The sequence below is a fragment of the Hevea brasiliensis genome, chromosome 8 (genome assembly GCF_030052815.1).
Source record: "Hevea brasiliensis isolate MT/VB/25A 57/8 chromosome 8, ASM3005281v1, whole genome shotgun sequence".
In the NCBI taxonomy this organism is placed as follows: domain Eukaryota; kingdom Viridiplantae; phylum Streptophyta; class Magnoliopsida; order Malpighiales; family Euphorbiaceae; genus Hevea; species Hevea brasiliensis.
The window spans coordinates 29,263,166-29,327,269 of NC_079500.1; the positions used below are offsets into that span (position 1 = coordinate 29,263,166).

Sequence of the window (64,104 nt, forward strand, 5' to 3'; positions counted from 1 at the left end):
TGCATGTAGATAGGGCTCACATTAGTCATTTTATATATTTTGTATAGTACAAATATTTCTTATGTTGTAATGTAAACTAGAAAATTGTAATTAATATTTATGTGTTGTAAATTAATAAATTGGTTAGTTCACATGTAATTAAATAGTATATCATGTAAATTAATGAAGATTGAAAATTTTCATATATGAGTTGAGAATGAATGGGAATGTATGGAAATGAATATGAAATTGAATTGTATAGAGGATATTCAAATTGATGAGATAATTATGATTAGTATGGATGAAATTTTATTGTGAAAATATTGTTGAATTTTTAGGCAGGTGAATAGTAAAATACACTGACTGGTAATAAAATAGGGGAAACTCTGCTGGTTTCTCCTTAGAAAAATAATTGATATTAAAATATAACGAGAACAAATTATTAAAAGAATAAAGTAAGATAAGATAGGGTGCTCCGGCACTAAGTATGACATGTCTTGTTTATCTACACTGTAGACGGGTAAGGGGTGTCACAAGTTCCCCTAATGTCGGTAACGGTCCCAGATTTGAGTCGTCTCATTTTCACTCTCTAATAATCATATTTTGAAACTCATATGTAAGGAGTAATTTTGCCTATTTTATGGGTTATGAAAGTTGAGAATTCTTAAGATTATTTCAAAGGGCAATTAAACAACTCGTCACAACTCGATCTAGTAGACTAAATTAGCATTAGAACATGAGTAACTTAAAGCCATCAAAGCTGGCAATAAACTTTACTATTATCAAAACTCAAAACCAACCCAACACAAAGCCTGTGCATATTAAAGTCCATAAAGCATAACATATCATAAATCAGGGGAATCCAACTCAATCTTGTAACTACATACCATATCTAGGAGAGCCCAATTCAACCCTATACACACATATCTCAAAATATAGAGGAGTCCAACTCAACCCTCAAACTCACATAAATAACATACCATATACATATCGTAAGCTAGTGCCGTAAACATATTGTAAGCCAGTGCCACTATGAAGTTCTAAGAAATTTAAAAGTTCATAAATATAACTACAATAGAAAACAATAATCTTAAGGGACTACAATAGAAAACAATAATCTTAAGGGAGACAATGTAGTTTATACCTCGAATAGGGAAAAAAAAAAAAAATTGCTTGTTAACTTGGAAAAATATTTGAACAGATGTGAGTATCTAAATCAGTACTAATGCAATTGTATTGCAGAGTATTAGCCATCTTGATACTTGTATAAATTTTATATTGATACTTGTCAATGCAATTAATATGAGTATAAGCTCAAAAATGAGGTTTTGAATTAATGTTTGTAATATGAGGACAGAAGTTGATAAGCAAAATATGTTTGAAAGAGAATTATTTCATGTAATGGTGGTAAATTGATTAAAGTTTATAAAAAAAACACTATATTTATGGTTGAGGTACATATATATGGACGGTAAAAGCTTAATATTAATTATATATTATATGCCATTACTAGGTAAGATAGCCTAAGTAACTTTTCTACACTCCTTAAAAAATAGTAAAAAAGATAATTTTTAAATTTGAATTTTTTTTATTTACTAATAATAAGATTTATTACTGAGAGTTATTACTTTACTATTAAACCTTGATTAAAAAAAAATTCAATAGTGGATATAGTTCTTTCTAGGAACATTATTCCCTTAGTGAATTGTGTGCTTTTTGTCCTTGAGAAAAAAATAATCTATATGAGGCGGATGTGGTTCAATTTAGGTTGATTATGAGAATTCATAGTTAGTAGGACCCTGCTAAGTGTGATATTAGTCCATTGCTACCGTATTTTTGAAAAATGTTTATATAAATTTATGGACAAATTTTTGAGTGAAGAATAATAATATAAAAAGGAAGAAAGCTCAAGTTGGATTTAATTTTTTTTTTTTATTATGTCTAAATAAGTTCATTTAAATTAATCCACAACTTTCTTTTTAAATTTAAATAGACTAAAATTTTTGCTAAAGGAAATTAAAATAATAATTATTAAAATTTTTAATAATGAAATATTGATTAAAATTAGAAAAATTAATATTTTATTATTCAAAATTAAAAAGTTATTTTTTAAAAAAAAATTGGGCATTTTTAAAATTGTGGATTAATTAGAGAAAAAAAAAAACTAAAAAATAGGTTTATTTGGATATAGACTAAAAATTTATGAGAAAAAGTTAGCTTTCTTCCAACATACAGTTATAGAAATGCATCAGAAAAACACAGAAATAGGTGAGACTGGAACAATAATATATTTAAGATATTTACCAATTAGAAAGAAAATGATCCTATTAATGAACATGAACTATATAATTTTAATTAATAACTCACTGTGAGCTAAGATATATGTTAGCTAAATACATATAGGCAGGCTTGTACTATTTAGGATTAACTTATTGAATACTTAAACTATTTTTTTAATTTATTAAACACCTAAACTCAAAACATCATAATAATTAAGTATAATTTTACCATGTCAACAATGACCAGTAAAAAATTAATTAGCAAAACCCTCCGAAATGGTGCTCTAGAAAGCGAATCGAGATGGAGCTCTAGAAAGAGAGCATGCTACCAGTTCTCCCTACACATTCCAAGGGATTCTACAAGATGATTTAGCCTTTGTATTAAATGTAATTCAGAATCAAATAATATAAATATAAATATCTGGATAAATTTTAACAATTATCCTTAAACTTATATGATTGTAATATTATAGTCTTTTAACTTTAAAATATAACATAAAACTCCTTCAACTTTCAAATTTTGCACAGTAAAATCTCTCTGACTTCCAATTATTAATTTTCCAATTAGATGCTAACGTGAACAAATTCAGCATAGCGCTTAGTCAACAATTTTTTTTCCTTTCTTATGCAAAGTATAAAATTATTATCACACCTTACCCCTCTGTAAGGCATAAAATGATCCCGTAGAATACCTAATGAACTACCGCACTTCACCTACCGATAACTCATTAAGTACCCTACAAGGGATTTTAAAACAATTTTCTTATTTTTTTGATAAGTGGTGAGCATTTTCTAATAAGTACTTAAAACATGTAGTTAAACTAAAACTAGTTAATATTTTTGGCCCATTTTATTTTTACGCAAATTTTATAAAAATTTTGACAGAGTTCCCTCTGTATTTTGAGAAACCAGTTCTTCAAATACCTGAAATAAAAGCACTTCCAATAATTTTCTAACCACTGCTTCAAATTCATACTCAATCTCAACCAATTTCTCAAATTCACAAGTTCAATAATTCTCAAAATACTGTCAATCAATATCATTCATATTTCAGTTGAAACAAAACAATTTAGATACATTATTACAACATTTACATATTTTATGCAAACTGCTCAAGACCCACTTTTACATGCCCATACATTCATGTGCAATATACATATCAAAAGGAGTATTTACAGTTAGGGTATAAATTATACCCGAAGACTTCAAGCTGATAACTCTACACACCTCAAGAAATTTCACCGTCGCTTCCTCTAATCTCTCAGATTCATGAAAGAATAAAGCTATCACGAGTACTAGGACTCAGTGGTGCACAATATACTAAAATAATATTTATGCAAAACTTAAAGCACATTTATTCAAAGATTTGGCTAAACATGAAAATTAAATACAATTCATGCATTGTGAGATTTTAAATGTAAACCAAGTTCATTTCAAAATATCAAAACACATTTCACAAAACCCACAGCTAGATCATGCCATTCGAAACAAATAGAATCTCAATAGCCAGAAGCTAAAGAGAAATCACATGAATCACAATAGCCAGAGGCTAAAGAGAAATCATATCACAAGGCTAACTAGCTCAAATATATGGATATCCATTCACATCCTCTTCTACTGGCACACCTCAACACTTCTCCAGAGAAGGAATCAAAATTCGAAACTAATTACCCCCACTAGTCGTGCTAGTGAGGTGTTCAAATATATGGTCATGACACTGTGGTTTCAAAACTTATCTTAACAATTTGCTAAACATTGTCATTTCAAATATACACAATAAATTTCACAATTTAAATCAAACATCATAAGAATGCTATAATCCAATATTTCACATTATTCAAAACAATATGCAAAAGATGATTATAAAAGTATATGTTGTGCACAAACCTCAAACGAGTCGCCTGTTGGCCTTGACTCTACTCCTCGGGTTCTGTCCCGGTATTCTTTTCCACTGAAACACGCAATTTTTACAATGTTTCAGTACTAGAACTTAAAATAAATCCAAAATAAACTTAGCTCCACATTTACCTAGCTCTAACGTGTTAAATTCGACGTTCTCAAAATTTTGTGTTTCGGGTTACTATTCACTGCACTATTCCCTGCACTATTCCAGTCAAATAGTTGACTTTTTAAGGCTTACTAGGTCTGGGAACTCTAACTTCACCCACATACCACATTTTGGTCATTAAACTTGTTGGTTTTGGTCATTATCTCAAAGCTTAGGTCATTTTGGCAAAATTGCTAATTTTTGGTTTTGGTTCTCCGAAGTTGCACTGTTCCATTGGTCGATCTACTGTTGGAATTTGACAAAACTTCCTCCATAGAAAATGTTCCTTATTGTCTTAAGTGTATTCTCATTTTTGGATCACCCCAATCGGAGTTTTGTAGCTCAAGTTATGGCCAAAATAAAATTACTGTTCACGTGCACTGTTCATGCTGCAATTTTGATGCTGGCAGATTTTTGATCCAACTTTGCTCAGTAATTTGATCAAGTTTAGTCCATAATTTGGTCTAACTTTCTTCATATGAAATGTTCTACTATGTCTTATGTTTCCATCGGTTCAAGAATCGCCTAAATCTGAGTTTTCTAGAGAGAGTTATAGCCCTTCAAACATTATTGCTCAATGGTAATTCTACAGAGTTGCAGGTTTGATAAGTCAACTTTGCTCAATAATCTGACCAGGTTAGTGGCATAATTTGGGGTGATGTTCTTCATGAAAGTTTTAGATATATATCTTATCTAATTACGGTTAAAATTTCAGGTCAATTTGACCTACCTAGCTCGAGTTATGACCAAATGAACAGTTACTATTCATTTGGTCAGTTTGGTGCAGTGGCAGCCTGCTCTCATTTCACTTTGGTCAATTGTTTCACTAAGTTTTGGTCAGTTTTTGGCCATGGTTCCGTAATGAAAATTATGCTATTTTATGTCTATTTTCATCCCCAATTGGTGGCATATCAATTGGACTTGTAAAATTTGAGTTTTGGTCCTTCAAAGTGGGTTTGGTCATGCTGCCAGCAACATGACCATTGGACCTACGAATTTGGTTCTCATTCCAACAATTCCCACACATCTCTTTTGGTCATTATTGACCATTTTTCAGTCCACAATTGGTCAAAGATATCATTTATGCATTTCTCCAAAATTTTGCCTCAAAACCCTAACATTCAAACCCTAGCTCTTCCATCTCATGCATTAAATCACAACTAGTGCACTTAACCTTAACCATTCAACTAATCAAAGCTTTTAAACTTATTCTAATGCATCAAATTCATGTAAATCATACTCCTCTCAAGCTGCCCGAATTTCAGTTTGGTCATTCTCCCATGTTTTTATTTCATTTCATAACTTCTAAGCTCATGTCAACCATTGCATATGCATTTAAAGAAGTAATATAATGAGTTAACACACTAACCTTTCTTAAATCTTCAAAACCCTAACTTTTGTTCTTCTTTCTTCTTGTAATCTCCTTCTTAAGTTGTAAGAACAAGCTTTAGGGAAGTTTTTAGGGAAATTATGTGAATTGAGTGAAGCAAATTCAAGCTTAGATGTAAACTTAGATGAAGAGAATTCATGGAGGTTTTTGGGAAGGGAATGGGGCGGCACAATGGAAGAAGGAAATGAGATTTTTTTTTTTCTTTTCTTAACCTTATCTTATGGAAGACCACAAATCCCAATTTAATAATTCACTTAATTAATTTGTTTATGACATCATTCATTATGTCATCAACTTTGACTTTTCCATCTTCTTTCTCTTTTTTTTTTCTATTTATTTTTTTTTTCTATTAGTTCTTTAATTTAATTCTCTATTCCGAAATTTTCTTTTCTCTGATTTTATTTGACAGTTAGGTCAGGAGTCAGCTCTCGGGGTCAATTGACCAAATTGCTCCTCGCCGGTTCATCCCGGTTTACAAATAATCCAATATTTTTTCCGGCTCCCTGACCTAATTATCTGACTGACTTAACAGTTCTTTTTCGTGATTTTCTCTTTTCCACTGTGTTCATAAGGGTCCTAAGGACCGCAGCGTCACTTTTTACGGTTCGAAATTTGAGTTTAAAATGACTTCGCAGTCGTTCCCGATGAGGTCACTCATCGCTGTGACTCTCGGCTCGTTTAACCTCTTATATTCTGTTTTTCTTATTTATAGTTAACTAATTAAACATTATTAATTATTTGTGTTTATGGCTTCTCAAATTGTCTTAAGTGTGGCCCTAATCCCATTAATTGTCCGGACCGACACCGGTCACCGGAACAGTGAAATATACCAGGCTATACAACGGGGGTGTTACAATTCTCCCCCCCCTTAAATAAATTTCGTCTCGAAATTTTACCTGGTATCAATCTCTGAATAGCTGTGGGTGTTGTCTCCTCATGTCCTCCTCTCGTTCCCAAGTAGCTTATTGGCCTGAATGATGGTTCCACAGCACTTTTACCAACGGTATCTGCTTATTCCGTAGCTGCTTCACCTCATAAGCCAGAATCTTTATGGGTTCTTCTTCATATGTGAGGTCTGGATTCACTTCTATTTCTTCTACTAGTAGTATATGAGATGGATCTGATCGATACCTCCTCAACATAGACACATGGAAGACATTATGTATCTTCTCCAACTCTGGAGGTAGTGCCAACCGATATGCCAAAGGACTCACTCTTTCCAGAACCTCATATGGCCCGATAAAACGAGGACTTAGTTTCCTTTCTACTAATCTCATAATCCTCTTCCAAGGAGAAACCTTGAGGAAAACTTTCTCACCCACTGCATACTCAATATCCCTTCTTTTCAAATCAACATAGGACTTTTGACGGTCTGATGCAGCTTTAAGTCGATCTCTGATCACCCTGATTTTCTCTTCAGTTTGTTGAACAATTTCGGGTCCGATCATCTTTCTTTCACCCACGTCATTCCAACACAACGGGGTTCTACATTTTCTGCCATACAAAGCTTCATATGGAGGCATCCCAATGCTTGATTGGTAGCTGTTGTTGTAAGCAAACTCAATCAAAGGCAAGTGTGTATCCCAACTACCCTCAAACTCAATCACACAAGCCCATAGCATGTCCTCCAATATCTGAATTACCCTCTCAGACTGGCCATTTGTCTGTGGGTGGAATGCAGTACTGAAGTTCAATCTAGTTCCTAGGGCTCTCTGAAGACTACCCCAGAATCTAGAAGTGAACCTAGGATCTCTGTCTGATACAATGGATACTGGCACTCCATGCAGTCTCACAATCTCATCAATGTACAACCTGGCCAATCTGTCCAAACTGTAGTCCATCCGGACTGGCAGAAAATGAGCAGACTTAGTCAGTCTGTCGACAATGACCCATACTGCATTATGACTCTTCTGTGTCCGCGGAAGTCCCATTACAAAATCCATTGTTATTCTCTCCCATTTCCACTCTGGTACTGGTAGTGGATGTAACAACCCAGTGGGTACTTGATGCTCTGCCTTTACTTGCTGACAAGTTAGGCATTTGGACACAAACTCTGCCACATCTCTCTTCATACCCATCCACCAGTAATGCTCCTTTAGCCCCCTATACATTTTTGTACCACCAGGGTGCATGGCAAAAGGAGACTCATGTGCTTCCTTCAAAATGATCTGCCTCAAATCAACATCATTAGGAACACACATTCTGCCCTGGTGTAGCAGTAAACCATCATCTCTGATTGAGAACTCTGGTTTCTTGCCCTGCTGGACTTCTTCCATCAGCTTCTGATACTTCTGATCATTCTGAGCAGCCATTCTAATCTGATCAATCAACACTGGCTGTACATGCCATGCAACCGCTGTCTGCCCATCATCACTAATCTCTAAGCTGGCATGTAATAACCTCAACTCATGTACCAAAGACAAAGGAGTAACTTGTAGACTTGCCATAGTCTTGCGACTTAGGGCGTCAGCCACAACATTAGCTTTCCCTGGCTGATAGTCTATCAGACAATCATAGTCTTTTATCAACTCTAACCATCTCCTCTGTCTCAAATTCAACTCTTTCTGGGTGCCCAAATACTTCAAACTCTTATGATCTGTGTAGATGTAACATTTCTCCCCATACAAATAATGTCTCCAGATCTTAAGAGCAAACACAATGGTTGCAAGCTCCAAATCATGTGTCAGATAATTCCTCTCATGCGGTTTTAGCTGGCATGATGCATAGGCAATGACATTTCGATCTTGCATCAATACACAGCCTAACCCATTGTGAGAAGCATCACTATAAACTGTATATTCTTTACCCGGTGTGGGTAAAGTTAGGACTGGAGCTTCAGTCAAACATCTCTTCAATTCATCAAAACTCTGCTGGCATTTATCCGTCCACTGAAATTTTACATCTTTTCTAAGCAGCTTGGTCAATGGAGATGCCAATTAGGAAAATCCCTTCACAAATCTATGGTAGTATCCAGCTAAACCCAGAAAACTACGAATCTCTGTGACATTTCTGGGTGGCCTCCAAATAAGGACGGCTTCAATCTTACTTGGATCTACCTTGATGCCCTCTTCTGATACTACATGCCCCAAAAAGGATATTTCCTTCAGCCAAAATTCACACTTCGACAATTTGGCATATAGCTGTTTCTCCCTCAAAGTCTGCAGTACAATCCATAGATGTCTATCATGCTCTTCTGCATTCCTCGAATAGACCAATATATCATCTATGAATACCACAACAAACTGGTCGAGGTATGGTCTGAAAATAGTGTTCATCAGATCCATAAAAGCAGCCGGAGCATTAGTTAACCCGAATAGCATAACCAAAAACTCATAATGGCCATAGCGGGTTCTGAAAGCAGTTTTAGAAATACTCTGCTCTTGTACTTTCAACTGATAATAACCTGATCTCAGGTCAATTTTGGAGAACACAGCTGCACCCCTCAACTGATCAAACAAGTCATCAATGCGGGGCAATGGATATCTATTCTTTATTGTCACCTTATTCAACTGCCGATAATCAATACACAAACGGAGAGTGTCATCTTTCTTCTTTACAAACAACACTGGCGCTCCCCAAGGTGACACACTAGGGCGGATAAAGCCCTTGTCAAGCAGTTCTTGCAACTGCACTTTCAACTCTTTCAATTCTGCAGGTGCCATTCTATATGGCGTTATGGAGATTGGGTCCACACCAGGCATAACATTAATCTCAAACTGCACCTCTCTTTCTAGAGGTAATCCTGGCAGTTCATCAGGAAACACATCCGGAAAGTCACATATCGTAGGGATGTCCCTTAGTGCTGGACTCCCCACTTGGGTGTCTATCACATGTGCCAAGTATGCTTCACACCCCTTTCTGATCATTTTTCTGGCTAGTGCAGCCGAAATGATGTTTGATGGCAGTAAATGTCTCTCCCCGTGTATTACCACATCACCGTACAAAGGGAGATCAAAAGTGATTGTCTTTAGTCTACAGTCAATCATGGCGTGATGCCTGGCTAACCAATCCATGCCCAAGATGATATCATACTCTCTGAAGGGCATTTCAATCAAGTCTGACAGGAAAATATGTCCTTGGATCACCAAAGGACAATCTCTATAGATTCTGTTGACCCGGACCTCTTGTCCTAACGGACTAGTTACTAGCACTTCAAAACCCATTTGCACACATGGAACAGCAAGTGAACTGACTATGCTAGCACTAACATATGAATGAGTTGAACCCGGATCAAACAACACAAATACATCTTGACCAGAGATAGAGAATGTGCCAGCTACCACATCAGAAGTCTCAGCCTCTTCTCGCTGTCTCATTGCGTAGATTCTGGTTGAAGCACTTCCTTGTGCTGATTGACCAACTGTGCCCTGACTGCCTGAAGTAGTGCCTCTACCTCTGCCTCTTCCTCTGCCAAATGACTGTGAACCTCTGGGAGCAGGACTCTGAATAGATCCTTCAGTAGTAGTAGGAGCTAGACCATATCTCGGAGCACTAGTACAGTCTTTAGCTATATGGCCCTTGCCTCCACAGTTAAAACAGGCTCCAGTGGCCCAATAACATTCCCCCCCATGAATCTTGCCACAAGTCTCACAGGGGCGGGCAGAATGTGAACCCCTGCTCGACTGCTGACCAAACCTAGGGGGTCTCTGTCCAGTGAATCGGCCCCTACCAAATCTTCCACCTCGACCCCTGCTGGATCCACTAAACTTCTTTTTCTTTCCAGAGGTAGCACCAGAACTCTGTTCAACTGATTTTTCCCCCTTTGTCTTTTTTTGATTTCTCAGCTTTTTCCTTCACTGGGGTTGCTTCTGCTTCAACTCTCTCCAGTTCAAGTGCTTGAGACATAAGTTCTGAGAAGTTGCTGTGTCGAAATCCCACAACTTGCATCCTTATGCTGTGCTTCAAACTCGTCTCAAATCTCTTGCACCTTGCCTTACAGGTAGTAAGGAGACTCTTCGCATAGTGACTCAGGCGGGAGAACTCCCTCTCATACTCCGCCACTGATCGATTTCCTTGTTTCAAACTAAAAAACTCTTGTAACTTTTGATCAACATATGCATCTGGGATGTATTTCTGTCTGAACTCTCTGATGAAGTCATCCCAGGTCAGCACTGGTGGTTTAGCCAAGCTATGGGGGATGGTCTTCCACCAATCATATGCATCCCCTTGCAGTAGCGACACAGAATATTCAAACTTCAGTTCATCTTGGCAGTGCAGCTTCTTAAATACTATGTCCATTCTTTCAAGCCATTGCTCTGCCTCCAAAGGGTCCACTGTACCCTTAAATTCTGCAGCCCCATACTTCAATAATTTATCATATTGTCTGGCTGGAGGTAGTGGTTGTGCTACAGGTGGTTGGGGTGGAGCTTGAGCAGGCATACCCCCAGCCATTTGTTAAAACATCGCAGCCATCTGCTGTGCGAACTGTGCAGGGAACTGCGGCATTTGTGGGGCTGGTGCTGCTGACCCACTGACATTCGGTAAAGCTGGGGCTTCCTCTTGTGCCTCAGCTTCAACAGACTGCTCAACTGAGCGATCCCCTTCTTCCATTTCAGTCTGAAGTTAGGGTATCTCCTTAACAAGTAACACATGGAGATTTCCCTCCGTTAGTTCATATTCCTGATGTAATGCACTGTATGTAACAATTATGGACATTGAGCAGTTATACTTAACAAGAAAGACACAAATTTATATGTTAAAACATACTTCAAAAATTTGCTCTGATACCACTAAAACATGTCACACCTTACCCCTCTGTAAGGCATCACATGATCCCGTAGAATACCTAATGAACTATCGCACTTCACCTACCGATAACTCATTAAGTACCCTACAAGGGATTTTAAAATAATTTTCTTATTTTTTTGATAAGTGGTGAGCATTTTCTAATAAGTACTTAAAACATGTAGTTAAACTAAAACTAGTTAATATTTTTGGCCTATTTTATTTTTACGCAAATTTTATAAAAATTTTGACAGAGTTCCCTCTGTATTTTGAGAAACCAGTTCTTCAAATACCTGAAATAAAAGCACTTCCAATAATTTTCTAACCACTGCTTCAAATTCATACTCAATCTCAACCAATTTCTCAAATTCACAAGTTCAATAATTCTCAAAATACTGTCAATCAATATCATTCATATTTCAGTTGAAACAAAACAATTTAGATACATTATTACAACGTTTACATATTTTATGCAAACTGCTCAAGACCCACTTTTACATGCCCATACATTCATGTGCAATATACATATCAAAAGGAGTATTTACAGTTAGGGTATAAATTATACCCGAAGACTTCAAGCTGATAACTCCACACACCTCAAATTTCACGCTGCTCCTCTAATCTCTGTATCTGCGACAGCAATAAAAGCTATCGCTGAGTACTAGGACTCAGTGGTGCACAATATACTAAAATAATATTTATGCAAAACTTAAAGCACATTTATTCAAAGATTTGGCTAAACATGAAAATTAAATACAATTCATGCATTGTGAGATTTTAAATGTAAACCAAGTTCATTTCAAAATATCAAAACACATTTCACAAAACCCACAGCTAGATCATGCCATTCGAAACAAATAGAATCTCAATAGCCAGAAGCTAAAGAGAAATCACATGAATCACAATAGCCAGAGGCTAAAGAGAAATCATATCACAAGGCTAGCTAGCTCAAATATATGGATATCCATTCACATCCTCTTCTATTGGCACACCTCAACACTTCTCTAGAGAAGGAATCAAAATTCGAAACTAATTACCCCCACTAGTCGTGCTAGTGAGGTGTTCAAATATATGGTCATGACACTGTGGTTTCAAAACTTATCTTAACAATTTGCTAAACATTGTCATTTCAAATATACACAATAACTTTCACAATTTAAATCAAACATCATAAGAATGCTATAATCCAATATTTCACATTATTCAAAACAATATGCAAAAGATGATTATAAAAGTATATGTTATGCACAAACCTCAAACGAGTCGCCTGTTGGCCTTGACTCTACTCCTCGGGTTCTGTCCCGGTATTCTTTTCCACTGAAACACGCAATTTTTACAATGTTTCAGTACTAGAACTTAAAATAAATCCAAAATAAACTTAGCTCCACATTTACCTAGCTCTAACGTGTTAAATTCGATGTTCTCGAAATTTTGTGTTTTGGGTTACTATTCACTGCACTATTCCAGTCAAATAGTTGACTTTTTAAGGCTTACTAGGTATGGGAACTCTAACTTCACCCACATACCACATTTTGGTCATTAAACTTGTTGGTTTTGGTCATTTTCTCAAAGCTTAGGTCATTTTGGCAAAATTGCCAATTTTCAGTTTTGGTTCTCCGAAGTTGCACTGTTCCATTGGTCGATCTACTGTTAGAATTTGACAAAACTTCCTGCATAGAAAATGTTCCTTATTGTCTTAAGTGTATTCTCATTTTTGGATCACCCCAATCGGAGTTTTGTAGCTCAAGTTATGGCCAAAATAAAATTACTGTTCACGTGCACTGTTCATGCTGCAATTTTGATGCTGGCAGATTTTTTATCCAACTTTGCTCAGTAATTTGATCAAGTTTAGTCCATAATTTGGTCTAACTTTCTTCACATGAAATGTTCTACTATGTCTTATGTTTCCATCGGTTCAAGAATCGCCTAAATCCGAGTTTTCTAGAGAGAGTTATAGCCCTTCAAACATTACTGCTCAATGGTAATTCTACAGAGTTGCAGGTTTGATAAGTCAACTTTGCTCAATAATCTGAACAGGTTAGTGGCATAATTTGGGGTGATTTTCTTCATGAAAGTTTTAGATCTATATCTTATCTAATTACGGTTAAAATTTCAGGTCAATTTGACCTACCTAGCTCGAGTTATGACCAAATGAACAGTTACTGTTCATTTGGTCAGTTTGGTGCAGTGGCAGCCTGCTCTCATTTCACTTTGGTCAATTGTTTCACTAAGTTTTGGTCAGTTTTTGGCCATGGTTACTTAATGAAAATTATGCTATTTTATGTCTATTTTCATCCCCAATTGGTGGCATATCAATTGGACTTGTAAAATTTGAGTTTTGGTCCTTCAAAGTGGGTTTGGTCATGCTGCCAGCAACATGACCGTTGGACCTACGAATTTGGTTCTCATTCCAACAATTCCCACACATCTCTTTTGGTCATTATTGACCATTTTTCAGTCCACAATTGGTCAAAGATATCATTTATGCATTTCTCCAAAATTTTGCCTCAAAACCCTAACATTCAAACCCTAGCTCTTCCATCTCATGCATTAAATCACAACTAGTGCACTTAACCTTAACCATTCAACTAATCAAAGCTTTTAAACTTATTCTAATGCATCAAATTTATGTAAATCATACTCCTCTCAAGCTGCCCGAATTTCAGTTTGGTCATTCTCCCATGTTTTTATTTCATTTCATAACTTCTAAGCTCATGTCAACCATTGCATATGCATTTAAAGAAGTAATATAATGAGTTAACACACTAACCTTTCTTAAATCTTCAAAACCCTAACTTTTGTTCTTCTTTCTTCTTGTAATCTCCTTCTTAAGTTGTAAGAACAAGCTTTAGGGAAGTTTTTAGGGAAATTATGTGAATTGAGTGAAGCAAATTCAAGCTTAGATGTAAACTTAGATGAAGAGAATTCATGGAGGTTTTTAGGAAGGGAATGGGGCGGCACAATGGAAGAAGGAAATGAGATTTTTTTTTTTCTTTTCTTAACCTTATCTTATGGAAGACCACAAATCCCAATTTAATAATTCACTTAATTAATTTGTTTATGACATCATTCATTATGTCATCAACTTTGACTTTTCCATCTTCTTTCTCTTTTTTTTTTCTATTTATTTTTTTTTCTATTAGTTCTTTAATTTAATTCTCTATTCTGAAATTTTCTTTTCTCTGATTTTATTTGTGATTAGGTCGAGTCACTCGGGTCAATTGACCAAATTGCCCCTCGCCGGTTCATCTCGGTTTGCAAATAATCTAATATTTCTTCCGGCTCCCTGACCTAATTATCTGACTGACTTAACAGTTCTTTTTCATGATTTTCGCTTTTCCACTGTGTTCATAAGGGTCCTAAGGACCGCAGCGTCACTTTTTACGGTTCGAAATTTGAGTTTAAAATGACTTCGCAGTCGTTCCCGATGAGGTCACTCATCGCTGTGACTCTCGGCTCGTTTAACCTCTTATATTCTGTTTTTCTTATTTATAGTTAACTAATTAAACATTACTAATTATTTGTGTTTATAGCTTCTCAAATTGTCTTAAGTGTGGCCCTAATCCCATTAATTGTCCGGACCGACACCGGTCACCGGAACAGTGAAATATACCAGGCTATACAACGGGGGTGTTACAATTATTCTCTCTATACATGAAAAATTATTTTTTCTATAAAGAGTAGAAGGATTCAATTTACACATAGCTTAAGAAAGGAAAGAGAAATGATGACTAAGCATTACGCTGGCAGTGTCCAGGTCAACGTCTAACTGGAAAACCGATGATTGAAGGTTTGAGAGATTTTACTATACAAAATTTAAAAGTTGAGGGGGTTTTATGTTGTATTTTTAAATTAAAGGACTGTAGTGTTACAACTATATAAGTTTAAGAACAGTTGTTAAAATTTACCCATAAATATCTATATTTGATTATTAAAATTACTAACCATTATTTAACTCATTAGGAATAATTAATTATTTTAATAATTAGAATTGAAAAATTAAAGAGTAAAAAATGTGAATTATGTTCATATTATTTTTCAAAAAATAAAGCAGAAAAAATTGGATTGTAGGATTTAACTCTAGGTATTGTCAATACCATGTTACTTTAGATTAATATGGCTTATTGTTTTTCTACTAATAAAATAAATTATTGTTGTCATTTTCAAGTTGTCTTGTGACCTTGAAAGAAAATTAAATTTTTTATCTTTTATTTGAATTCTTAATTGTGCAGAATAAATAAAAAAATAAAGGGAAATAAATTTATTTTTTATTATTTAAATAAATAGAATTCTCTTTAAACGAAATTACTTAATTATTATAAATTATAATTTTATTATTATATAATGTTAAAAATATATAAATAATTTTAATATAAATAACAACTAATTCTCTTCATTTCAATATCAAGTGGAGGGAAATGTATTGACTTAATGAAGAAATATTAAGAAATATAACTTTCATATTATAAAATAACAGCAATCAAAGATGTGAAAAATATACAGAGAGAATAGAGAGAATTTTGTTATATAGATTGAAGATGAATGCAAAAAATGATAATAATAAGGTTAAGGAAACCTCTATTTATAGAATTCACATTATACCCAAGAGATATATTATTAAATGGTCTATTGAAAAAATTTACTGAGAAGATAAATGGATTGATTAGAAATACCAATAGACAACCATCATAAATATGGATTTATAACACTCCCCTTGGATGTCAATTTCACAAAGTATATGCCTCATTAAAACCTTACTAAGAAAAAATCTAGGGAGAAAAAATCTTATTGAAGGAGAAAGAGTGCAAATTTCTTTGTGTTTGAGAATTTAACTCCTCCTTATAAAGATCTACTTTTAAAACCTTAAGCCGATGCATTCCAATCTTTACACTATTTTCTCAAATGTTACAGGTGGCAGAGACTTGGTGAACAAATCTGCCAGATTGTCATTTGAATGAATTTGTTGCACATCAATATCATCGTTCTTCTAAAGATCATGTGTAAAAAATAAAAATAAAAATTAAATAAAAATAAAAAACTTTTGTGAAACATGTTTCATACTATCTCTCTTAATGAATCCTCCTTTTAACTAGGTTATGCATGCTACATTTTCTTCATATAATGTAACACCCTCCCGGTAGCAACTCCGTACATTCTACTGTTCTGGTGACCGGTGTCGGTCCGGACAGCTAGACGTCCGAAAAAATATTTAAACTAAAGTCAGGAACCATAATTAACTCAAATATTAACAAGAAAAATTTAATAAAAATTTTAGAAATAAAATACAATCAAGTCAAATGAGCCGGTGCCCAAGCGATGGGTAACCCAAAGGAAAGTTGCGGTTCTCGCAACTAGGAGCCCTAGACCTGGGGAAAAATTCATAAAATAATTTTTGGGACTCCAGAGAAGGGTCATTAAGGTTCCTATGGCATTAGAATGCCAAGAAAATATTTAGAAAAATTTTTCAATCGGTACAGACAATTTTGACCCGTTAAGCCAAACGGAGGGCATTTTGGTCATTTCGCCTTCAGAGGTGATTTTTGGCCGACTTGTCCAGTTAAGTAAATAATTAATATGACATAAAATATGAAGAAACATTATTAAAAATTAAATTGAAATTGAGTAGTGATGAAAAGAAAAGAAAAATAAAAAAAAAGGCTCATTATGACATCTTTATGATGTCATTTAAAAAGTTTCCACCAATTATAATTAAACAACCAATTCATTAACTAATAAAAGAGATAAATGAAGACCAAAAAAATTAAAAAAACACAGCAGCCATCATCCTCCCCAAAAGCAGCCGAAACCCTTGCCTTGCCCAACCTCCATTGACAACTTCAACAAGCTCAATTTCCCTCCTCCCTTCACCATAAATTTTCCTACTTCTTTCACAAAAATTTATCCTTGCACCTTGAATAACCTTTTGGCAGCCATAAGAAGAAGAAATTCCAAGGAAAACACAAGTCCAAGAAGTGCCACTTAAAGGTTAGTGCACATATATAACTTAAACTCTTTATTTTCCATGTTAGAGACTTGAAATAGGTAAAAATTTGTGAATTAAATGAATCAAATATATGTGTATGTCCACCATGAATTTCGACAGCCCTAAGGAAGAAACAATGATGGAGTGTTTTTGATGGTTTTAATTGACTTAGAATGAATTAGAGATTATGTTTAAGGTGTATATACACATATATAATGAATGAAAGTGTTTAACTAGGTGTATGGGTGAATTGAAATGGAAATTAGGGTTTTGGGAGTGAAGAATTGGACTTGGCTTATGAAGTGATTAATGGACATTCTAATGGTCAATTAGTGACCATTTGAGGCAAGTTAATCATAATTTGAAGTGAACCAAAGTGTCACAAACCAAGTCGGTAGGCTGCCTAGTGACAGCAGCAATGAGGATGTGATTCTAGCCCACTTAGACAGCCATAACATTTGCTGTGTAGGTCCAATTGGTTTTTGGCCAATTGGACATGAAACTAGACTTATAATGGCACATTTTTGCTGAAGAAACCATGCCCAAAAGACCAAAGCAAGTGGACCAAAAGTTGGCCCCAATCCGGGTACCCTGCAAGCCAATTCTGCAGAATGACCAAATGAACAGTAACTGTTCATTTGGCCATAACTCACTGTAGAAATGGTCAATTGACCTGAAATTTTTACAGCAACAAGTTAAGACCTAGAAAAACAACTTTCATGAAGAAACATACCCCAAATTATGACCAGAACCTAACCCAAATGGCAGTCACATTCACTGTTCATTGTATTGTAGATTTGGTAATTCTGCAGTTTTTCCAATCCGGTCAGCTGTGGTTTTTGGACCATATCTGGAGTTACAAAACTCCAAATGGAGTGATTCAAAAAACGAAATTCAACTAGACAAAATAAGGAACAACTTTCATGTTTACCATTTCCTCAAATTCTCATTGTAACAGTGCTTAATGGAACAGTAAAGTTAGGCTTCAAAAACTGAAAATTCTGCCCTCTTGGTTTTAAGTTTAGAAATGGTATGGGTGCTCAATTCCAACAAGTTTTAAATGTAAAATGTGGTACATGGGGAGTGTTAAAACCAATGTACCTATTTTCTATCCAAAAGTCAACATTTTTGTTGACCAATGAGGTTAATAGTGACACCAAAACTTGAAATTCAAAATTTGAAGAATTCAAAAGTATCAAATGCCCTAGTATACCTAACAAGATTGGTTTGGATAGTTTGGCATGCCAATAGGGTTCAGTTAGCAGTACTGCACATGGCATTATGCCATTCTATGACTTTATGGCTTTTAGCCATTTTGATATTATGTTGAGACTTGGCCTCGTGCCTAATATTATTTACAGCTTGTTAGCTGTTCTGTTGCACACCGAGAGATACATATGTGACCGATGGTGTGACGGCCCGAGGTACTAGATACCCAGTGCCAGTTTACCCGTTATCCAGTCCAGTCGTTCAGTATAGGTTACTTGGGCAACCAAATGAATGAAAGTGAACAAAGTTAACGAAATAAATGGATATACAAATACAAAACAAATAAGACATATACATTCTATGCATATTTATTTTCTGCTATTTCCTTTTATTTTATTATTGCACCACTAAGCATCATTGCTTAGCGCGTTGCTTTTGCCACGCGTAGGTTCTGGAGATACAGATCGTGAGCCCAGTAGACCGCAGACTGGGTGAGTCCATCCTGCAGTTCTGCACAGTGTCCGTGTCACCTCAACTTCTACAGTGCATTGGTAGGACACTAGGTGTCATTTTGATATTTTGTAACTAAATTTTCATTTTCTCATATGTAGTTGAACTTATGAAATGTATTTTGATGATCATGTAAATAATGAGAATTGTGTTTGTAAATGGAAAAGAGAATGTTTATTTGTGATTTATACTTGATTATCACATGTGATGGATGATTGAGAACTGAAATTGAAAATTGTTGAGATTTTGATATTGGAGTTTGAGAATGATTGAATATGATTATTAGAAGTGTTTTTCACAGGTTCCGAAGAACTGTTTTCTCCATTTTTAGCCGGTACTCCGCCGGATTTTCTTTAAAATTTTCGGAACCTCAAATAAATTATAATTTCGATAAATGGCTAAAATAAATTATATTTCATAAATTATATTCAAAAATTATGACAAAAATTGATTAAGGTAAAATAGAGTGTGCCGATACACCGTGTGACATTGCTTACTCGGGTATACTGTACACGGGTAAGGGGTGTCATATATAATACTGTGGGTATGTTATTGTAAGACAATCCACACTTCTCTCTCATAAAACAAATTATAGATATCAGCTAAACGCATTCTTGACTTGCTTTATGAATTACAATTATTTCTGCATCATTTGAAAAAGTAGCAGTTATAAATTATTTTGTAGATTACCATAATATAGTTGTACCACTATAAGTGCATAAATAGCCTGTTTGAAATTTTTCTTTGTGTGAATCAGATAAATACATCCAATTAGATCTAGTCTAGATTTATAGAAATAAAATAAACCCACATCAATTGTTCCTTTTAAATATCGCAATATATATTTGATTCCATTCCAATGTCTTCAAGTAGGAGCTGAACTATATCTTGCAAGCATATTAACAAAAAATGCTATATCTAGTTTTATAGTAGTGGCAACATACATAAGTGCATCGATTGCAATGAGATATGGTACTTCAGGACTAAGGAGTTCTTCACCATTTTCTTGAGGCCGAAATGGATCTTTATTCGCATCAAGTGATCGAACAACCATTAGGGTACTTAATGGGTATGCTTTATCCATGTAAAACCATTTCAAAATCTTTTCTGTATAGGCAGATTAATGAACAAAAATTCTTTCTGGTAAACGTTTAATTTGTAGACCAAGACAAAATTTTGTCTTTTCAAGATCTTTCATTTTAAATTATTTCTTCAAATAATCCACTAGCTTTTGAAGCTTTGCTGGAGTTCTAGTAAGAATTATATCATCAACATATATAAAAATAATAACAAATTCAGATATTGATTTCTTTATAAAAACACGTGGACAATTTGGGTCATTTATATACCCTTCTTTTACCAGATACGTATTGAGGCAATTGTACCACATGTGCCCAGATTGCTTTAAACCATACAAAGATCTTTGTAATTTAATTAAATATATTTCCCAGGAATTTAACTTATATGCTTCAGGCAATTTTTGTCACACCCTACCCCTCTGTAAGGCATAACATGATCCCATAGTATACCTAATGAATTACCAACTTCGTCTACTGATAACCCATTAAATACACTACAAGGGATTTTAAAACTTTTCTTACTTTTTTTTTTTTTACAGTGGTGAGGACAATTTACAGGTGTTAAAAACCATTTTTTGAACTGAAGTGATAGAACTAACACATTTGAATTATTTGAAATTTCTATAAAAATTTTGGCAAAGTGCCATCTGTATTTTGGATAAAATAGTTCTTCAGAAAACCTGTAAAAAGCACTTCAATATATTTTCAAATCTCAACTCCAACATTTTTCTCAACACAACATTTTTCTCAACTCAAATCCACAGTGATTTTTCAAAGACTGAGATACAAGAAATATAATACAATTTTTGCAAGCCAAAATAACTCATAATTATTTTACAACTTCAATATACAATTTGAATTTACAACTGCTCAAAACCAAGAATACTATGTATATACAGTGGTCATACATTACAGTACAAAATGCAAAATGTGGTATACTCATTATACCCGATAATCTCTAGCTGGATGTACTAGCAGCCTAGTCTGCTACCCTGTCTGTCTGTCTACCTGCGACAACAATGAAAAGCTATCGCTGAGACAATGTCTCAGTGGTGCACAACATTAACCAAATACAACTTTAAATCACAATTCATAAATCATATAAATGATGGATACATAAAACCATAGATAAATTCAAGACAATGAATGTCATAAGGAATTTAACACAATATCACATTAAATCTTAGTAATCAAAACATAGTTAAATTTAAAAGACAGTGAATGTCAATAAGAATTTAAACTCCATTTCACAATATCACAATAAATCTCAATAGTCAAAACATGGTTAAATTCAAAAGACAGTGAATGTCAATAAGAATTTAAACTCCATTTCACAATATCACAATAAATCTCAATAGTCAAAACATGGTTAAATTCAAAAGACAGTGAATGTCAATAAGAATTTAAACTCCATTTCACAAATTATCAAATCACATAATAACACAATTTAGTTGAATAATTTAAGAATACAGTGTTGCCAATTCATTCACAACTTAAGCCATGACACAAAATTTCCGATCAATGCCGCGTTGTACACCACGACAAAGCAATCACAACCCCACTAATCGAAATCAATGAGGAAGGGAGCTAGCTATATAATGAGTACTCATCCAATCACCTCAACTGGTAAACCAGAGAGGGAGAAAAATAAACGATCACGACTCCATAAATGGAGAAGGAAAATAAACGATCACAACCCCATAATGGAGAAGGAATGATATGATACTGTCATGCTAAGTGTGAACACAAAATCAATTCCAAATATTTTATTCAAATGATTCGTGAGAATCCAATAAATTTCCAAAGTCATAATTTCATTCACAAAATGGCAACACAATTCATAAGTAACTTCAATTTCCACAAATCACACTAAATAATTTTTTCCACAGTGTCAAACCATTTACAATGCTTTTCAAGCAATAAGTATCCATCAAATATCATTCAAACAATTTTTCACAGTTTCACAATTTAAAACAATAATATACAAATAGTCATAATTTATTTCAATTGAAAATAATTCAAAAGAAATAGCTGTTGTGCACAAACCTCTGATAACTATCTCCTGGTCTTGACTCAGTATTTCCTTCCCTTTCCCTGAGTCTTTGCTAACTGAGAAACATAATTTGAAGTGTTTCAGTACTTAATTAAACTGTTTCTAACGATAATGCTTGATAAGTAATTCACTGAATGCTATTATTTGCTTAATCAACCTAATATATCGACCCTCGATGCGTTTTAGGTAAATTAGGTTTTAGTATTACTAATATGTCACATTCGATAGTCTTTTAGGGTTGGTACATGTTACCAATTTCAGTTCCGTGTATACTGCATTTTCTTGTAATTTGTTGGATTCCGGGATACTAGTTTAACCTAGTTAGATGACCTAGTTCCCTCGGTTTTCGGGTTTCGGTCAAAACTACAAACTTGTAGATCTATGTCTTATTGCACGCGGGGCAAAATTTCAGATCATTCTGAGTTATGTAGACCAATTTATGGTCATTTTACTATTGCTGGTCAAATTGCACCAAAATTGGTCATTTTAGGTCACTTTAGGTCATTTTAGGTTCGGCCAGTTTTTGGACCCGAACTTGTGCAAGCTATTTAACTTGCTTATGGTCATTTCTGGGCTTTGGTGTCTTCATAAGACTTGTTGATTTCAGGTCAATTGGACCTGTTTTGAGTGAGTTATGGCCTAAACACTAACTGCTGCCCAAATAGTCAATTTTCAGGCCTATTTGCACTTAATCCGGATTTGGTCATTTTTCAAGCTACCTTGCAAGCAGAATTTTGGCAAGCTTCCTTCATGAAAGTTGGCATATTTTGTGTCTAGTCTCACCTCCAATTGGTCTCATACCAATTGGAGCCACAAACTTAAGGTTCTAGGCTTAAAACACAAACTGCCTTATTGCATTTCTTTCATACACATCAAGGATCACTTTTAACACTCACCAAACTCAACATTCAAGCCAATTCTGGTTGTACCATAACCTAAACATAATTCACAACATATTATAGGTCATTTTGGCAGCTTACAATCACATTCAACATACACCATAAAGTGCAGAATTTGTCAAACTCAATTTACAACAATTCAAGCACCTAACCATAACACTTTTACATGTCCAACTTCACACCATCACACACATACCCAAACTACCATAATAAACAACACAATTCAACATTAATATTCTATAATCCAAACATGAAATAACATCCTTATGGTTCACCAAATCAGGCTGCCATTTCATGCATTACAAACCCATAATTTCCAAGCATTCAAATTTCAATACACATTCACATATACTAAGTATACATCACCCAAATGATTTCCTACACAATATACATTTAATCAATCCTTTAATTCACCATTTACAAGCAAAAATAAACTGTCTTCAAAGAGTTTCCATGGCTGCCAAAAATAAACATCTCCCTTAAAACATCAAACTCCAAAATTCTTTCCACAATTCAAGTACCCATAACCTCCTTACAAACTTTAATGAAGCAATAACCAAAAACACAAACTTACCACTTTGGAAACTCTTCAAAACCTTAAATAAACTTGATCTTCTTGCTGCCTATTTACTGCCCATGGTGTAAGGATCACTTTTAATGGAGAGACTTACAAGAAATTATGGCTTGAAAGTGAAGATTGGAGCTTTGCATGGGTGGCCGGCCATGGAGGACAATGGAGAGAAAAATGAATTCGGCAAATATCAAGAAATGAGGAAGATGAAGGTGAAAGTGGACAGAATTTTGGCATTTTATAGTCCCACTTAGTGGTCCACTAATTGTCCATTAAGTATAATTAAGATTATAATAATCAAATCTTATTAACATTTCAATTAATCCCCCATAAGTCCTCTAATTACATTAGGTACCACTAATTTATTTTTTTATGACATTTTCCAAGTGTAATATCATTTATTTTTAATGGACATTTAGGTCAAAAGACAAATGGGCATGTCACATGACCACAATGCCCCTGTTCGGGTTGTATTCCCGATTTTTCGGTAACACCGGGTTTTATCCATTTTTCGATTTCTCACTTTTCTTTGTACTAATTAATTAATTTTTCTTTGATATTTCTAATGGCATTTATACTTCAATTGATGTCTCTATAAGTCTTAAAAATGTTTTCCAGGGTTCCCCGCAGTGTACTAGTCAACGGTCCATGCCGTGACTTCCTGATCACCCATCGCTAGGGTTCTCGGCTCGCTTAACTTGGTTACATTTCTTTGCTATTATTTTTCCTTTGTTTTTCTTGTATTTTCTTTTCTTGTATTTCATTATTTTATGTCTCCTCAATCATAACGAAGTGTAGTTCTAGGCATCCTAGCTGTCCGGACAACACTGGTCACTGGAACAGTAGAACGCACTACCGAACTTAGGGGTGTTACAATTCTCCCCCCCTTAAAATAAATTTCGTCCGCGAAGTTTTACCCAATAGCCATTTTACAATAGTCATACGTTTATTTTCTCCTTTCTATACGATCGTATAGTCTTCCTTTCCTCAAATTTGTATAAGACTTTTAATAATCTAATACAACATTTAATTTGTTTGTATAACACCAATCTCCTCTTACTATTGTGCTGTCTAATATTTCGGTTCATGTTCCTTCTTGAATGACCCTTGAGGTCATGTTAGAATCATTTATCTAGTTATTGGTCCTCTGACCATTATAGTCCATAGTCTTCCTCACATTCGTAACACTTCTTTGTTATATCTGAACCAACTGTTCGAATTTTTACTTCCATAACTCTTTTTATCTGTCAATATTCTATAACTTACTTCCTTTTGTACTGAACTATAACCTTTCGATATTCTAACTTTTGAGTTTTAGATCCCTAAGTAGGATTTCCAAACTTATTCCTAACAATTAAATTCTGTCTTGGCATAACTATACCAAAATAGATACTGTTGGCAACTATTCTCATCTGGGTGTACTATCGGGTAGTACGTAGCTCTACACAATAATCTCAAGTTAGTACTGTAATCTGCAGCTTACAGTATAAACATCAAGAACATTGCATAGTTACTACTATACATTCCAATAGATCAAACTTTCCTATCTTTTATCCTTTTCGAATTCACTGATATCCGAACTTATTCTGATTACAATATCCATTAGCAATTACTAACAGTAATATCCTTGCCCTCATCTAGAGCAATTCCATTACTGCATCTTACTTTTACGTCCTCTTGCCTTACATTAGGTAGGCTCGCCAATTAGCTTTATAATTTATGGTGTGTCAGAAAATACTTTTCGTCGATAAATTCTTCCAAACTAATTTCACTTATTATCACAATCCTTATCTTAAAGGACTAATCACTAATGCATCAAAATTTATCCCCCTGTAAAGGAATAACAACAGAACATATAATTCTAACACTAACATAAAAGTATGCAGACTCCAGGTCAAACAATACATAAACGAAGAGTGTTATTCTTCTTCTTAACAAACAATACTGGCGCTCCCCATGGTGACACACTAGGGCGGATGAAGTCCTTTTCAAGTAGTTCTTGCAACTGTACCTTCAACTCCTTCAATTCTGCTGGTGCCATTTTATATGGTGTTATAGAGATTGGATCCACACCAGGCATAATATTAATTTCAAACTGCACTTCTCTTTCCGATGGTAATCCTAGCAATTCATCAGGAAACACATCTGGAAAGTTATATACTATAGGGATGTCCCTCAATGCTGTACTCCCCACTTGGGTGTGTACCACATGTGCTAAGTATGCTTCACACCCATTTCTAATCATTTTTCTAGCTAGTGCAGCCGAAATGACGTTTGATGGCAATAGCTGCTTCTCCCCATGTATTACCACATCACCGTACTGAGGGAGACCAAAAGTGACTGTCTTCAGCCTACAGTCAATCATGGCATGATGCCTAGCTAACCAATCCATGCCCAAGATGATATCATAATCTCTGAAGGGCATTTCAATGAAATCAGATAGAAAAGTGTGTCCTTGGATCACCAAAGGACAATCTCTATACATTCTATTAACCCTGACCTCCTGTCCTAGCAGACTTGTTACTAGCACCTCAAAGTCCATTTTTGTACATGGAACAGCAATGCAATCAATGATGCTAGCACTCACATAAGAATTGGTAGAACCCGGATCAAATAACACAAACTTATTGATTTCTTCTCATTTTCTTAAGGTTCAAATATATGAATTTCTTCAGGAATTATTTTTGCAAGAGTTTCATGATTAATAATATCCTAATCCTTTTCATTTGATTCTTTAATAGTGCTATTTGCTTTTTTTTTTTCTTTCAAGGATTTTTATCTTTAGAACCTAATGGTCTACCACGCTTCAAGCATACTTTAGACTTATTAGCAATAGCACTAATAGATGGTCCTGTGGGGACATTAATCCGAATTGGAATATTTATAGCTGGAATACGTGATTTGCTTATGTTTTTTTGTTTTTGAATCAACAAATGCGTTTGGCATTTGATTTGCTATTCTTTGCAAATGAATAATCTTTTGAACTTCTTGTTCACATATGGCTGCATGAGAGTTAAGATGATGTAATGATGGGGCCTTCTATTCAATTTCTCTTTTGATTTCCTTCATCTCTCTCCCTAATTTTGGAAAGATTGTTTCATCAAATTGACAATCAGCAAAATGAGTTGTAAATAAATCTCCTGTCAATGATTCAAGATAGCAAACAATGGAGGGTGATTTATACCTAACATATATGCCTAACCTTCACTGAGGACCCATCTTGGTATGTAGTGGTGGTGTTATTGGCACATATACAGTGCATCCAAAAACTCTTAGATGGCAAATATTTGATTCATGACTAAATGCCAATTGCAATGGGGCGAATTTATGATAATTTATCGGTCTGAGACGAATAAGTGCTACTGCATGAAGAATAGCATGAACTCAAACAGAAATGGGTAATTTTGTTCTCATAAATAGTGGTCTTTCTATGAACTTGAGACATTTAATAAATGACTCTGCTAGGCCATTTTGTGTATAAACATGTGCTACATGATGTTCAACAGTTATTTCAATTAATAAACAATATCCATTAAAAACACGAGATGGGAATTCCGCAACATTATTAAGGCGAATAGATTTAATTCTATAATCTGGAAATTGTGCCCTTAATCGAATTATTTGTGTAAGCAATTTCGCAAGTGCCAGGTTACGAGTTTATAATAGACACACATGTGACCAACTTGAAGATGCATTTATTAGGACCATAAAATATTTAAACTGTCCACTAGGCGGGTGTATAGGTCCACATATGTCCCCATGTATACGTTTTAAAAATGCAAGAGATTCAATTCTAAACTTTGATAGTGATGGTCTAATAATCAATTTGCCTTGATAACAAGCATCACAAGAAGAGTCATTAGTTGTAAGAATTTTCTGATTATTTAAAGGATGACCATATGAATTTTCAATTATTCTTCTCATCATTATGGATCCACAATGGGCCAATCGATTATGCAAAAGTATAAAATGTTTGGATTGGTAAACTTCTTGTTTATAATAGAATATGCTTCAATTGTATTAATTTTTGTATACTGCAAGCCATAAGAAAAAATGGATAGTTTTTCTAATACATAGTTCTTATCTGAGATATTACCAGTAATACAAAGATATTCAATATTTATTTCATTCAGTGTTTAAATATGGTATTCATTTTAGTGGATATCTTTGAAACTTAATAAATTTATTTGAGACTTGGAAGGAAAAATATATTATGTATAATGAGTTTTATTCCCTCAGATAGAAATATGGTGGCTCTTCTGAAGCTTTCAATCAAATTTGCACTACCAAATATTTTATTAACATTTTCCTTTTCCATAAACAAATAAGAAAAATATTTTTGATTTTTAAATATGATATGGTAGTTGGACTGTCAATTAGGCACATATCTTCATCATTGAGCTTTAACCTGAACAAAAACTTTGGGCTATCCATATCCATATTTCTTCCAAAAAAAAAAATATACAATATGAGAAATATACAAACTAAGACTTTCCAAATAACATAACAACTATATTAATATGATATGATAGAAAGTACCTTAAATAAAACATGAAAAATAACATATCATGACAATATTAACTAAAATAATCAAGCAAAAATAAAAAACATTTAAATGACTTAACGGACAGTCCCATCACCAATCAAATGATTAATTTTTTCCTTCAGGGTGCTCAAGGAAATCTACTACATTCAGGTGTGTTATATCAATATCAACATAATCACTTTTTGAAATAAAATTTGCTCATGTATTTTGATCTTTCCTTTTTAGTGATGCTTGATAAAGAGCAATGAGATTTTTTGGGCATATGACAAGTCCACGATGTAACACCCCTATATTAAGTAGTTTATGCATTCTACTGTTCCAGTGATCGGTGTCCGTCTGGATAGTCAGGATGTCTAGACATATGCTTATATCACCTAGAAAAGCTCTGAACAAAAATTAATAGTAATTACCAGAAGGTGAAATACAAATAAGAAAAATAAAGCATAAAAGGTTAAATGAGCCAAAGTCACAGTGATGGGTGACCGTACCGGAAAGTGACTGTGAGATCAGTTATAACCCTAATTTCGTACGGGACATTGTGAGACTGCAGTCTTAGAAAAAATTGCGAAGCTAGGAGAAATGTAAAAATCACAGAAAAAGGTAAAGAACTAGATCAAATAATTAGATCAGGGTTCCGGAAGAAATATAATATTATTGGTAAATCAGATTAGACCGACGAGGGGCAAATTGGTCAATTCACCTCTAGAGGTGACTTATGGCCTAACTGTCCAATAAAATGTGAGAAATTAAAATTTTGAAGTATAGAATTAAATTGAAGAATTATGGAGAAAACAAAGGAAAAAGAAAAGAAATTTGAAATAAAACGTTATGACATCATCTAGCTTAGGTAAGCATGATGCAATAAAGAAATTTTTAATTAATTAAATTATTTAGAGATATTTAAAAAGGGATAAAACAAAAATAAAAAGAAAAAAAAATGTCTTCTTCTTTCCCACTTGAAGCCGCCCCATCTCTCTCATATCTCTCTTCCAAACTCCATTAGAGCTTGAGCTTGAGTAACCCCTTAAATTAGCCATAAAACCCATAAGCCCCTTCATTAAAACTTAACTCTACACCTTGGGCAAGTGATTGGTAGCCAAGAAAGTGAACGAAAATCAAGTTTTGCAATTCAAGAAAATTGGACAAGTGAGGTTAGTGCTTGTTTCCCTTTCTTTTCTTCTTTAAGCTTTGAAATTAAGTTGAGATGAGTGTAAATTGTATGAAAATTTAAACAAAATGATAAGTTATGAAGGGACAAAAATTTGGCAGCCATGGGATTGAGTGGAGATGATATGTTTTAGTGTAATAAATTATATATACAAGTTCAATGGGGGTAGTAGATGTGCTTAGAATGTTTTAATTTCATATATTGTGCAAAGTAGTGAAATTAGGGTTCTTAAACCATTGAAATTGGGGGAAAATTTGAGAAAAATTGGTAATTGATGCAATGGGACCTAATTGAGACCTGAAATGGTCAATTGGAGCCAAATGGAGTGTGTTGGAGTGATGAGAATTGAAATCAAATTTGGATTGGTGAGAGTCAATTCTGGATAGCCAGACCTAGGTCCACTTCAGGAACCAAAACTAGAATTTTACCACTCCAATTAGTGTGAAGCCAATTGGATATGAAAGTAGACACATAATGCCACCATTTTCATGTAGAAACCCTACCCTAAAAATGACTCTAAGTTAGTGAACAATTAGGTCAACCCTTGAATTGGCGCACTGCCACTGTATAAAACTGACTATATGAACAGTACTTATTCTAATGGCCATAACTTGGTCTAGGAAGGTTCAAATAACCTGAATTTTATACCGATGGAAAGCTGAGACATAGCACTACAACTTTTATGAAAAACACAAACTCAAATTCTGACCATAACCCATCCGAAATGTGAGCTGCAGTCGGCATACCAAAACTGCCAGAACAGAATTGGTATCCAGAATTCTGAGTTAAAACCAATCCGGCCAGCCATTTTTAAATTAACATAACTTGAGCTACAAAACTCCAAATGGAGTGATTCAAAAAGGAAATTAAAGCTAAGATATTAAGTAACAACTTTGATGGAGGAAAGTTGGCCAAATTTCTATTGTAGATAGACTAATGGAACAGTACAAACAAGTAACCCAAAATTGAAATTTTTAGATTTAACCCTAATAGGCTTTGAATTGAATTTGGCAATCAATGCCAACAAAAATATGACTCAAAATGTGATATGTGAGTGTAATTAGAATTAGCATATCTAATTAGTATGAAAAAGTCAATATTTTGATCAAATAGTCAAATAAATAGTAACCACAATTACACTGAGTATAAATGACTCAATTTTATGGGATAAATTAAGTGTACAAAATTTAATTATGAAATTTATTAGTTAGAAATAAATTAAATAGATATTAAAACACTCTTGTTATGTGTTTTAGTGGGAAAAGAGCCCTCAAAGGAAGGAGGAATTGAACCAATACAAATCTAAATAAGAGGTTTGTGCACAACTAACTCTTTTTGTTATTTTTTACTTCCAAATTGATTTGAATAAGTTTATTGTATGATTTATGATTTTTGTTGTGTTGAGAACTTTAACTTGTTGAATGAAATTGTATAGATTAGATATAAATTTTCTTATGCATTTAAGGATTTATTGCATGGTTTTGAGAATTGTAAATTTTGAGTTTGATGTGTTACCAACCTTTAGCATGAATTTATAATAATTAAATATGTTAATGGTTTGTAAACACTTTTGTGAATAGAAATTGTTTTGAATATGATTTGAAACTACAGTTGACATGGCAATATGTTTTGTGTTCTCAGTAGCTTGTCTAGTGAGATATTTCCTCCACTAGATGGGGTGAGTTTCTTCCTCTCTAGCTTGCCAGTTGGGGAAGAGTTTGGGTGAGTACTCATATATACTAGCTAGTCTATCACACCTTACCCCTCTGTAAGGCATAACATGATCCCGTATAATACCTAATGAACTACCCAACTTCAACTACTAATAACTCATTAAGTACCCTACAAGGGATTTTAAAACAATTTTCTTATTTTTTATAAGTGGTGAGTATTTTCTAATAGGTATCAAAACATTTAATTATAGTTTAAAAACTAGTTAAGATTTTTATCCCATTTTTATTTTTCCGCAAATTTTATAAAAATTTTGGTAGAGTACTGTCTGTATTTTGAGAAAACAGTTCTTCAAATACCTGTAAAAAGCACTTCCAAAGATTTATCTCATCAACTTCATCAATTCAACATCTATCCCAACCAATTTCAACATCATTTCTCAAATTCCAAAATTCAATATCATCAAAATACTACTAATTAATTTCATTCAAATTAAAACAAAATACTTCCATTCATATTTCATTAAAGATAAAACAATTTATATACATCATTCCAAAAATTTACATTAGGAAAAATCCAAACTAAAATTTATTACAAGCTTTATACAATTGCTCATGACCATTTCCTACATTTACATACATTACATACATCAAAAAAAATTTTATAATCAGGATATAAAATATACCCGATAAACTTCAGAGTAGGTAGCTCCTCAATCCTCCGCAGCTCACTCTGCTGCTCCTCTAGTCTCTATATCTGCGACAGCAATAACAGCCATCGCTGAGTACTAGGACTCAGTGGTGCACAACATACTGAATAATCTTATGCGGAATTTAAATCATATTTATTCAAAAATTTAAACTGAACATGAAATATAAATTCAAAACATGATTTATAAGATTTTAATCCAAACAATTTCATTTTAAAAGTCTTAAAACAAATTTCATAAAAACACACAGTAATATCATGCCATTCGAAACAAATATCATCTCAATATCCAAAAGCTAAGGAGAAGTCACATCACAAGGCTAGCTAGCTCAAATATATGGGAACCCATTCTTTTTCTTCTTCTATTGGCACACACCTCAACAATTCAGCCAGAGAAGGAATCAAAATTCGAAATTGATTTCCCCCACTAGTCATGCTAGTGAGGTATTCAAATATATGGTCATTCACTAAACATTTGATGCCATTTCAAATATATACAATTAAACTTTCAACAATTTAAATTAAAAGCATAATAAACATTTCAAGACAATGATATCACAATTAAATATTTCAATTCATTCAAAACGATGTGCAGAAGAAAATTTACATCAATTTTATGTTGTGCACAAACCTTATACGAGTTGCCTCTTGGCCTTGACTCAATTCCTCGGGTTCTTTCCCAGTATTCTTTTCCACTGAAATACACAGTTTCATAGTGTTTCAGTATCATAACTTACCATAAATCCAAAAATAATTTCAAATTTACTTTTACCTAGCTTTAATATGCTAAACTTGACGTTCTTTAAAATTTGTGTTTCGAAGTTACTATTCACTACACTATTCAAGTCAATTTGTTGACTTTCTAATGCTTAATAGGTATGGGAATTCTAATTTCACTCACATACCACATTTTGGTTACCTAATTTATTGGTTTTGGTTGTTTTCTCAAAACTTAAGTCTTTTAGGCAAAATTTCAAATTTTTAGTTTTGGTGTCCTATGTTACACTATTCCATTGGTCATGTTGCTGTTAGAATTTGGCTAAGTTTTCTCCATAGAAATTGTTCCTTATTGTCTTATCTTTATTCTCCTTTTTAAATCACTCTAATTGGAGCTTTGTAGCTCAAGTTATAGCCATTTGAACATGGCTACCGGATTGGCCTAACCCAGATTTTCTAGGCACAAAAACTGGTTCTAGCAGTTTTAGGTCACCAACTTTGGGTGGCTAAATGACTTAGTTAAGGGCACAATTTGGGTTTGTATTCTTCATGAAAGTTTTAGGTCTATATCTCAGCTTTCTACTGGTAAAATTTCAGGTCATTTAGACCTATCTAGCTCAAGTTATGGCCAAATTAACAAACACTATTTATTTAGTTATTTTTGTACAGGGCAAAATACTTAAGTCCGGATTTGGTCAATTTGTTCACTATGTTTTAGTCACTTTCTAGGCATGATCCCTAAATGAAAAATATGCCATTTTGTATCTAGTTTCATTCCCAATTGACCTCACACCAATTGGGTCAATAAATTTTCAGTTTTGATCCCTGAAAGGGACCTTGGTCCTACTGCTTGCAGAATGTCCCTAAGCAATCCGAATTTAAACCTAATTCTAACACTTCCAACAAACCACAATTGATCACATATGACCATTTTTCAGCTCAAACAAGGTAAAACACACCATTTGACCAATTCTCGAATTTTTGTCTTCCAAAACCCTAGGTTCAAACCCTAATTCCCATAATTTGTTACATTTTACTAATTCAATACATATAAACATACTTCCTCAACTCAATCAAGCTTTCTAACATATTTAATTCCATCAATTCATGCATTCTCAACTTAAACCCTAACTGGCTGAAATTCCCTTTGGTCCCATTTTATGTTAATTTCTAAATTAATTAAGCTAAAAACACAAGGATTAAACTAAAAGTTTCAAGTTAACTTACTAACCTTAGTGTATCTTCCCAATCTTCACTTCCTTCAATTTTTTCTTCTTTCTTTCCCCTTTAATCTTCTTTTCTAGTTGCGCAAACAAAGTTTAGTTATGGTAAATAAAGTTTCTATGGTGGGATTTGGTTTTCTTCAAGCTCAAAAATGAGCTTCAATGGAGGTTTTGGTGAGGGAGGGATAAGAGAGAGAGGTCACGGTTTTGAAGAAGACAACTCTTTTTTTTTTTCTTTTTCTTTTATGTTTTTAACCTTTAGGAAGACCACAAATTATCCAAAAATTAAAATTTTAATTATAATGCTTATTGCATCATGCATGATGTCATGCATGATGTCATCACTTTTTCACTTTTTCTTTTTCCTTTTTTTTTATTTATTTTTCCATTAGTTCTTTAATTTAATTCCTGACTCTGAAATTTTCTTTTCTCCAATTTTATTTGACAGTCAAGTCAAGAGTCAGCTCTAGGGGTCAATTGACCAAATTGCCCCTGGCTGGTTCGACCCGGTTTACAAATAATTCAATATTTCTTTCGGATCCCTGACCTAATTATTTGAACGGCTTAACAATTCTTTTTTGTGATTTTCTCTTTACCACTATGTTCGCAATAGTCCTAAGGACCGCAGCGTCACATTTTACAGTTCGAAATTTGAGTTTAAATCGACTTCGTAGTCCTTCCCGAGAAGGTCATCCATCGCTGTGACTCTCGGCTCATTTAACCTCTTATATTCTGTTTTTCCTTATTTATACTTAACTAATTGATAATTACTAATTATTTGTGTTTAGGGCTTATCTAGTTGTCTTAGATGTGGTTCTAATCTCCTTAATTATCCGGACCGATACCGATCACCGGAATAGTCAAATATATCAGGCTATGTAAATAGGGTATTACATAGTCTTTGTTCCTCCCTTTTAGCCTCGGTTATTGGGAGAGTTTGCCTTGTCATGGTGTATAATACAGCATCGATTGTGAAATTTTGTGTCATGGATCCAACTGTGTGAATTGTTTGCAACGCCCTTTAAATTATGCATAATTTGATAAATTGTGGTATAAATAAATAATTTTTCAGTAATTCAAAAATATTATATCGTTTCATGATTTAAAAGAGATTTAGATAAATAGTTACTATTTGATTAAAATGTTATTCAAATAAATAATTTGCATGATTGAAAATATTGATTTTTGTATGTCATGAAATTTGAAGAATTTAGAAATTTTAAATTTTTATCTGTTATGACTTGTCAAAGCATAACTTGTATTAAATTTAAAATTATTAGTTTGTACATCACTGAGTTCACCACTCAACGATAGCTTTGTATGCTATCGCAGGTGAAAAAAAATTTTAAGCACCTGAGTGAGATTACTTGAAGACAGTGGGACTATCTTCAGGTATATCATATGTATACTCTTGTACATTAGATTTTGATTTAATTATATAATTATATGTATGTAATTTCATTCGAGCAGTTGCATCAACTCTTTTGTAGTATTATTTTTAGAATGTAATCAAATACAAATTATTGTAATATTATCTTGAGATTTTATATACTTATACAATTTTGTACTACTAAATTCGTAATGCTCCCATGAATGTAAATATTAATTTTGTTACTTTAATGAGATGTTTCAATATTTGATTTAATTCAAACTGTCTATTAAGTTGCTTGTGCTTATTTGTGAAATGAAATCGAATAATGGAGTTGGGATTTAAATGTATATTGAAAGTGTTTTTTATAGGTTTTTGAAGAACTGTTTTCTCAAAATATAGATGGCACTCTGTCAAAATTTCTGAAAAATTTACGGAGATTTTAAATATCTAAAAAATTGATTTATGACTTAGTGTTAAAAAAAAAAAAAATTTACCTACCAATTTAAAAATGAACGGAAATTGTTTTAAAATCCCTTGTAGTATATTTAATGGGTTACCGGTAGGTGAAGTTCGGTAATTCATTAGGTTTACTACGGAATCATGTTATACCTTACGGAGAGGTAATGTGTGACACACGACTAATGTCTTTTCACACCACACTTATAACATACTTCTTCTGAATTTTTATATTGTCCTGTTTCTTTTTTCTCATTATTCTTTTTCCACTTCTAGTGGTGAGATGTATTTTTCCACTTTTGGTGGTGCGATGCATTCTTATAATTTGATGAATTATGAATATGATCACCGCGATTGAAATGCATATTTTTTTTCCTCGACCATGCCACGGCCACAACCTCTCTATATTAAGAATAATACGTGGAAGCCGCATTCACTTTAGTGAATGGGGTAAAATCAGTTGGTCGACTTTCATGATTTTTCATTAACAATTCGTTATTTTGCTTAGCTATAGGAAGACATGAAATTAATTTAGAGTATTTCTAAAAAACCTTCTCTCAATATTATTGCTGTAGGAGCATATTCGAGGTATGAAAGGTAGAGAATGTATTTTTTTTTTCTAACATATCATTATCAATAATAATTTTTCCACATACTTTTAATTGATAAGTTATTCTGAACATAGAAGAATTATGCTGACTGATTGATTTATTATAGTCTTAAATGCATCCAATCATTCTTGCTTGTGAAGAACAATCATTTTCTAGTAATCATACCTTTTTTTTAGATTACTCCACATGACAAGAGGATATTTCACTGTCAGATATTCAACTTTCAATCCTTCATCAAGATGATGGTAAAGGAAAATAATTGCTTTAGCGCAGTTTTATTTTGATGCTTGATTTTTATCCTCAATGGTGTCTTTAAGACTTTTTGTATCTAAGTAAATTTCAGCATTTAAAATTCATTATAGATAATTTTTATCTAAATTATTAATGGTAAAATTTACTATGATAAAGAAATTACTAAGTTTATTTTAAAACAGGTGCTTTGGATGGTGGAATCTCATGCTTATAAATAAAATAATGGCAATTAAAGATGAGAATGATACAAGAGAGGATAAAATTTTTTTATTATATTTACTAAGGATAAATCCAAAAAATAATAATAATAGGATTGAGGAAGACCAATGAATTTATCGAAAATACCAATGGAGTTTATAATATTTCCTTTATTTTCCCTATTTTCTGCGCTACGTGTGGGGCAAGAATGTTATGCGCTCAGACATGGCATCAGTACGGTTTTGGAATTACAGATGCATTGCATCGGTCTTATCAGTTTCCAATAATGACAAAAGTACAATTTTAAATCTTTGATAATACAAATCTTTCTCTTTAACACTTATTAGGTTCAGTTCTCACATTGATGAATTACAGACACTGCATCGGTCTTATCCGCATTCCAATATGATGCGAAGTTGTTGTGTAAACAGAAGATACGATGGCGTTTTGATTAAAATGAATAAGTGAGATGTTGAAGATTTCAGTGAGTGTAGCATTCTAATAAAAGTAAGAAAGAAGTTATTCTGTTTAGGAATTGTATACGTGGCGTGAGGAGAACAAATTAGTTAGTTTTTGTAGGGAATCAATTAGCTGTTCTATTTTGTGTAAGCTCATATATTGAGTTTAACTCCTATAATTGGGGTGATTGAAATAATAACTGTCTTCTTCTTTTGGATCTATTTTTCTTCTATTCTTCTTCTTCTCTTTTGTTAAAAAATTCTTTTCTTTGCAACATTGGTATCAGAGCTGGTCATCCTCGGCCATGGCAGAGGGCACAAGAGCGCAGGAATGGAGACGTGAAATGATTTCTTTGTTGCAAGATTTTGAGCAAAGATGGGAGCAAAAGCAATCAGTTTTGCAACAAGAATCTGAGACTCGTAACAATCAGATGATGATGGACATAAAAGCTATGGTGGCTGGATTGAGTTTGCAGAACAATGAGCTTGCTGGAAACAGAGGCCAATCAAGTAATACACCAGCGAAAAACAGGTTTAATTTACCCAACCCTCATTCTTGGCATCATTCTACAAAATTAGAAATTCCAAGATTTGATGGCAATAATTTAGAAACATGGCTATTAAAAACTGAGTATTATTTTGAGGTAGTGAATGTGTTACCAGAGAGTAGAGTGAAAGTGGCAGCCCTACATTTAGAGGGTAAGGCTATCTTGTGGCACCAGGGGTATGCTAAAATTAAGGGACCTGCTACATATGATAATTGGCAAGAGTATGTAGGAAGTTTGAGGGCAAGATTTGGGAAGCAAGGGTATGATGATCCTTTGGCAGAGTTAAAGAACTTAAAACAAACACATGGTCTACAAGAATATCATGATACGTTTAATGCATTATATCCTAAGGTAGGAGTGAGGGAAGATCAAGCCCTTAGTTTCTTTCTTTCTGGATTGATTGATGAGCTTCAGATGCCTGTTAGGATGTTTAAACCCCAAACCTTAGCTGAGGCTTATGCATTAGCCAAATTACAAGAAATAACTGTTGTTGTAATCCAAAGCAAACCCAAACCTGTAGTTAAGACCTATACTTCTTTCACATCTCCTGTTAATTCCACTAGCAATCACAAGAATAATATACCAAACCCAAAAGACCAACCTGGATTATTACCTACACCTAACATTTCCAAATTACCTATCAAAAAGAAACCACAAGAGTTAACCAGTAAGGAATTCAATGAAAAAAGAACTAAAGGGCTATGTTTTTGGTGCGATGAAAAATTTACTCCCGGGCATAAGTGTGCTAAGAGGCAAGATTTTGTTATGCATATTAGAGTGGATGAGGGAAGTGATGATTAGGAAGAAATGTTGGGTTGTGAGGAAGAACTTGTGATTGGGAAAGAGTTGCAAATGTCACTTAATGCAATGAGAGGCACACCTGGAGCACAGACTATGTGTGTTGCAGGAACATGTGGTAAAAGGAGTTTGCAAGTTCTAATTGATACAGGTAGTACTCATAATTTCCTTGATTCACATATAGCAAGAAAGGTGGAATGTGAATTGGAGAAAGTGACTGGATTTATGGTTGAGGTTGCTAATGGTCAAGAACTATAGTGTGACCATTTTTGTAAGGAATTTACTTGGTGTATGCAAAATCAAACTTTTACCACTGAAGTTTTTATTCTACCATTGGATAGCTATGATTTGATTCTTGGGGCTAGTTGGTTAGCTACTTTGGGAGAAATAACATGGAATTTTCAGACTTTACAAATGAAATTTTGGGTTGATAATAAGGCACATGTGTTGCAAGGCTAGAATAAACATTACTTGGAGTTGACTGTAAATAAGCAAATTCATAAATTGCAGAAATCCCATCAAGTGTCTTCAATGCAACTTGTGTGGCATAAGGAATGTTGGAATTCCTCACAACCAATTCAATTGAATGCTTTGCATGCTACTGTTTCTACCTGGCCTGAATTACAGCAAACACTCCAAGACTATGCTGATGTTTTCAAAGATCTTAAAATGTTGCCACCCTCTCGAAGTCATGATCATAGAATTATATTGAAAGAAGGTGCAGCATCTGTTAATGCTAGGCCATACAGGTATCCTGTGATGCAGAAGAATGTGATAGAAAATATGATTGATGAAATGTTGCAGACTGGAGTTATACAGCATAGTCAGAGTCCATTTGCAAGTCCTGTGGTTCTAGTGAAGAAAAAGGATGGGTCTTGGCGTATGTGTATTGATTACAGGGCTCTAAATGATATTACTGTAAAGGATAAATTTCCTATACCTATCTTTAAAGAACTTTTGGATGAATTGGGCAATGCTACAATCTTTTCAAAAATTGATTTGAAATATGGGTATTGGCAAATCCGAATGCATGCTGATGATGTTCCAAAAACAGCTTTCAAGACTCATGAAGGGCATTATGAATTTCTTATCATGCCCTTTGGCTTAACGAATGCTCCTTCCACCTTTCAAAGCCTTATGAACATTATTTTTAGACCATTTCTCAGGAAATTTGTTTTGGTCTTCTTTGATGATATTCTGATTTACAGTGCTACTAAAAGTGATCATATTTTGCATTTGCAATAGGTGTTGAATGCTATGAGAGCCAATCAATTAGTAGCCAAGGAAAGTAAATGCTCCTTTGGTTTTGCTCGGGTGGAGTATTTGGGACACTTGATTTCAGCACAGGGTGTTCATACTGATCCAAACAAAATTGCAGCAGTTAAGAATTGGAAGACACCAACTACTGTCAAACAACTCAGAGGGTTTTTAGGCCTTACTGGGTATTACAGAAGATTCATTAAGGGATATGGTCATATGGCTAAGCCTCTCATAGATCTTTTAAAGAAAAGCTCTTTTAATTGGACTGACCAAGCACAATTTTCTTTTCATGAATTGAAGGAAGCACTTATATCATCACCTGTATTAGCTTTGCCTAATTTCCAAAATGTGTTTGTTGTAGAAACAGATGCCTCAGGAGGGGGTATTAGTGCTGTTCTTATACAAGAGAGTCATCCAATAGCTTATATCAGTAAAGCTTTGTCTCCAAAGAATCAAGCTTTACCAGTATATGATAGGGAAATGCTTGCCATTTTGTTTGCAGTCAAGAAATGGGAGCATTATCTTCTTCCCAAGCACTTTATCATTAGAACGGACTATCAACCTCTCAAGTATTTAGTCGAGCAGAGGGTGACAACTCCAAGTCAGCAAGCTTGGCTAGCAAAATTGCTTCAGTTTGATTATGAAATTGTCTACAAGAGAGGCCTAGAAAACATAGCTGCGGATGCTCTTTCTAGAATGGCTACTGAGGAAATTTATGCTATTACTGCTATTGTATTACCTGCTAATTTACTACAGCAGATTCAACAAACATGGCAAACTGATCCTCATTTGCAGTCTCTAATCCTTGCCAAACAACAGGATTCTTCTTCTCACATTCAATATAATTGGATCAGTGGTTGTTTAAGAAGAAAAGGGAAGTTGGTTGTAGGGGATAATGCTTCCTTGAGGTTGCAACTACTTAAATTTTTCCATGATTCTCCATTGGGTGGCCATTATGGTGTTCATGCTACATTTAAAAGAATAAGTGCAGTAGTTTATTGGAAGGGGATGCTTAAGGCTGTGAGGCAGTACATTAGAGATTGTGCTATTTGTCAACAGTACAAGTATGAGGCTATAGCTACTCCGGGGCTTTTGCAACCATTACCACTTCCTCATAGTATTTTCACTGATTTGACTATCGACTTTATTGAAGGGTTGCCTAAATCCCAGGGGAAGTCTGTGATATTGGTGGTAGTGGATAGATTAACTAAATATAGCCACTTTCTAGCCTTACCTCACCCATACACTGCTGCTATAGTTGCCAAAGTTTTCTTCGATAATATTTACAAGTTGCATGGGTTGCCACACACAATTACAACTGATAAAGGTTCCCTTTTTCTCAGTATTTTTTGGAAGGAGCTATTTGCATTACAAGGGGTCAGATTACAATATTCAACAACCTATCATCCTCAAACTGATGGCCAAACTGAGGTGGTCAACAGAAGCCTTGAAACATACTTGCGGTGTATGGTGGGAGAGATGCCTCACAACTAGTCTTCATGGCTTTCCTTAGCAGAATTTTGGTACAACACTTCTTACCATATAACCATTAAAATGTCCCCTTTCCAGGCTTTGTATGGAATTCCTCCACCAGTGCATATTCCATATTTTCCTCATGATTCAACTGTAGAGGCTGTTGACATTTTATTACGGGATAGGGAGGCTACTATCAATTTGTTGAAGCATCATTTGGATCGGGCTAGTAATCGAATGCAGCAATAGGCCAACAAGCATAGAACTGATAGGGAATTTAATATTGGTGATATGGTTTATGTTAAGTTGCATCCTTACAAGCAACAATCTCTTAATTCTAGTTTTGCCAAATTTCAACCTAAGTACTTTGGTTCATATCCTATTCTGGATCGTGTTGGTAAAGTTGCTTATAAAGTTCAATTGCCTCCTGAAGCTCTAATTCACAATGTTTTCCATGTGTCCCTCTTAAGACCAGCTTCTGCCATTGTTCATGTATCTTCACAGTTACCTCCCTTACCATCACTGGTTTCAGCCTACCCTCAGGCTATTTTGGACAAGAGGATAGTTAAACGCCAAAATGCCACTGCTACGCAATTATTGATTCATTGGAAGGGACATTCTCCTGCTGATGCTACTTGGGAGTTTGCGGAAGAGATGAAGCTTCGATTTCCAATTTTTTTCCTTGAGGACAAGGAAAGCTAAGAGGGGGGTATTGATGCGAAGTTGCTGTGTAAACAGAAGATACGATGGCGTTTTCATTAAAATGAATAAGTGAGATATTGAAGATTTCAGTGAGTGTAGCATTCTAATAAAAGCAGGAAAGAAGTTATTCTGTTTAGGAATTGTATACATGGTGTGAAGAGAACAAATTAATTAGTTTATGTAGGGAATTAATTATCTGTTCTGTTTTGTGTAATTGGGTGATTGAAATAATAACTGTCTTATCTATTTTTCTTCTATTCTTTTTCTTCTCTTTTGTTAAAAAATTCTTTTCTTTGCAACACAATAATGACAAAAGAACGGTTTTGACTCACTGATAATATAAATCTTTCTCTTTAACACTTATCTGGCTCAATCTTCTCTCGTTGACAATCACTGCTGTGAAGCCAAGAAAAAGGTAATTCTATAGAGATCAAGCCAGGTTTATCAGCTTTAGTTACTGGTGGCGCCTCTGGAATTGGTATGAATTTGTAAACACTTGCTTTCTTTTTGGTTTGGTAATCTCATCTGCTTCTGCTGATGGTGATGATTGATTAGTGAGGTCTTCGATTGATCAAAAGTTGCTTTACTTTCATGGTGTTAATAATTACTTTATCTTAGTGTTGTCGCTGACGTTCCGATCAGTTGTGTTTGGTTGCAATGAAGTAATTGAATTTTAATTGGGAAATATCTTGATTCTGTGAGGTTCAATAATACTTATTTTATTAAGTAATATTGATTTTGATTTTGAAATTTGTTTGATATGACTTGGGAGTGAATCTCTTTTATAATTGAAATATTTGATTGCAATTTCAAAGGCAATTTAAGTCAATGCAACTTTAGTAGGGTGTAATTGTTTTCTCTATGATTATGAATTTATAGATTTGTTACGTATGCTATGAAAAGATACTATCTTTGTAACTATACATGCTTAAGAAAACAAAGATTCAATTACTAGGTTTACGGGTCTTGTAAAATCCATTAAATTTTATTATACATGGAATATTTTTTAAGTCTATGATTGATGGTAGGAATTCTTTGACTTGGTTATTTGGTGGTGGTTTACTGTTTACATGTAGGGAAAGCGCTTGGTTTAGCTCTTGGAACGAAGGGAGTATTTGTGACGGTAGTTGATTTCTTAGATGAAAAAGGAAAGGAAGTTGCATCCCTCATTGAGGAAGAAAATGTCAAATTCCATTCCAAGTTGGAATTTCCAACTTCTCTGTTTATTAGATGTGATGTGACAAACTCAAGTAAGTTTTACCACTAATTTATCTTTTGCATTTTTTGTTTCATTTGTAGAAGCTAGCTTTGCCTTTGAACTTGATGCTTTGCAATACTCTTCATTCTATCTAATCTGTAGAAACCTAGCGTAGTCATTTTGTTAATTAATAAATGTCATAGTAAGGATCTGGGGAATATTTCAAAGTTTTAGAAAGAAGCAATTAAACAAGATTTCATATTATTTCCGCATCTGTGAAATGCATAAATTCTGTTGTGGCTAACTTCTCTTTACTCATTTAAACAATAAAAATAGTGATCAGGAGCAAGATGGTATTGCTCTATAGTTTTTATTTTTCTGCTATTAACAGGAGATTTAGTTGCTGCTTTTGAGAAGCATGTAGCAACATATGGAGGACTGGATATCTGTATCAATAGTGCTGGTATTACTACTTCTATACCATTCTACAAAGATCAAACTGATGGCACTCATTCATGGAGGCACACTATTGAAGTGGACCTGGTTGCTGTAATTGATTGCACTTGGCTTGCGGTGTTTTTATATTTCACTTTCTTTTCTTCAAACAGTTCTACTCATGGTGCCAAACAAATAATTTATTGCAGTCTTGGGGAGTTTGGAGTTGTATATACTCTTTAGGAAGCTTCTAGGCCACAAATTCATCAATTTGTTTTAAAACTATGCCTTTTCCTACTGGCCTTTGGGTTTGAGGATGCAGAATCGTAAAGGCCTAATATCAAAAATATAAGTAGTAGTCTTAATATTTTAGCAGAGAAACTTGAGATAACTACTGTGTAATAATGGTTATCAATGTCAGTATTTATTCATTATTTAAGGTCCTACCCGCACCAACCTCAAGGCCGTCTTGAAATTTCTCTATATAAGTTAAACGTATATGTATCACATACAAGAAGTGGGATTAACATTTCCTTGAGACTTTTAGATTCTAAATTAGAAAGAAAGAAAGTAAGACGAAAAAAAAAAAAGATTGAAAAATGGATGAGAATGGACAATCCTGCTGATGAATTTTTATTTTCCTATTTACTATGCACATGATTACACCAAGGATCAGCCATGAACCCTTACCTTTTTACATTAGTTTTAGATGAACTGATGAAACATATACAAGAGAGTATTGCTTAGTGCATAATGTTTGCGGATGATATTGTTCTGATAGATGAGACACGAGAAGTAGTCAATAGAAAGCTAGAACTTTGGAGAAGTACTCTAGAGTCAAAGGGTTTTAAGTTAAGTAGAACGAAGACAAAGTACATGCATTGCAAGTTCAGTGAAGGCCAAACTGGTGATAGGGAAGGAGTTAGTTTGAATGGAATGGTACTGTCCCAAAGTAATCACTTTAAAAATCTAGGCTCAGTCCTTCAAGTAGATGGGGGATTTGAGGAGGATGTTAGTCATAGGATTAAAGTCGGATGGTTAAAGTGGAGATGTGCCACAGTAGTTTTATGTTATCGTAAGATTCCCAATAAATTGAAAAGAAAATTTTACCGTACAGCCATACGACCGGCTATGTTATATGGTAGTGAGTGTTGGACACTGAAAGAATCGTATGCATCTAAGATAAGAGTTGCAGAGATGAGAATGTTAAGGTGGATGAGTGGCCATACTAGACTAGATAAAGTCCATAATGAGAGTATTAAAGAAAAGGTAGGAGTGGTGCCAATTGAAGATAAGTTGAGAGAAGGGAGATTGAGGTGGTTTGGTCATGTGAAGCGTAGACATACGGAGGCTCCAGTTAGACAAGTAGAGCACATTAGGTTAGAGGATAGAAAGAAAAAAAGGGGTAGACCTAAATTGACTTGGAGGAGAGTAGTACAACATGACCTAGAAGCATTACACATTTCTGAGGATTTAACCCAAAATCGTTCAGAGTGGAGAAAATGAATCCATATAGCCAACCCCAAATTTTTGGGATAAAAGCTTAGTTGAGTTGAGTTGAGTTGTACTGTGCATATGATTCTGTACAACTAGAATTATCTACAATTCCTGAACAGATAAAAGCTATGGAAGCTGCACAAAGGGCAGGAGTCATTATAAATCTGGGGTCTGCTTTAGGTCTTTATCCTATGATTAATGACTCTATCTACTCTGCCTCTAAAGGTGTGTTGATCCTCTGTGTCACTTCTTGTTGCTGATTTCTTCAAATGTACTTTTTGGTTGTTCATACTCATCCTGAACTATAAAAAAAATTTCATGCACTAAAACTCTGAACATGAATTAGTATCTGAATAACACCCTGTTGAATCTTCAGATACTTGCAATTTTTATTTTAAAATTTCCTCAGGCAGTGTTGTTATGTTTACTAGATCACTTTTTCCATACAAACATCAAGGTATTCGGATTAATGTGCTTTGTCCTGAGGTAAGCTTATATATGAAGATCTCTGGACTTCTACTAGTTGTATTTCTCCCCTAATGTGATGACTTTCATCATAGTAAATGAAAGTCCCAAATAATCTGATAAGTGAATGTAGTATTTAAACCAATCATATGATATCTTATGATTCTTTTTGTAGTGTCAATGTTGTATGTTTATGTTCATAAAATTTTTGGAGGAAATCAAATTAGCATATATGACATGAGCTAGAGACAAAGTGAAAGGGTTTAAGACACTTAGATCTCAACAATTAGAGCTAAAATAGGGTTGATTATGGTTGGAACAAAGAAAATATAATTAAGGTTTACAAAAAACGTCATAAAAAAAAAAACTGTTGATATGTCTACCAGCAAACTTAGTTATGCTATGTATGAAGTAGGATAAATCCTTCCAAAGACTGAAAACTAATCCTAATTAATAAAGACTTAATGGACAAGAATCCTAAAGAAAGAAGGAATCCTAAAATTAAGCACAATATAATTGAATAGGACTTCCGATGCTCATGCATCAGCTAGTTTCCATCAATGTCTGTTTTGGTATAGCACTGATTTACTGATTTATGTTGTCATTGTCAATTTCTCTAAACTTTATTTTATTCCTTCTGAATTTTTCTATACTGTCTTTTATTTTTATGATCTTGAAAATCACCGCTGACTCAAAACATTCCAATTTTCGTCTCTAATCCTATATGTGGGTCTTGTGCTTGCCTTTTCATTTTCCTTAAACGTCGTATGCAATGTAACACCCCGAACCTCCGAGTTATGAATAGTACCATTTTTGGTCCGTGACTAATACTATTCGAAGACACCTTGAGGACCAAAAATAAATAGAAATTAATTAAGATAGACACAATAAAAATTCTAGTGAACAAAAAAAAAAAACTAAGGACTCATCGGGTATTATAAAAAGAAGGATTATGACCCGATGAGGGGCATTTTGGTCAATTCATCTCAAGAGTTGACTTTTGACCAAAATGTCAATTAAATTAAATAAAATTAATGAATTGAATTATGGGGTAAAAATTGAAGAAAAATTCAAGTAAAAATATGTAAGGGAAAATTTAAGAAATGAAAACTTAAACTTTCATTTCCATTATGACAAAATTAAAATGAAAGACTTATGGGCTTTTGATAGTTAAATTTAATTATTTAATTAAAAGGAAAAATTAAGTAAAAAAAAAAAAGGGAATAAAAATTTAAGTTTAATTATCCTTATGGCATAATTAAAATTTATAATTTTAATAAGCTAATTTTGGGGATAAATATATACATATATATATATATATAAGAAGACAAATGTCTTCTTCATTTCTTTTTTTTTCATAAGAGGCCACCACCCTCTCTTCTCTCTTTCTCTCTCTCTCTTTTTCTCTTCTTCTTCCACTTCTTCCCCTCATTGATTTCCCCTCCCAAGTTTTAATTCCCTTAAATTCCCTTCATAAATTCCATAGCCCACTAAAAGAAAACATCAAAGAGATCTTTGATTGAGAGATTAAAAGCAAGGAGAACAAGAATTGAAAGAAAAGTGAAGTTGGAAAGAAATCAACAAGAGGTAATTTTCTTTTCATTTTAGATTAGTTGTATAAGCTTTGAATGAAGTTAATTTATGATGAAATTTCATAAGAAAATGAAAGAAAACATATATGGAACCTAAACTAGGGTTTTGGCCAAATGGGAGAAAAATTAGGGTTTTGAACATTAGGGTTTAGAGACCAAAAATGTGAAGAAGTGATAAATGATGTCTTTGACATAGTTTAAGGAAAGAAATGGCCATTTGTGACCTAATTAAGTGTGTGAGAAGTGTTTAAATCAAAGCCAAATTCGGATTCGGTATGAAGCATGACCAAAAGTCAACTTTGAGGGATCAAAAATGAAATTTTACAAGTGCAATTGGTATGAGACCAATTGGGACTGAAAATAGGCACTAAATGACACAATTTTCATTTTGGAAGCATGCCCAAAAAGTGACCAAAACCTAGTGAACAAACTGACCAAACTTGAAAAATTGCAGTATGAACAGTACACATGAACAGTAATCGTGTTTGGGTCATAACTCGAGCTAGGCAGGTCAAAATGACCTTAAATTTTACCAGTAGTTAGATGAGATATAGACCTAAAACTTTCATGAAGAACACAAACCCAAATTATGCCATTAACCCAATCAAATTATTGAGCAAATTTGAGTTACTGAATCTGCAAAACTGCAGAATTGCCAAATGAACAGTAAACTTTGCAAGGCTATAACTCTCTCTAGAAAACTCCGATTTAGGCGATTCTTAAACCGATGGAAACCTAAGACATAGTAGAATATTTCATATGAAGAATGTTAGGCCAAATTATGAGCTTAACTCAATCAAATTGCGAAAAGAATTCGGGTCACTGAATCTGCCAGAATCTGGGCACTTAAAATTGACCAAATGAACAGTAAATTTTGCAAGGCTATAACTCTCTCTAGAAAACTCCAATTTAGGCAATTCTTAAATCGATGGAAACCTAAGACATAGTAGAAAATTTCATATGGGGAACATCAGATCAAATTATGGACTTAACTTGGTCAAATTGTTGAACAAAGTTGGATCGATAAATCTGCAAGAACAAAATCTGCAGCATGAATAGTGACGTGAACAGTAATGGTGTTTTTGGCATAACTTGAGCTACACAGCTCCGAATTAGGCGATTCAAAAAGGAAAATAAAGTTAAGACCTAAATGAACAATTTTCATGAAGAACATCTCATCAAATTATGATCGAAACTAGGTAAAAATTGGGTTCAAAAATTGGGGCACCAAACTGTCCCAAAACCAAAATATTCTAAAATTTTCAAAGCTAACTTGGGATGCATTAGACATGCATATAATGAGTTCTTGGCAGCAATTGAGATTGGTATTGAGGTATTCTATTTGTGTATTTTCAGTAGAAAAAGAAGTTGGAACGGACAAGGAGAAGTAGGTAACAATAAAGGAGAGCATTGAAGGTTTGTGCACAACTAACATTTTTCTTTGTTTTAGCTTCGTAAATTGATTTGAATAAGTTTATTTGAATGAGTTTGTTTGAAATGAGTTTATTTTGAATGAGGTATGTTTTTCTCTTGTATTTGAGGAATTTGTGTGTTGCCACCCCTTTTATGGATTTTATGATGATTTGAATATGCTATTGTTTTGCAAACGTGATTATTGATTTAGAAACTCTTGAAAGTTGTTTTGAAACCACAGTTAGCATGACAGTCCCTTCGGAACTCCCCAGTAGTAACGGCTACTTGGGGTTTTATAATTGATATTGATTATGTCTCCCATTAATAATGGTTAGTGGGGTAAGACTACAAGAGTACTCATTAGCTAGCTAGCCCTTCCCTCATTAATAACGGTTAGTGTGGTTGAGATTGCTTTGTCGTGGTGTACAACACGGCACTGATCGTGAAATTTTGTGTCATGGCTGAGCGTGTGTTGATGTTGGCAACACTAATGCTTTGTGAATTGTGATTTATGAAGTGTGATTTCTCATGTAAAATGTTATTCCAATAAATGGCTCTTATGAACTTAGAACTATTGTGAAGTTTTCATGCTTAAGAAAAATGTGATTTATTATGCTTTGACAAATTATGTTTTACTTTAAGTTTTGAAGTTATTAGTTGTGCACCACTGAGTGATATACTCAGCGATAGCTTCTTTATCTTTATCGCAGTAAGGGAAAGAAGAAGGCTGAGTGAGAGACTTGGAAGCAGCATTTTGGTATTGTTTGTGGGTATATATTGTAGTCATACCCCTGTAATTTCCTTTTGATGTATTTTGTACCTATATGCATGGATGTACGGACATTGAGCAGTTTGTATTTAAAAACATTGCATTGCTATCACATTTTGAGTTTGTAATTATTTTGTATTTTACTTTGAGACTTATGAAAATGTAACTTTTGCAATATTTAGTCTATCATTATTTCCAATGAATGTTTGCATGGAATTTTAACTATTCTCATACAATTTTCCGCAAAAGAATTGATAAGATAAAAAGCTATGGTTTGTTTTAAAATCCTTTGTAGCATAACTAATGGGTTATCGGTAGGTGGAGTTCGGTGATTCATTAGGCATGCTACGGGAACATGTCATGCCTTACAAGGGATAAGGTGTGACATGTTTTAGTGGTATCAGAGCTTTGGTTTTTATACAAGTTTTGAAATTGCATGTTTGAAAATTTTTGATAAGTACAACTGCTCAATTGTCATTATTGATACATATAGTGCATTACATCATAAATATGGACTAATGGAAGGAAATCTCCTCGTGTTGGTTGCTCAGGGAGTAGAATTCCTTGTGATTCAATATGGAAGAGGGTGATCACACAGTAGAGCAATCAGTAGCAGCTGAGGTACAAGGGGAAGCCCCAGCTCCTCAGAATGCCAGTGGATCAGCTGCACCCATCCCACCCATGCAGTTTCCTGCTCAGTTCACTCAGTAAATGGCTGCACTATTTCAGCAAATGGTTAGCAATATACCAGTCCAAGCTCCTGTGCAAGCACCTCCAGTGCAACCACCATCCCCAGCCAGACAATATGACAAGTTAATGAAGTATGGGGCAACAGAGTTCAAGGGTACAGTGGACCCATTGGAAGCTGAGTAATGGTTAGAACGGATGGAGTGGGTCTTCAAGAAATTGCACTGCACAGATGAGTTGAAGTTTGAATATTCAATTTCCTTGCTGCATGGAGATGCATATGAGTGGTGGAAGACCATTCCCCTTGATTTAATTTGGCGGCCGATCTTGACATGGGATGACTTTCTAAGGGAGTTTAGACAGAAGTATGTTCCTGATGCCTATGTGGATATGAAGCTACAGGAGTTTCTTAGTTTGAAGCAAGGGAACAAAACTGTAGCCGAGTATGAGAGAGACTTTTCTCACGTCAGCCACTATGCTGGAAGCCTACTCACTACCAGTAGAGACAGATGCAAACGGTTTGAGGCCGGTTTGAGGCCTAGTTTGAGATTACAAGTGGTTGGGTTTCGACATGACAACTTCTCTGGGTTGATATCACAGGCCCTTGAATTGGAAAGGATAGAACTGGAAGGGGCATTTGAGAAGGTAATCATTGAAAAAGAGAAAAGCAATAAGCCTACAGGTCAAAGTCCAAGTAACAATTCGGGTAAGAGGAAGAGCTTTGGGGGACCAAGTAACAGAGGATCTAGTAGGGGAAGATTCTCAAGGCAGAGGCCACCTAGATCGGACAGCAGACATCTAGGGGTTCCTTTCCTACCCGTGCTTGTGAAACTTATGGCAGGACTCATGGAGGAGTATGTTATAAAGCCATAGGAGCCTGTTACAACTGTGGTGGAAGTGGGCATTTTGCTAGAGATTGCACTAGTGCCCGCAGATCTGGACCGCCTACTACCACTCAGGGATCTGTTCAAGGTTCTGCTTCTAGAGGACAACAGACAACTAGTAGAGGCAGAGGCAGGGGTAGAGGTAACACTTCTGGTAGTCAGGGCACAGTGAGACAACCAGAGCAGAGTGGTGCACCAGTCAGGGTGTACATCATGTGCCAGAGGGATGAAGCTGAGACATCAGATGTTGTGGCTGGTACTTTCTCCATTTTTGATAGAGATGTATATGTCTTTGTTTGACCACAGTTCTACACATTCTTATGCTAGTGCCAGTATTGCATGCTCTATTGCTATTCCTTGTGTGAAATTGGATTATGATGTGCTAGTGACTAGTCCTTTAGGACAAGAGGTTAGGGTGAACAAATTGTATAAGGATTGTCCTTTGGTGATCCAAGGACATACATTCCTGTCAGACTTAATTGACATGCCCTTCCGAGATTATGATATCATCTTAGGCATGGATTGGTTAGCCAGGCATCACGCCATGATTGACTGTAGACTGAAGACAGTCACTTTTGGTCTTCCCAAGTATGCAGATGTAGTGATACACGGGGAGAGGCAGTTATTGTCATCCAACATCATTTCAGCTGCACTTGCTAGAAAGATGATTAGAAAGGGATGTGAAGCTTATCTAGCTCATATGATAGACACCCAGGTAGGGAGTCCAGATCTTAAAGATATTCCTACAGTATGGGATTTTCCGGATGTTTTTCGGGAAGAATTACTGGGATTGCCTCCGGAAAGAGAGGTGCAGTTTGAAATTGAGACTATGCCTGGTGTGGAGCCAATCTCCATCACTCCTTATAGGATGGCACCTGCTGAGTTGAAAGAGCTGAAGGTACAATTGCAGGAATTGTTAGATAAGGGTTTCATCCGCCCTAGCGTGCCACCTTGGGGAGCACCAGTATTATTTGTGAAGGAAAAGGATGGTACTCTCCGCCTATGCATGGACTACAGACAGTTGAATAAGGTGACCATAAAGAATAGATATCCTCTGCCACGGATTGATGATTTGTTTGACCAGTTGAAGGATGCAACTGTATTCTCCAAAATTGACTTGAGATCGGGCTACTACCAGTTGAGGGTGCAGGAGCAAAGTATTCTTAAAACTGCCTTTAGGACTCAGTATGGCCACTATTAGTTCTTGGTAATGCCATTCGGGTTGACTAATGCTCCAGCTGCTTTTATGGGCCTAATGAACACTATCTTCAGGCCATATTTGGAGCAGTTTATTGTGGTGTTCATTGATGATATTTTGGTGTACTCAAAGAATACAGAGGAATACGACAAGCACTTAAGGATAGTATTGCAGACTTTGAGGGAGAAGCAGTTGTATGCCAAACTGTCAAAATGTGAGTTTTGGCTAAAGGAGATTTCATTTTTGGGGCATATTGTATCTGCATAGGGTATCCAAGTGGATCCTAGCAAAGTAGAAGCCATTCTTAATTGGAAGCCACCTACAAATGTCACGGAAGTTCGGAGTTTCCTTGGTTTAGCTGGGTATTATCGAAGGTTTGTGAAGGGATTCTCCGTACTAGCATCTCCACTGACTAAGCTACTTAGGAAGGATGTAAAATTTCAGTGGACTGATCGATGCCAGGAAAGTTTTGATGAGTTAAAGAGGCATTTAACTGAAGCTCCAGTCTTAACCTTGCCCACTTTGGGTAAGGAGTATACCATATACAGTGATGCTTCTCATAATGGATTAGGCTGTGTGTTGATGCAAGATAGAAATATCATTGCCTATGCTTCACGCCAGCTTAAACCGCATGAGAGGAATTATCCTACACATGACTTGGAGCTAGCAACCATTGTCTTTGCCTTGAAGATCTGGAGACATTACTTGTATGGGGAGAGATGTTATATACACACAGATCATAAAAGTTTGAAGTACTTGGGCACACAAAAGGAGTTAAATTTGAGGCAAAGGAGATGGTTAGAGCTGATAAAAGATTATGATTGTTTGATAGACTATCAGCCTGAAAAAGCTAATATTGTAGCTGATGCTTTAAGTCGCAAGACTATGGCTGGTTTGAGGGTTTCTCCTTTTTCCATGGTGCATGAATTAAGGGCATTGCATGCTAATTTGGAGATTAATGAAGATGGGCAGATGGTAGCTACTTGGCAAGTGAAGCCAATGCTGGCAGAACAAATTAAAGCAGTTGCATAGAAGGATGATAAGTATGTGAAGTTGATGGAAGAGGCTCGGGATGGCAAGAAACCAGAATTATCAGTAAATGATGAAAGCTTGTTGTTATATAAGGGCAGAATGTGCATTCCTGAGAATGTTGAACTGAGGCAGACTATTTTAAAGGAAGCACATGATTCACCTTTTGCAATGCACCCTGGTGGAACCAAAATGTATAGAAGTGTGAAAGAGCACTATTGGTGGAGAGGAATGAAGAAAGACATTGCAGAATATGTTGCCAAATGCCTAACTTGTCAGCAAGTAAATGCAGAACACCAAGTGCCTGCAGGATTGCTACAGCCATTGCCAATTCCCGAATGGAAATGGGAAAGAATCACTATGGATTTCGTGACAGGACTTCCACGTACACAAAAGAATCATGATGCAGTTTGGGTTATTGTTGATAGATTGACCAAGTCTGCACACTTTTTGCCAGTGAGAATGGATTACAACCTGGAAAGTTTGGCCAAACTATACATTGACGAAGTGGTGAGGTTGCATGGAGTGCCAATGTCTATTGTGTCTGATAGAGATCCTAGGTTCACTTCTAGATTCTGGGGTAGTCTCCAAAAAGCCCTAGGGACTAGATTGAACTTTAGTACAATATTCCATCCACAGACAGACGGCTAGTCTGAAAGGATCATTCAGATTTTGGAGGATATGCTTCGGGCTTGTGTGATTGAGTTTGAAGGGAGTTGGGACACACACTTGCCTTTAATTGAATTTGCCTACAACAACAGTTATCAGTCAAGCATCGGAATGCCTCCATACGAAGCCCTTTACGGCAGGAAGTGTAGAACTCCTTTGTGTTGGGATGAAGTGGGCGAGAGGAAGTTGATTGGTCCAAAATTAGTGCAGCAGACAGAAGAAAAGGTTAAGCTCATTAGAGACAGACTCAAAGTTGCAACGGATAGACAAAAGTCCTACATTGACCTAAAGAGAAAAGATATTCAGTATAGTGTGGGTGACAAGGTGTTCCTGAAAGTTTCCCCATGGAAGAGGATCATGAGATTTGGTAGAAAGGGGAAACTAAGTCCTCGCTTCATTGGGCCGTATGAGGTTCTGGAAAGAGTGGGTCCATTGGCATATAGACTTGCATTGCCTCCGGAGTTAGAAAATATTCACAATGTCTTCCATGTCTCCATGTTAAGGAGGTACAGATCAGACCCCTCTCACATTTTGCTAATAGAGGAGATTGAGGTGAATCCAGACCTGACATATGATGAAGAGCCCATAAAGATCTTGGCACATGAGGTGAAGCAACTGAGGAACAAACATATACCTCTAGTCAAAGTGCCGTGGAACCATCATTCAGGCCAAGAGGCTACATGGGAGCGCGAGGAGGACATGAGGAGACAGCACCCACAGCTATTCAGAGACTGAGACCAGGTAAATTTCGAGAACGAAATTTATTTTTAAGGAGGGGAGAATTGTAACACCCCGAACCTCCGAGTTATGAATAGTACCATTTTTGGTTCGTGACTAATACTATTCGAAGACACCTTGAGGACCAAAAATAAACAAAAATTAATTGAGATAGACACAATAAAAATTCTAGTGAACAAAAAAAAAAAAGAAACTAAGGACTCATCGGGTATTATAAAAAGAAGGATTATGACCCGATGAGGGGCATTTTGGTCAATTCACCTCAAGAGTTGACTTTTGACCAAAATGTCAATTAAATTAAATAAAATTAATGAATTGAATTATGGGGTAAAAATTGAAGAAAAATTCAAGTAAAAATATGTAAGGGAAAATTTAAGAAATGAAAACTTAAAGTTTCATTTCCATTATGACAAAATTAAAATGAAAGACTTATGGGCTTTTGATAGTTAAATTTAATTATTTAATTAAAAGGAAAAATTAAGTAAAAAAAAAGGGAATAAAAATTTAAGTTTAATTATCCTTATGGCACAATTAAAATTTATAATTTTAATAAGCTAATTTTGAGGATAAATATATATATATATATATATATATATATATATATATATATATATATATATATATATATATATATATATATATATATATATATGGGCTTTTGATAGTTAAATTTAATTATTTAATTAAAAGGAAAAATTAAGTAAAAAAAAAGGGAATAAAAATTTAAGTTTAATTATCCTTATGGCACAATTAAAATTTATAATTTTAATAAGCTAATTTTGGGGATAAATATATACATATATATATATATATATATATATATATATATATAAGAAGACAAATGTCTTCTTCATTTCTTTTTTTTTATAAGAGGCCACCACCCTCTCCTCTCTCTTTCTCTCTCTCTCTTTTTCTCTTCTTCTTCCACTTCTTCCCCTCATTGATTTCCCCTCCCAAGTTTTAATTCCCTTAAATTCTCTTCATAAATTCCATAGCCCACTAAAAGAAAACATCAAAGAGATCTTTGATTGAGAGATTAAAAGCAAGGAGAACAAGAATTGGAAGAAAAGTGAAGTTGGAAAGAAATCAACAAGAGGTAATTTTCTTTTCATTTTAGATTAGTTGTATAAGCTTTGAATGAAATTAATTTATGATGAAATTTCATAAGAAAATGAAAGAAAACATATATGGAACCTAAACTAGGGTTTTGGCCAAATGGGAGAAAAATTAGGGTTTTGAACATTAGGGTTTAGAGACCAAAAATGTGAAGAAGTGCTAAATGATGTCTTTGACATAGTTTAAGGAAAGAAATGGCCATTTGTGACCTAATTAAGTGTGTGAGAAGTGTTTAAATCAAAGCCAAATTCGGATTGGGTATGAAGCATGACCAAAAGTCAACTTTGAGGGACCAAAAATGAAATTTTACAAGTACAATTGGTATGGGACCAATTGGGACTGAAAATAGGCACTAAATGACACAATTTTCATTTAGGAAGCATGCCCAAAAAGTGACCAAAACCTAGTGAACAACTGACCAAACTTGAAAAATTGCAGTATGAACAGTACACATGAACAGTAATCGTGTTTGGGTCATAACTCGAGCTAGGCAAGTCAAAATGACTTGAAATTTTATTAGTAGTTAGATGAGATATAGACCTAAAACTTTCATGAAGAGCACAAACCTAAATTATGCTATTAACCCCATCAAATTATTGAGCAAAGTTGAGTTACTGAATCTGCAAAACTGCAGAATTGCCAAATGAACAGTAAATTTTGCAAGGCTATAACTCTCTCTAGAAAACTCCGATTTAGGCAATTCTTAAACCGATGGAAACCTAAGACATAGTAAAATATTTTATATGAAGAATGTTAGGCCAAATTATGAACTTAACTCAATCAAATTGCGAAAAGAATTCTGGTCACCGAATCTGCCAGAATCTGGGCACCTAAAATTGACCAAATGAACAGTAAACTTTGCAAGGCTATAACTCTCTCTAGAAAACTCCGATTTAGGTGATTCTTAAACCGATGGAAACCTAAGACATAGTAGAACATTTAATATGAAGAACATTAGACCAAATTATGGACTTAACTTGGTCAAATTGCTGAACAAAGTTGGATCGATAAATCTGCCGGAACAAAATCTGCAGCATGAATAGTGACGTGAACAGTAATGGTGTTTTTGGCATAACTTGAGCTACACAGCTCCGAATTAGGCGATTCAAAAAGGAAAATAAAGTTAAGACCTAATGAACAATTTTCATGAAGAACATCTCATCAAATTATGATCGAAACTAGATAAAAATTAGGTTCAAAGATTGGGGCACCAAGCTATCCTAAAACCAAAATATTCTAAAATTTTCAAAGCTAACTTGGGATGCATTAGACATGCATATAATGAGTTCTTGGCAGCAATTGAGATTGGTATTGAGGTATTTTATTTCGTGTATTTTCAGTAGAAAAAGAATTTGGAACGGACAAGGAGAAGTAGGTAACAATAAAGGAGAGCATTGAAGGTTTGTGCACAACTAACATTTTTCTTTGTTTTAGCTTCGTAAATTGATTTGAATAAGTTTATTTGAATGAGTTTGATTTGAAATGAGTTTATTTTGAATGAGGTATGTTTTTCTCTTGTATTTGAGGAATTTGTGTGTTGCCACCCCTTTTATGGATTTTATGATGATTTGAATATGCTATTGTTTTGCAAACGTGATTATTGATTTAGAAACTCTTGAAAGTTGTTTTGAAACCACAGTTAGCATGACAGTCCCTTCGGAACTCCCCAGTAGCAACGGCTACTTGGGGTTTTATAATTGATATTGATTATGTCTCCCATTAATAATGGTTAGTGGGGTAAGACTACAAGAGTACTCATTAGCTAGCTAGCCCTTCCCTCATTAATAACGGTTAGTGAGGTTGAGATTGCTTTGTCGTGGTGTACAACACGGCACTGATCGTGAAATTTTGTGTCATGGCCTGAACTGTGTGTTGATGTTGGCAACACTAATGCTTTGTGAATTGTGATTTATGAAGTGTGATTTCTCATGTAAAATGTTATTCCAATAAATGGCTCTTATGAACTTAGAACTATTGTGAAGTTTTCATGCTTAAGAAAAATGTGATTTATTATGCTTTGACAAATTATGTTTTACTTTAAGTTTTGAAGTTATTAGTTGTGCACCACTGAGTGATATACTCAGCGATAGCTTCTTTATGCTGTCGCAGGTAAGGGAAAGGAGAAGGCTGCCGAGTGAGAGACTTGGAAGCAGCATTTTGGTATTGTTTGTGGGTATATATTGTAGTCATACCCCTGTAATTTCCTTTTGATGTATTTTGTACCTATATGCATGGATGTACGGGCATTGAGCAGTTTGTATTTAAAAACATTGCATTGCTATCACATTTTGAGTTTGTAATTATTTTGTATTTTACTTTGAGACTTATGAAAATGTAACTTTTGCAATATTTAGTCTATCATTATTTCCAATGAATGTTTGCATGGAATTTTAACTATTCTCATACAGTTTTCTGCAAAGAGAATTGATAAGATAAAAAGCTATGGTTTGTTTTAAAATCCTTTGTAGCATAACTAATGGGTTATCGGTAGGTGGAGTTCGGTGATTCATTAGGCATGCTACGGGAACATGTTATGCCTTACAAGGGATAAGGTGTGACATGCAATTTGTTGAAACTGGGATGGGATTAACAGCAGACGCTAAACTTGTTGGCATAGTGGGAGGCTTTGTTTCTATGCAAATGGTAATTAAAGGTATACTTTATGGCAAACCTTTCATGTGCCCTTATAATTCCAAGTCCTATGATATTTTTCTTGGTGTGATTTCTTACACTTGGACTTTATAATTTTTTTTTTTTAATTCCTGATTTCCCTGGAAATGTATTGCTTGTTGGTTAAGTTCTTTGAACATGTAACTTTGCTACCATAGTCTTCCCCTCTCAGTACAATTTTTTTTTCATCAACACGTGATACCAATGATTATCGAATGCCCTTTATTTTATTTTATTTAGTTCTCTCAAACAAATTTCAGAATTCCAACCATGGTTTTTAAACAATGGCTGTTATATAATATAACAGTTGTTATTTGTAGGTTTTCAAAGGGGCCATTATCCTTTATCCCGTTACTTGAAGGTAGATTCTGAAATGCAGAAGTAATGGTCGTTACCGCTGTTACTTACTAGTAATGGCCATTATTTACTGTTAAGTAACGGTAACAGTCGTGACTCAATGATTCAGCTTATACAAATCACATGGCAGCAGTGTTTTCTGAGGTTTCTTTTACTCTCTGCATGTTCCAACCTTCCAAGCTGATAAGGATGTGCTGTAGAACCAGGAGAAAACTAGAAGAATGGCAAAGGCCAAAGGTTCTAGAATTGTGGCAGAAGTTTCTAGAAGGCCAGCTGTGCTCTAGTCAGTTAGAGGGAATTTTAGGGACCATGTGACAGTAGTAGCATAAAAGATTATGAGGGAATAGGGTAAAGAGCTTGTGAGGAAGTTATTGTAATTTCCAGCTAGAATACTAGCTTGGTGGCAGACTTCTTAGGTTGCTGGAAATTACAACAACTTCCTCACATGCTCCTTACCCTCTTCCCTCATATTTCTGCCCCTAAGCTAGTATTCTAGCTGGAATTCACAATAACTTTCTCACAAGCTTCTTACCCTCTTCCTTCATATTCTTTTATGCAACTACTGTCACATGGCCCCCAAAATTTCCTCTAATTGACTGGAGCACAACTGGCCTTCTAGAAACCTCTCAACAATTTCAAAACCTTTGGCCTCTTCCATTCTTCTAGTTTTTCTCTTGGTTCTACAGCACATCCCTATCACAAGTTACTGTTTCTATCGCATTTTCTCTCAAAATTTCACTCATACTTCTCCTTTCTACAAATCTCTCCCTTATTCTTTTTAAAGCTAAGATCATCATAAATATTTCTATTCTCCACAACTACTACTTTCAAAAGGTGTGTACTATTTGCTTCTCTCTCTTTCTCTTTCTCTCTCTCTCTCTCTCTCTCTTTCTTTTCATATTTGATAGTTGTGCATTGTAGTTTTACTTATATTTGCCAATATCTATTCATTTCATGAACTTTAAAAACTTTTCAAAAAGATTGTGTAGCACTAGGCCATTACAGCCTTTCAGGCCGGTCCTGTGGTTGCGACCGTGATTTAAAACCATGATTCCAATGCTTGTGCACATTTGTAGGTGCTTTTGAGCTCATTATGGATGAGAGCAAAGCTGGCGCTTGTTTATGGATAACAAATCGCAGGGGTATGGAGTATTGGCCCACTCCCATAGAAGAAGCAAAATACTTGGTCTGTTCTTCAGCTTCCGGGAAAAGGGTGAGTAATTTACAACTTCCTTAAAGCTTTGAAAAAATGTGAGAAATTTTTTTGTCAAACACTTTGATAACATGTGAAAAAAATTTTTTCAAAATTCCTACTTATTTTTTGATGGAAATTTGAGTTCATTAGACAAATTCAAACTCAATTTACATCAGTTGAATATTAATCCTTCCCTTCATAAAATGTAGCCACATTGATCATCCATTCTAGAATGATTTGTTCCTCTTTGCTTGCAGTTGAAGCTCTCCTTACTGCATAGTATATTTATTTTCATCTGAATCTTATATTTTGCCCAATAACTGTAATGTTTATCAGTCCTTATTTTCGTTTTCTCATCTAATGTATGGAGTTGCATGTGCAGCTTCTATTCTTATTTTCCTAGCCATTACCGTTGTTTAAAGCAAATGTTTGAGAAGTGAATGAGAAGGTAAAGGAAGGAACATGAGGGCTGTGTGGGAAGACATAAGAGAATACTTTTTTCAAGCATAAGGAAGACTAGAACAGAGACCAATAAAAACAAAGGTGTTATAAAAGTGTTAAAATAGCAGTTGCAGAATGTATAACAAATGGAACAAATTATATAAAAGCATTTTATTGTTTACAGCATATACAATCTTAGACATTTGATTGTTTACTGTGTATACAATTCAGACAAGAGTTGTGCACCATGTCTACTGTTTAACAGTATGCATGGTCTGGTTTGATTGTGTAGAATGAGATGATTCTCCTTGATTTCAATTAATCTGTACATGGGTATATATATACAATTGATTCTTATAATTGTGTTATACTAATTAGGAAGAAATCCTAAATAGGAATACAGAATACAGAATATACAGAGAAATAATATAGTGATTGACTTTCCATAACACTCCCCCTCAAGTTGGAGCATAGATGTTAATCATGCCCAACTTGTTACAAATGTAGTCAATCCTAGCTCCATTCAGAGCTTTTGTGAAAATATCTCCTAACTGCTCTCCAGTTTTGATGTGTCCTGTTGAGATGATCTATTGTTGAATCTTTTCACGAATAAAGTGACAATCAATCTCAATATGTTTGGTCCGCTCATGAAACACCGGATTAGAAGCAATATGGAGAGCAGCTTGATTATCACACCACAATTTCGCAGGCAGGAAGGTCTTAAAACTTGTCTCATCTAGTAATTGAAGTATCCACATTACCTCACATACTGATTGTGCCATGGCTCTGTATTCGGATTCAGCACTAGATCGAGAAACTACACTCTGCTTCTTGCTTCTCCAAGACACCAAATTTCCTCCAATAAAAATACAATATCCAGTAGTTGACCTCCTGTCAACCTTAGATCCAGCCCAGTCGGCATCTGAAAAACATTCAACATTCAAATGCCCATGATTACCATATAGCAAACCACTTCCTAGAGCGCCCTTCAGATAACACAAGATTTGTTCCAAGGCTTCCCAATGAGTAACAGTTGGGGAAGACATAAACTGACTTACCACACTAACGGCATAAGCAATGTCAGGACGAGTAACTGTAAGATAGTTCAATTTTCCTACCAATCTCCTGTATCTCTCTGGATCTTCAAACAACTTACTATCCCCTGCTAACAGTTGTAAAGTTGGAGTCATTGGTGCACTACAAGGCTTAGCACCTAATTTTCCTGTCTCTGTCAATAGATCAAGGACATATTTTCTTTGAGACAAGAAAATACCCTTCTTACTTCTCATAACTTCGATACCCAAGAAATACTTTAACAATCCCAAGTCTTTGGTCTGAAACTGGGTTTGGAGGAAGGTTTTAAGAAATGAAATACCTGCAGAGTCACTCCCAGTGATGACAATGTCATCCACATAGACTACCAGGAGAATTAGACCAGCCTCAAATTGCCTATAAAATACTGAGTGATCACACTTACTCTTTTGCATACCAAATTCATGTACTGCTTCACTGAATCTCCCAAACCATGCCCTAGGACTTTGTTTCAAGCCATAAAGAGACTTCCGAAGCCTACAAACTTTACCCAACTCCCCCTGAGCAATAAACCCAGGTGGTTGCTCCATATACACCTCCTCCTGAAGATCACCATGAAGGAAAGTATTCTTGATATCCAATTGATGCAGGGGCCAATCATATGTAGCTGCTAAAGAGATAAACAAGCGAATAGAAGTAAGTTTAGCTACAGGAGAAAAAGTGTCAGAGTAATCAACCCCATATGTCTGAGCATATCCTTTTGCTACAAGGCGTGCTTTTAACCTAGCCACAGAACCATCAGGATTTACCTTTACTGTAAATACCCATTTGCAACCAATAGCTTTCTTACCAGTGGGCAAAGGCAACAATTCCCATGTACCTTTAGCATCTAAAGCCTCCATTTTCTCTTTCATAGCATCACACCAGCCAGGATGAGACAGTGCCTCACCAACAGTATTAGGGATAGGAACAGAGTCTAAAGAAGTAACAAAACACCGAGAACAAGAAGACAATTGATTATAAGAAATAAAAGAAGAGATAGGATAAGTACATGAATGTTTACCTTTACAAAGAGCAATGGGTAAGTCTAGATCAGAATCATGATCAGTATGAGGTACAAGATCTCCCAACGAAGAAGCTGGTGGAGGATCTGAGTCAGGAATCTCCAATCTCCTAGAATAAACATGAACAATGGGAGGTTGAGTAGGTTTAGAGACAGAAGGAACAGGCTGTGGTAGAGGACTAGACATTGGTTGGACAATATATATTAAGAGATCATCCTCCTCCCCCTGACTCTCATACACAGATGATTGAGGAAAAAATGGAGTGGACTCAAAAAATGTGACATCTGCAGAAACAAGATAACGATTAAGAGCAGGAAAGAAACAACGGTACCCTTTTTGGAGCCTAGAGTACCCAAGGAAGACACATTTGAGAGATTTTGGATCCAATTTAGTAACCTGTGGATGAACATCACGCACAAAATAGGTACAACAAAAAATACGGGGTTCAATAGGGAACAAAGATTTTGTAGGAAACAAAACAGTATAAGGAATATCCCCATTAAGGACAGAAGACGGCATACGATTGATCAAAAAACATGCAGTAGAAACTGCATCCGCCCAAAAGTGTTTAGGAACTTTCATCTGAAAAAGAAGAGCACGAGTTACCTCAAGAAGATGCCGATTTTTTCTTTCAGCCAAGCCATTTTGGGATGGGGTATCCACACAGGAAGACTGATGAAGAATGCCATTTTGTGTCATATAAGACTGAAATAGTGCTGAAAAATATTCTTTGGCTTTGTCACTTCTTAATATGGGCACAGAAAAATTAAATTGAGTTTTGATTTCATTACAAAAGGCACAAAAGATAGAAAACAACTCAGAACGATTCTTCATTAAATATAACCAGGTAACACGAGAGTAATCATCAACAAAAGTAACAAAATAACGAAATCCAGTTTTAGAAGTAACAGAACAAGGACCCCAAACATCAGAATGAACTAACTCAAAAGGGGATGAAGCCCGTTTATTGACTCTAGAAACAGAAGGCAAACGATGAAGTTTTGCAAACTGACACGACTCACATTCTAGTACTGATAAAGACTGAAATTGAGGACACAGCTTCTTCATGGTAGACAAAGAAGGATGACCCAATCTACAATGAGCTTCAAGAGGTGTTAAGGTACTGGAGCAAACAAGCGATCGCGGTACATGATTTTCCAGAATGTAGAGACCACCTGACTCGCGTCCTCTACCAATAATCTGCTTCATCGTAAGATCCTTAAATAAACACTGGTCAAGAAAAAAGGAAACAGAACAATTTAAGGTACGAGTAAGTTTACTAACAGATATTAGATTAAAAGAGAATTTTGGTAGACACAAAACAGAAGACAAAGAAATTGACGAAGTCGGGTTCGCAATTCCAGAACCCATGACACAAGAAGTAGAACCATCAGCTAAAGTAATAGTAGAGGAAGTGAGATTAGACTGAAAAGCAGATAGAAGACTAGAATTACCTATCATGTGATCTGTCGCACCAGAATCAATAACTCATTTGGATGAGGAAGACACAAGGCATGTAGTGGATTTACTTGACTCAGCGATCACAGTGACAGGGGAACTGGTAGGCTTTAGAGATGCCTGATACTGGGAAAATTGTGCAAAATCCTCTGTAGATACCAAAATTGTTTTCTCAAAGGAAGATACTGTAGAATTCTCTGCTACCATATTTGCCATCTGTGATCGCTAATTTTTCCTCTGAAGTTTCGGACAATTATATTTTGTATGGCCAGGCTCATGTCAATAATAACAAATGACTCCTCTTGAATCCTGA

General features: G+C 34.9%; 1 protein-coding gene across 3 annotated transcripts; it reads left to right on the plus strand.

Annotated features, from left to right (window-relative positions):
- Positions 1-42,696: 42,696 nt before the first annotated feature.
- LOC110644467 (uncharacterized) lies at positions 42,697-59,811 on the plus strand. 3 transcript variants are annotated; one of them, XM_058151522.1, is made up of 4 exons: positions 44,633-45,239; positions 45,424-45,500; positions 58,140-58,217; positions 59,678-59,811. In XM_058151522.1, exons 1-4 carry the CDS (start codon positions 45,143-45,145, stop codon positions 59,729-59,731), a joined length of 306 nt encoding a protein of 101 aa, XP_058007505.1. In that variant the 5' UTR covers positions 44,633-45,142; the 3' UTR covers positions 59,732-59,811. The 3 variants fall into 3 exon arrangements, 1 of the variants encoding a protein (XP_058007505.1); XR_009150668.1 differs by lacking the exons at positions 44,633-45,239; positions 58,140-58,217; positions 59,678-59,811 and adding exons at positions 42,697-43,134; positions 43,474-43,655 and having other exon boundaries at positions 45,424-45,502; XR_009150667.1 differs by lacking the exons at positions 44,633-45,239; positions 45,424-45,500; positions 58,140-58,217 and adding an exon at positions 58,974-59,435.
- The last annotated feature ends 4,293 nt before the right edge of the window (positions 59,812-64,104 follow it).

Coding starts and splice junctions, on each gene's coding strand:
- LOC110644467 (XM_058151522.1), top strand. CDS start 45,143: ATGGAAGCTGCACAAAGGGCAGGAGTCATTATAAATCTGGGGTCTGCT. Junction 45,240..45,423: donor TATCTACTCTGCCTCTAAAG/GTGTGTTGATCC, acceptor AAATTTCCTCAG/GCAGTGTTGTTATGTTTACT. Junction 45,501..58,139: donor TTAATGTGCTTTGTCCTGAG/GTAAGCTTATAT, acceptor TGTGACATGCAA/TTTGTTGAAACTGGGATGGG.